Source organism: Quercus robur, chromosome 3 (genome assembly GCF_932294415.1).
Source record: "Quercus robur chromosome 3, dhQueRobu3.1, whole genome shotgun sequence".
Lineage (NCBI taxonomy): Eukaryota > Viridiplantae > Streptophyta > Magnoliopsida > Fagales > Fagaceae > Quercus > Quercus robur.
In genome coordinates, this window is record NC_065536.1 from 33,028,404 (window position 1) to 33,091,826 (window position 63,423).

Here is a 63,423-nt window from a genome sequence, read left to right on the forward strand (position 1 = left end):
TCTTTTATTATTTCCATTATTATTGTATTTGCACCAACAAATAGAATATTGAATGAATCATATTCTTCTTTGTAAATGAATTTTATAATGTTAGAGGCCTATTAGATATTGAAGATAAAATTTGTTATGTTTATACTCATTACTATTGCATGTATGTGTGTGTTGATACCATATTTTGTTTATTCTCTATTTGCATGCCGAACCAAAAAAAAAAAAAAAAAAATTGTTACCTAGAGATTGTGGACACCCAATTTTTCCTTATCAGTCTCGGGGGTTGGGGTCGCACATTGGGTCCTTGGCGATGTGACTCTTTTAGTGCATTATGTATCTAGGGTGGGGTGTGTGTGTGTGAGTCCATTTTTCTTATTTTTATTTTAGGAGTCGCCACCAACCATTGGTTTTGTATTAGGTGTAATTGGTCATTTAGATGTCTAATTTATTTCAAGTTACCTAATTAACTAACTGAGTTTTAAAGGTTCATTAATTAAGGTAAACCAAAAGTTTTTGAACCAAAGATCTTGGACTTGAAAGTTTGGTTTCATGTGGGGAAAGTGTTAGGCACCCCACAATGATTATCCTAAGATAGTATCTCATTTTAATTTATTCAAAACGTTAACTTTTTATGAAGAAATAGGATACTTGGCATTTTGATTTTTCTTGAAAAGCTTTTTGCAAACAATATACATATATACACGTGAGTAAATATTTACATATATCTAGCATGTGAATAATAATTCGAACAAAATATACAATCAAAACATGTAAGATATATACATAAATAACATGTGACAAGAGCATGTATGCATATTGTACGGCACAAGGGTCCCCAGGTCCGCTTGGGCCATGAATGTCAACCCTACAGTGTGGCCTATGGTTCCAACCCCTTTGTCTAAGGTTGGGCCTTAGGCCTGTTGAGGCCATGGGCCTGGGATCCATGCCACTATGCTTGATCCAAGGCCCATTGGACATGCAATCTTGAACTGTACACCTCATGGTTCATGGCTAGAGACCTGCCCGGCCAACACTTCTTAGCTGGGAACGTGATTGCTCGGGGATACTATATCTTAGTTGCCTGGTATCGCCTTGGAGAATATCATTGCTGAATGTCCCTTTTAAGGTGGGAACCAGTTCCAAAGCCACTACTCTTACTCCCAAATAAACACCCACTTAAAGGCAATGGAATTGGACTTACATGTCCACTAATAACCTAGAGTAATCATAACCCCTCCATTAACCTCGAGCTATAAATAAGAAATGAGAATGAGGAATGAGGGGTTTTTTGGGAGGAGGATGCAAAAGAAAAGGGAGAGTAGAGAGAGAAAGAGTGCATCAAGAGAGCAGTAAGAGAGAAATTCATAAGGTAAGGTTGCATTGTTGGGTCTCTGTGCTAGGAACTACCTAAGGTAGGAAATCCAAAACCCACATCACAAATAGATTGTGAGCCCAAGTGAAGACCGGCCCATCAACCCCATTTTTGGCATGTACAATTGGCGTCGTCTGTGGGAATCTCCTACAAAACTGTGGTTCGATCGAGACTCACACTCGGGAAATGCCTGAAAGACGTTTAAGGAGTTATGTTGTAAGTGGCTCTAGGGGGTCTTTTCAAGGATCTACTTGGCAAGAGAGGAGGCACAAAAGGAGTGAAGATAGGGATCGTGAATGAGAGGAAGAATGATCAGGCCTCGAAGAAGGGTCGTATCAAACACACCGAACAATGCCGGGGGCTTCAAGGCACATAAAATTTGACAAGAGAGATGAGGAACTTAAGTGGTTGCATAGGCTAGTGAGAGATTTGGAGTTGGAAGCAAGAGGTAGGCGCCAGAGAAGAGACAGAGATGACCGAGAAGAAGGGTCTGCTAGTGGGGGAGGTTGCTACGAGGCTAGGTCCAATCAGTTTGGTTCCCGTTGACATCGGGACCGTTCACGTTCACGGGATTATGTAGACCAGGACTCAGATTCCCTAGAAGAGCGGTGGACCCGGAATGCCGCCATGGGTGCTATGAGCCGTGCATTACGCAAAGCTGCTCGGTCGTCGTTCTCAGGCAACATTGAACGGGCCCCAATGTCGAGCATATTTACGCACTCATCGTTCAACTCTTACGATGGAAAAACGGACTCGGTAGAGCACATCAGCCATTATATCAAGATGATGTCTTTGCATACTCACAATGACGCACTAATGTGTAAGGTATTTCCCTCAAGCCTCGGACCCACTGCTTTGAGATGGTTTAATGGATTACGAAAGGGCTCCATTCACAGTTTCGCTGAGTTGATCCAAGAATTTGGTGTCCGGTTTGTAACCTGTAGTTGGGTCTCACAACCAGTAGACGCATTACTATCCTTGAAAATAAGGGTAGGGGAAACCCTTCGCAGCTATACCAGTCGATATTGGAAACTCTATAATGAGATCGGTGGGGGCAACGAGAAAATTGCGGCGAGCACCTTTAGAATGGGGCTGCTCAAGGACTTCAAGCTTCATGAGTCGTTGACGAGGAAGCATCTTGAGGATATGAGGTAGCTTATGAGGCACATTGAGGAGTACAAATGCTTAGAGGATGACCGGCTGCAGAACAAAGGTAAAGCCCCAGTAATGAGTCGTCCTTGGTAAGGCGGCTTTCAGTTAAGGCCCTGAAGGGACTTAAGGATTCAAGAATAGGAAGCACAAATGGGGGAAGTAAACACAATGTTCAAGGAGTCGGTGCACAAGATCGTAGACCGAATCAAGAACGAGCCATACTTCAGGTGGCTGAACAAGATGGGGGGTGACCCTTCCAGGAGGAACCAGAACTTGTACTGTACTTACCACAGAGATAAGGGGCATACCACCGAGCAGTGCCGAATATTGAAAGATCATTTTAGGCAACTAGTGAAAGCAGGGTATTTGAAGGAGTTTGTGGTGGATTCAGGGAACCAAGTTATCGGGGAAGGTGCACATTAAAGGGGGAATCCTCTCCTACCCCAATTAGGAGTGATTGAGGTCATCTATGCTGCCCCAATGGGTACTGCTAGGAGGAAAGGGGTGTTGGCTATAGTGCCAGTAGAAGACTGCTCGGGCAAGCAACCGTCCGAGAAGAAGATAAAGTTCACACGAGAGCCCATTGCTTTCAACGACGATGACTTAGAGGGAAAAATTCAGCCGCACGATGATGCCTTGGTGGTGACGGCCCGAATAAATGGTTTCATAGTGAAGAAGGTGATGGTAGGCCAAGGGAGCAGGGCCGATGTTATGTACCCGGACCTGTTCAAAGGGCTTGGACTGAAGAACGGAGACCTCTTAAAGTACGATATGCACCTGGTCGAGTTTGATGGCCAGGTGGTGATTCCTGAGGGGCAAATTTCCCTTCCCGTGATCATGGAAGGAAAGGAAGTAACAGTAGCATTTATAGTAGACGACTCGTTTTCTCCTTATACAATGATTCTGGAAAGGCTTTGGATATTTGCAATAGGGGTAGTCCCATCCACCCTGCACATGAAGGTTAAGTTCCGCACTGAGCAGGGCATTGTTGTAGTAAGGGTAAGCCAGCAAATGGCCAGGTAGTGTTTAATGGCCATGGCTGATTGGAAGCACAAGCAGGCCAAACAGAAGGAAACATCCGAGGAGGTCCCTTTATAGCAACTATAGGAGCCCCAAGAGGGAATGAGGGCTAGCTGCAAAGAGGAATTAATCAAAGTAAGAATACTATCGGATGTCGACAAGTATTTTCAAGTAGGGGCAAGTGTAAGGGATGAGGACAGGGTGGAAACGTTATTATTTCTTATGCAGAATGTAGATGTATTTGCTTGGAGCCCGTATGAGGTGCCCGGGATGGATCCCGAATTCATAGTTCATAAGCTTAATGTAGATCCATCATTTCCCCCCAAGAAGCAGAAGTCGAGGAGGTCGGCTAAAGAACACGTTGAGGCAGTTAGGCAAGAGGTCAGGAAGTTAAAGAAGGCTGAGGCGATAAGGGAGATCTTCTTTCCGGAATGGTTGGCGAATACTGTGGTGGTGAAAAAGAATAATGGCAAAGGACTCGTTTCCTATGTTGAAGATCGATTAATTGGTGGATGCCACATATGGACACCCTAGGATGAGTTTTTTGGATGTCTTTCAAGGTTATCACTAAATTGCCTTGGCTACTGAGGATTAAGAAAAGACTACATTTATCTCCCCTGATGCCAACTATCATTATACTGTGATGCCCTTTGGGTTAAAGAATGCCAGGGCCACCTATCAACGGATGTGACAAGAATGTTCCGAGATAAGATCTAGCGAATTGTGGAGGTGTACATTGACAATATGTTAGTGAAAAGTAAATGAGAGGCACGACATATAGAGGATCTCCAAGGGGTGTTTGAAGTACTTCAGCAGCATAAGTTATGTCTTAATGTGAATAAATGTGCTTTCGGGGTGGGGATTGGTAAGTTCCTAAGATATCTGATAATCAACCGAGGGATAGAAGTCAACCCCGATCAAATTAAAGCCGTGAAGCGCCTCAAGCCGTCAAGTAATCTGAAGGAAGTACAAGTACTGACCAGCATGTTAGCTACCTTTAATCGGTTCATTTCCAGGTTTACCGATCACTACCGTCTATTCTACCAGCTTTTGAAGAAGTAGAGGGGATTCCAGTGGAATGAAGAGTGTGAAAAGGCTTTCCAAGACTTGAAAGAGTATTTGATGCAGGCATCTATGTTGACAGCCCCAAAGCCCGAGGAGGACTTATTCATGTATCTCTCTGTGTCAGATCATGCCGTGAGTGCCGTGCTTTTAAGAGATCAAGGGGTACAGCAACCTGTGTATTACATTAGTAAGACTTTGGTAGACGCAGAGACATGGTACTTGCCTCTGAAGAAAATGGTGTTAGCACTAGTGCACGCTATGAGGAAGCTGCCTCACTATTTTCAAATTCATACCATCTATGTCTTAACTGAATACCCTTTACAATCGTTGCTGAAGAGATCCGATTTCACAGGCCAACTAGCTAAATGGGGAACTCGGCTAGGATCCTTCGATATAAGGTACATGCCAAGAAGTTAGATGAAAGGCCAAGTTCTTGCTGATTTTGTTGCAGAGTTTTCCCTTAGAAATGAGATGGAAATAATTTGACATGTGGATTGTCGCTTGTGGAGGGTGTTCGTGTATGGCACTTCTAGTGCAATGGGGGCTGGAGTTGGGATTGTCATCATCACTCCAGAAGGAATATGGTTGGAACATTCTTTCAGGTTGGGGTTCAGGGCCTCTAATAACGAGGCTGAGTATGAAGCCTTGCTCGCTAGATTGAGAGCTGTACTAGATATGGGTGCACAAGAAGTCGAAATTTATTCGGATTCTCAACTGGTGGTTAGTCAGGTGTAGGGCAGTTTTGAGGTCCAAGACTCCCAAATAAAGGGATACTTACGGGTAGTAAAGTAGGTTATGACTCAGTTTACTAAGGCCAAGGTAGTCCAAGTGGCCCGGGGGCAGAACAGTCATGCAGAACCTTTAGCTACACCTACGTCATCAATGACAGAGGATGTACCTCAGATAATCAAAGTGGAGCTCATAGCGCAACTGAGTATTGATGCTGCGATAGGTGTTGCAGTGGTTTCAACATCTGGGCTATGTTGGATGGATCTGATCATCAATTTTTTAGCCGAGGATCAAGTTCCAGGTGATGAGAAGGAAGCTAACAGGGTACGTCGAGTAGCCACTCGATATTGGTTGTCGACGGATCGTAAGCTATATCAGAGATCTTTTGGAGGGCTGTATCTTTTATGTTTACACCCCGAGAAGGTTAATGAACTCTTAGCTGAGTTACACAATGGGGTGTGTGACAGTCATGTAGGGGAATGCTCACTAGCACACCAAGCAATGACCCAGGGGTTTTGGTGGCTGCAGATACAAAAGGATGCCGCCGAGTATGTGCGAAAGTGTGAATAATGCCAGAAGTATGCCCCCATAATCCACCAGCCAGCAGGTTATTTGAACTCGGTTAATAGCCCTTGGCCCTTTGCACAGTGGGGGTTGGATATTCTCGGCTCGTTTCCCTGGGCCATAGGTAATCGAAGGTTTTTTTTTTGGTAGCTGTGGATTACTTCACCAAATGGGTAGAGGTAGAGGCGTTAGTTAATATTCGGGACGTAGACGTTAAAAAGTTTGTGTGGAGAAACATAATCATGAGATTTGGGGTGCCGGACTCTCTCATATCTGATAATGGTTTGTAATTTGATAGTAGAGCCTTTCGTGAGTTTTGCAGTGATCTTGGCATCAAGAACAGGTACTCCACCCCAGCATATCCTCAAAGCAATGGCTAAGCTAAAGCCACGAACAAGGCAATTGTGAATGGATTGAAGAAAAGGTTAGATGGTGCAAAGGGAAGATGGGCCGAGGAGCTACCCAACGTTTCGTGGGCATACCAAACAACACCTATGAGGTCTACAGGAGAAATTTCATTCTCCTTAACATACGGGGCAGAAGTTGTCATACTTGTCGAGATAAACCTATGTAGTGCTCGAGTTGCGGGATTCACCCCTGCCTAAAATGACAGATTAATAGTGGAGTGTTTAGATTTACTGGAAGAGTATCGGGAAGCGGCAACTATACGGTTAGTCGAGTACCAACAAAAGCTTGCCCAGCGTTACAACCGAGATGTGAAGACAAGGGAGTTCGATGCTGGGGACCTAGTGTTGCGGAAAGCAGTGGGAAATATGCAAGACACTAACGTTGGGAAGTTAGCCCCGACCTGGGAAAGGCCTTATAGAGTTACTGCCATCGCAGGTGCCAGAGCATACTACTTGGAGGATCTAGGCGAGAGACCGCTTCCTCGGCCATGGAACATCCATAATCTAAAGAAGTTTTATATATAAACTTTTGGCCCACATGTATATTAAATAATATAAGGGTGATGTTTATTCATATTGCTATGCTCGCACATGGTTTTATTATTGTTAACTTGCTAGCCCCAACTAACAAACATGGGGAAAATCTAATCCTAATTTTCTAAGGATAGAAACCTGTTCTTGGTTCAATTTTCATCACCGAGCAGGTGGAAATCTTACGTTGAATTCTTCTAAGGACAGAAACCTGTTCCCGGTTCGATTTTCATCACCGAGTAGGTGGAAACCTTACGCTGAATTCTTCTGAGGACATAAACCTGTTCTTGGTTTGATTTTCATCACCGAGCAGATGGAAATATTACGCTGAATTCTTCTAAGGATAGAAACCTATTCCTAGTTCGATTTTCTTCACTGAGCAGGTGGAAACCTTACGTTGAATTCTTCTAAGGACAGAAACCTGTTCCCGGTTTGATTTTCATCATCAAGTAGGTGGAAATCTTACGCTGAATTTTTTTAAGGATAGAAATCTGTTCTCGGTTCGATTTTCATCACTGAACAGGTGGAAACCTTACACAGAATTTTTATAAGGACAAAAACTTGATTCTCGGTTCGATCTCAATCACTGGGTAGGTGGAAACCTGATCTTAAATTTTATCCAAGGGTAGAAACCGGTTCCTGAACAGACCTTCATCACCGAACGGACGGGAACCTTACATTGAGCTATTCGAAGAATAGAAACAAGCTCCCCAGCTCTATTCTAGTCATCGGGCACACAGGGAGTACGTCAAATTATTTAAGGGGCTGAAACCAGTATCTCGGATACAACCTAAATCCCGGGGAAGGTAATTACCCTACATTTTCCTAAAGAGTCAACGTTTGTCAAATTTAGTAATTATCGTTGAGGAGCCAACTCTTTCTAGATACAGGTGATCTCTTCCAGGCTAGTCCCGGGAGTAAGCTACTCGGTCATTTGAAATATATATATAAAAAAGGGAAAGATAATCAAAGAACATGACCGAAAGAATAACTTAGAAGCAAACATTTGTAAACACAATTAAAACAAGCAAATTAAGATTAAACCAATGTTTTGTCACCACAACCCGATGACTCTAGGCAAACCAAACAAATAAAAGAAAAGTAAGCACAGAAAAATAATAATAATAATAAAAACTAGTTAAAAACATAAGTATCAAATGGTAGGATCGGTGGGCGGGAGTTGGGCTACTTCATCGGCTTGCTGGCCAGGGACATCCTCGGTTGGTGGCTGCTGGATTTGCATGTCTTCAGTAGTATTGAGGTTACTGGTGGCCTCCAGATCAACATGAGTGTCAATCGCTCTCACCAGCTCCCTGATACTTGGGGTATCCTCTTCATCAACAATGTCGACCTGACTTTGCATGGGGGGAGAAGGAGCCAGGTATGGGATTTGCACCAGATTCCTCAATGGAGAATCATCAGGCACTCCCATAGCTTGGAGGGCTACCAACCACCCCTCCCCGAACCCATGAGACTGGGCTTGATGGACGATAGGCTCTACGGGGTTCTTAGCATCCGCAAAGCCTTTGTCGTACCACTTAGTCTAAACGACTTCAAGGGCCGCCTTCAAGTCAGCTATCTCGTTGGCCTGGGCCAAATTTAGGTTGGCTGCCTTTGATAATTTAAGCTCTACTGCCCCCAACTTATCCTCCACCTCTGCCAAATTTCTCTCCGCCACCAACCGAGCCTTCTCCGAAGATTGGGCCTTCTTCTCAGTAGCCTCGGTGGCTTTGACGTTCTCTTTTGCTGTGGTAGGAGCAACATCCTTCAAGGCCGTCTCCCGTTCGGCATCCTCAGCGAGCTCCTTCATCCTCTTGTCAAGGATGTGGGTTAGTTGTGCGGCCTGATATTGCAATGGTGTCTAGAAAGAGAAAGGAATGCATATGCGTTCAAATAAATGAAAGTAAGATGGAAAGTTACTGCTATGGTATGCCATTGTAATCGCCTTCCCAATGACTCCTTGGTTCAGTCTGAGAAGAAAGGCACGTTCTCGAGTAATAAAAGACCATGCACCAAGCTTTGGGCCACCCTCCCCCCTTGGCCCTGGGCTCTAGCCTTGATGCTGGCAGAGGCCCGTCTCCGAACTTGAAAGTGGGTTGCCAGATAGACTCGGGCCTAGATGAAGACGCCATGTCCATATCGACCTTGGCAGATGGCCGGGGACCACCCATCGGCTCCCAGATCATTACCCTGCCTCAGGGAGGAGTCTTTGAAGAAGCACCACTAGGAACTTTAGGAGGTTGGTCGCCAATGCGCTGTTTCTTTTTCGGACGACTGATGCATGGGAGGGGGGTGTGGTCCCCACCTTGAGGCTGGGCCGTGGGTTGAGTGCCGGGCAGAAACCGGTCAACGATCATTTTTTGCTTGTTCACCATAGCTGCATCTTGGCTGGCCTCGGCTACGTGGGCGAGGGTGTCAAGCACTTCAACAGGCTCGTGGACTTTGCGACTTTGAGATACATGCTTAGCTGATTTGTCTCACACCAGTGCAAGGTCCTCTGTTGTAGTATATCAGGGGCCTAGGTCCTGAGCTTCACCAACGATCAGGGAAGGCAGGAGAAAATTGGCGTACCGAACGTCAATATAAGAAAGGAGGGGGCTGTCTACTAACAACGCCTGGCTGAATGCTTGCCAGGTAGAATATATCGGGTCAACGTTGAGTATCAAATGGGATACTCAGAGTTGTTCGTCCGTGTGCACAAACATTTTTGACCTAAGTACGAAGTTAAGATCTCTCACGTGTACAACTCAGAGATCTGGTTGAAACCTTCTTCCTTCTGCAACAAATCAACAAAAAGACCAGTTAGTTTATATGTAAGCAACTAAGTAAAAGATTCAAACTTAAAGCAAATGAAGGTTCTCGGTACCGACCAACATCACACGGCGAAAACGGGCAAGGGAGTTCATCGGCAAGCCAATTGCCACTCGCTAGGACAAATTCTCCTGTCGAATTTCTGTTAGAATTAGGAAGGCATGATATCAGCCGTACCCGCATATCCCTAGTTTTTGAGTAATAATCGGACCTAATGTTTCCGCACAAACTATGCATAAAGTTAATATCATGGTGGTTTAACTGTAGACCAAATATTTGGTTTAACCTACTCACGCAACTCACCACTCAGTAAAAATTGGGAGGGAGTTGGTCGGGACACAAGCTGTAAAATCTAAGGGTGCCTATAATGAGAGGGTCCACAAGGAACCTAACCCCACCCTCAAGAATAGCCATAAGAGGGAAAAAGATAGTGTTTGAGCCGGTACGCCTACGGAGGCCGATATCGCCCTTATGAAAATAGGTGATATCAACATCTCCAGGGACATTGTAGGCTGATCTAAAGCTAGCCAGGGATGCTTCTGAAGATAGGAGGTGAGAATAACCCATTTCTAAACTAAGATTAAAGGAAAACTGAAAGAAGAAGAGAGAATGAAAGGAAAGGCAAAGAGAACTTATTGTGGGCACTAGGAAGAAATGGTGTTCTAGGTTGGAGGATGAGCGCATGAAAGAAATATCCTCAGTAGAGAGGGAGTTTGAGGAATAGAGAATGTAAAAAGTGAAGAAGAGACTTAAAAGGAACTATTTATAGGAGCCTGTCGAGGAATAAATAACATTTAATAAGTGAGGGGCGGGAAACTCTACGAATCCCCATTGCAACTGCCATGCGCGTCACCTCGGTTCACGAACCTTCAGACAATGATGACGGTTGAACCAAACAGTCAGATACAACGCAACTTTTAAAGGCGCATTAATGAGTCTTCAACTGTCTAGAATCTACTCGTTAGACTTCTTGGATAGTTTCTGTCTCTTAATGTCCTTGATTCATTCCCTCGGGCCGGGCACAAATCAAGGGGGGGCTAATGTACGGCACAAGGGTCCCCAGGCCCACTTGGGTCATGAATGTCAAACCTATAGTGTGGCCCATGGTTCCAACCCCTTTTTCTGAGGTTGGGCCCTATGCCTGCTAAGGCCATGGGCCCGGGATCCATGCCACTACGCTTGACCTAAGGCCCATTGGGCATGCAATCTTGAACTGTACACCTTATGATTCATGGCTAGAGACCTGCCCGGCCAACACTTCTTAGCAGGGAACATGATTGCTCGGTATTGCCTTGGAGAATATCGCTGCCGAACGTCCCTCTTAAGGTGGGAATCGGTTCCAAAGTCATTACTTCCACTCCCAACTAAACACCCACTTAAAGGCAATGGAATTGGACCTCCATGTCCACTAATAGCCTAGAGTAATCATAACCCTTCCACTAACCTCGAGCTATAAATAAGAGATGAGAATGAGGAATGAGGGGTTTTTTGGGAGGAGGATGCAAAAGAAAAGGGAGAGCAGAGAGAGAGAGAGTGCATCAGGAGAGTAGTAAGAGAGAAAGGAGAGAAATTCATAGGGCAAGATTGCATTGTTGGGTTTCTGTGCTAGGAACTACCCAAGGTAGGAAATCCAAAACCCACATCACAAATAGATTATGAGCCCAAGTGAGGACCGGCCCATCAACCCTATTTTTGGCACGCACACATACTATATAGTAACATGTGAGTATCTATTATTTACATAGCTAGCATGTGAATACTAACAACTATACAAAAACGAATACAATGTAATGAAAGGAGAGAGTTGGAGGAATAGTACCTTGTAGTCATCCACCATTTTCTCATTTTTTGTTCATACAAAAAGATGACAAAAAGAAACTTCTTAGTTCCAAATTTATTAGGAACAATGTATGCTTATGGGATGTTCAAAGACTGAAGAAAGTGAGCCTTGAACACAAACCTACAAACTACACCTATTCTAAGAAAAACTTGGAAATAAAAAGTTACAACATTACCTTTATTATTTTGGCAAAACACATTTTTCTTAGAAAACATTTTTTACGTGGTGAGAGTATTTCACGAAAAATGTTTTTTTTTTTTTTTTGAAAACCTCTCTTTGAAAACATGCACTTAAAAAAAAAAAAAAACATTTTTGGCGTATTTGAGAAAAAGCTTTTGAAAACATTTTTGAAAAGAAACATTTTAAAAACACTTTGGAAAACGTTTTTGAAAACTTTTTTTTTTATTGTTTTATTGTTTTGGCCTTCCCCCTTTTTTCAGAAAACAGATTTTTTTATTAAAAAATTTTTTTTTTGGAAAAACAACAAGAAAAAAAGATTTTTAGTTTTGAAAAAAGGTTAAAAAAAAAACTGATTTATGCTTAAAAAAAACAGTTTACAAAAACAGTTTATAAAAAAATAGTTTTATAAAGAAAACAGTTTTATAATTTTTTTTATTTTATGAAAAACAGCTTTATAAAAACAGTTTGTGAAAAAAAAAAAAAAAAGCAGTTTTATAAGAAACAGTTTTGAAAGAAACAGATTTTTATTCTTTAAAATAGTTTTTCAGTAAAGCAGATTTTTGAAAACAGTTTTTAGAAAACAGATTTTTTTTTTAAAAAAAAAGAAAAATCTAGAAAACAGTTTTGAAAAAATTTTTTTTTTTACTGAAAACAGATTTGGAAAATTTTTTTTTTTTACGAAAAAAGATTTTGAAAACAGCCCTTTTTTATTTTTTATTTTTATGAAAACAGTTTATTTATTTATAAAAAAAACAGATTTACATTTTGAAAAGTTTGGAAAAAACAGATTTTTTCTCATAAAAATTTTCGGATTCCCCCCCCCCCCCCACCCCCTTAAAAAAAAAAAGTTTTTTTTTTTCTTTAAAAACTTTGTCCTCCCTCCTTTTTTTTTTTAGAACACTTAAGAAAAAGTTTTTGCTTTGGGAATAAAAGGCATTTTGAAAAAAGATTCCCCTTTTTAAAATCCTTACCTTTAGAGAAAGAGATGAAGAGGATAAAACATTTTCTTAGAATAGGGTGTAGGGGAAATGTTTACCAAGTATTTTTATTTATGGCACATTATTAACAAAAATAAAGAGACAACAACAAAATAAAGTATAAAAAATAAAGCTTGAAAGGTAAAGAGCTTGAAATTTAAATGACAAGAATGTAAAGACTTGAAATTTAATTGACATAAAAGTAAAAACTAGTAATGTAAATGACATAAAAGTAAAGACTTGAAATATAAATGACATGAAAGCAAAAGCTTGGAATATTATAAAATTGATTAAAAATGATTTTTTTAATTTATTTCTCCCTTAAATAGATTTTAATCTCTTTTCAAGCCTTATGGATTCTTCAACATAAAGAAATGAGAGTTCTAAGCCATCACCACTCTTATGAGACATACCCATATTGTGCTCTAATGGAGGTTTAAAAACCATTTATGGAAGATAGTCTTTTTTTATTTTTTTATTTTTTATTTTTAAGTGTCTAAGAGTGTGTGCACACACACACACAAGAGCAACAAAATGAAGGGGGATTGGAGATGTGCAAGAAAATAAATTGGATAACAAGAAATTTAAAGGGAGATGGGGATGTGCAAGAAAATAAATGGGATAACAAGAAATTAAAAGCAATAAGTAAAGTCCTAGATGCCTAGGTGAGATGAGATTTCTTCCCCCTAAGGGTACTTCCCATTCATAGCCTAGGAGATGGTCCAATACCCATCTAGGATAACCAACACAAATATAATATCCAACAACAATATTAATAGCATTGAAATAAAGGGTTAGATGCAAAAACAATATATACAAGAACATAATAAAAATAAAGCAACTATTTACACAACAAAGTAAAGGAAAGATTTTTTTTTTTTTTCCCTTATATGAAAAGAGGATTACAATAGTAAAAAGGGAGGGATGAGTTTACTTATTAAGGAACTAAACCCATCCCAAAACCTTACCCACAAAAATTACAACAATGAAGAAAGGATGAAGCTCTTTGTGTAGGGTTTCCTAAAGAGAGAAGATTTTTTTTTTGAGGGATTTTTGGATTTTTTTTTTCTGACTTCTCTCTATTTTTATTTTCACATTTTATCCCTATTTTTTCCACATAAAACTCTACATTAATTTCTACAAAAAATGTGGGGGAGGGGGAGAGGAGGATATTTATAGGAGAATGTGAGGAATAGGGGGCTAGCATTAGTGTATCAAGATACACTAGTGCTAGCTGCCCTTTCAAAGAGGCAGCTAGCATTGGTGTATCCTGATACACCAATGCTATCCTCCTTTCTTATCCGTCACGTCAGTTTTTTTTTTTTTTTTTTTTTTTTTTTTTGTCTTTTTCTGATTTATGGCTCTATCTTCACACAGCTGTTTGCAGGCCTTTCCAAGCTCCGTTTTCTTCTAATTTTAAATGCATGGAAAGCTCTGGATGTCTAGTTTCCAAAAGTCCTCACCTAGTTTAATTTGGAGCTACTATCGTCGAGATATTGCGCACAGAAGGAAGGTGATGCAAAGCTGAAAAATTCTGGACATTTTTTCTTGAAAAATTCATATCTTCCAGTCCGAAGCAAATATTTTCGAGCCCTTTTGGTGTAAAATAGCTAAGACCTTGTTCTTCAAGAAAGTCTAGCCCGCTCGTTCTAGTTCCTGGCCAGGTACAGTTTATTGCGCAAAATTGGGTAAAAAATTGCTAGTTTTCCTGAAAAATACAGTGAAGATTTTATTAGGGCTTTGGTATTTTTGTGATGTTTCATCTGTTTTAGCTCTGATTTTGGCCCGTAAACTAGGACTGTCCACAGGTCGGGTCAGGTTGGGTTTAGGCTTAACCCACATCTGACTCGACCAGATTGGGTGGATGAAATCTCAACCCGCCACCAATCGAGAGGATGATCGGTTCGAACGGGTTGGATCATCAACAAGTAGCGGTCGAATTGGTCGGGGAGATTTGGAAAATTGTTGTGGTTTAATTACCTGAATGCGATCCTTAACCCCTTTTGAGATGGATCGACCTCAATCTCTAAATGCTTCTCCATATTTTAATGGAAGCAACTATGCATTTTGGAAAGTACATATGAGGGCATTCCTATGTTCTGTAGATGAAAGTGTTTGGGATGCTGTAGATATAGGATGGACTAGGCCGGAGGCCGCCAAATCCGAATGGGATAAGGTAGCTCTTGCGGTAGCGAATGCTAATAATAAGACACTAAATGCTATTTTCTGTGGTGTTTCTCTAGATGAGTTTCACAAGGTTTCCCATGTTACAATTGCCAAGGAGGCGTGGCAAATTTTGGAAACAACTTATGAGGGAACCAAAAAGGTGAAGGACACCAAGTTGCAAATGCTTACTACACGCTTTGAAGAGCTGAAAATGAGTGAAGATGAGTCACTTGACTTATTTTATGGGAAGTTGAATGAGGTGGTAATTGGGAAGTTTAACTTGGGGGAAAAGAAGGATGACTCCAAGATTGTAAGAAAAATTCTATGATTATTACCAGAAAGCTTCCATGCAAAAGTTACAGCCATTGAAGAGAGTAAGGATCTTGATGACATCAAAGTTCAAGAACTTATTGGCTCACTTCAAGCCTATGAGCTTTCTCTGCCATCACAAAGGAAGAGCAAATCACTTGCTCTAAAGACGATCAACGAGAGAATGGAAGCTCAAGACTCATCGGATGAGGATGAGGTCGAAAAAGATGTGGCGTATCTAGTTAAGAACTTCCGAAAGTTCTTGAAGTTCAAAAAGAATGGAAAGTCTGCTGAGAATGGAAAATTCCCAAATTCCTAGAAGGAGAAAAAGGATTTCAAGAAGAAAGATGGGAAGGATTCTCAATCTTCTCAAGCAATCATGTGCTATGAATGTAATGGTCATGGACATCTCAAGAAGGAGTGTCCGAACTATTTGAGAGGGAAGGGTAAAGTGTATGCCACTACTCTTAGTGACATAGATTCCTCTAATTCAGACTCAGAAGAAAGCTGTGACGAAGAGAGAAATTACTCTGCATTTATGGCCATTGCCCTCGTGCAATCTTCAAATGATTTGAATTTGCTAGTGGAAGAGCTTAGGGAGCACACTGAAGTGGAATCGATGGGGATAGTAGAGGAATCTGATGATGAGGAAGAAGAAAGAATAGTGGGACTGCAAGAAACCTACAATTCCCTCTTTGAGAAAACCGGTGAATATGCAAGAGTGGCTAAAGCTGCCCTTAAGAAAATGAAGAGAGCAGAGCAAGACTACAAGAGTCTTCTAGTGCGATACAAGGAGACTAAGTGTGAAGTTGAGACGCTGAACGGAGAGTTAACCAAATCATATTCAAAGATCAAATTCCTTGAGCTTGAGGTGATTCAAGCTAATGCTAAGGTAGAGCGGGTCTCCTCTAAGAAGCTTGATGAAATGCTTGCTCATCAAAAACCTTTCTTTGACAAAAGCGGATTGAGATACACCAGAGAGAGTAGTTCGAGTGTCAAAGTGTCCAAGAATATGAAGTTTGTGAAAGCTAAAGAACCAATGGTGGCAATCACTACTGTTGACAAAGTGAAGGCGGAGAAAATGTGACCGACCAACGGTTCTTGACTAAGCCTCCTAACCAATTAGTGGTCAAACCTAAGGGTAAAGGAAAATCACTCCCAAAGTCACAAAGAGGTCCGAGAACTCAACATTTCTGCCATCACTGTGGAACTCAAGGACACACTAGGCCAAATTGTCATAAGCTTAAAGCATTAAAGAATGCGAGTACCCAAAGGTCAAGAGGACCAAGAAATGACAAAAGGAATTGGATCACTAAGCAATCAAGAGGTCAAGAAGGTGATCCTGGAGTGAGGGATGTGATGAAAATGATTGATGCATTCACCATCTGTTTGGCAAGCTTCACTAGAACATTTGAAAGTCACAACAATCGTACCCAATCCGTTAGGGATATCACCCCAAACGCACATGTCATGTGGGTGAAGAAGGGTACTCATGCATAAGCATTACAACATGTCCATGCATTAATACTTCTTATTTAATGTGACATTGATTGCTTGTGTGCTCTTTGTTATCATTCTAGTTTGGTTTGGAAATTTTTTTGTTTGTTTGTATTTACTTTGAAAGTTTTTACATTGGTTTTTTATTTATTTTTTAATCAATCTTTACTTGTTTTTGTGTCAAAAATCCAAAAACACATAAAAAGTAGAAAATCCAAAAAGTTTGATCAGTATTTTTGTGTATTGTCACATGCATATTTTGCCTTGTACCTTCATACAAATGGTTCTGTGTATTTACGAGCGTAGCTTGTTTTTTATGCACTCATATCATTGTAGGAAAAATCTTAACATCCATGTGATTGTTGTAAATAGATTTTCAAACTTGTCATGAATAATTAGTCAATGATTTTGTTGATCTTGAGACATGCATAAATTTATGCCTATATATCTTCCCACTCTTTTATTTTATTTTATTTTTTGCTTAAAGAGCTCCATAAATGTAAATATCAAAATGAAAAGAGATAATGAGCTACAAAATTCATCGCACATACTAGTATTTGACTAGGAAAAAGGGAAAGCGACTTTTATAAAAATGTATGATGCTTAAAAAGCCAAAGACTTGCTCATCAAATTGAAATATCAAAAATTTCAGGTATCGATCTCAAAATGAGATGTATTGATTCAAAATGATCAAATGTTATGATATAAAGCCAAATGAAAAACTTCAAAGTTTATGTTATCAAGTTTTGTGGGAGGTCATATATGCATACTTTTATAATTGAGATTGGTCACTTTTCCTCCTGCTAATTGTGTATGTCTTGGTTGAACTGATCATTGAAGTTTCACATTAGACTAAGGACTATCTCATCTTTGGTACCCACACACATCACACATGTCTATGTTCAATGAATGCCTTATTCATTTGTGTGATTGTACTTGTTTAAATATGTTGCACATGTTCAATTATATGTTGATCAAACTCAAAAAGATTTTTGAGTGTTTTAATTGTTTTTGGAAAGTATTTTTGTTTTGAAAATTTTCAAAATTTTCAAAAACTGTGTGACTCTATTTTGGCGACTCACTCTTGCGAGTCAGTCCAGTTGCGTGCCTCCATCGCAAGCTTACTTAGAAGCTTTCGCGACTCTCTGGCGAGTTAGGCCCCCAGTCGCGAAAAAGACTTAGAAAATTTTCAAAAATTTGGGTTTTTAGGATTTTCGTGACTCAGTTTGTCGACTGATTCGAGAGTGGAAGCTCTAGTCGCGAGGTTTACTTAGAATGCTTGGCGACTTTCGTCGCAACTTACTCGCGAGTGGAACTTCCAATCGTGAAAAACATTTAGACAATTTTTTCAAAATTTGTCACACGGGTTTTTGGCGACTTGCATTGGTGACTTGTTCGCGACTCATTTCAGTCGCTAAAAACGCGTGTTTTACATAATGAGGGTTATTTTCAAGGTAGTTTTCAAAAACTTTTCAGTTTTCCCTTGCTTTTGTGACTGTTCATTGTCTTGTCCGTTCCCCTCCCTTACAAACTCACCGTGTTTACTTCAAAATCCTCCATTTTCTTCATCATCTCTTCACCAATATTCAAGAACAAGGTATGAGTTCTCTTATTTTCTCAAAGATTTTAATGTTTAAAGCCTTTGAATTCTTGAATTTTGTGTTTGTGTTGAGTTTTGAAAATATGATGTTCGAATATTGGTTTAGGTATTTCTTGTTGAGTTTGATGAATGAGTTTTGTTGGTTTTGATAATATAATGCTTATTATACATGTTTTCATGTTTGCTTCTCTGTTTTGAGTAGTATATTTTGTTTGTGTTGTGTTGTCATATCATGCTCATTGTAAAATGTCTCAAAGACATTTACTTGTGTTTCTATGGACTTCTTGGTTTATAATGTGCTTAGCCTTGCCTGCACAAGCATCACATTTGCACACCACATGCACTAGTGTTACACAAGCTTAAATAAATGCCATGTTTTTGCATTTCCATCAGGATAGGTACACATTACTGCATATTTGGTTTATTCAACATGTTTGATTGAGATTTCTTCCTATTTATGACTATGTGCTTATTTCATGGACTGACCTAAATCCAACTAAGTTTGTGTTTGTGTCTTGTGGTGTTGCAATTGGTTCTCTGTTGTGTGTCTGTTCTTTTGCAGATGTCTCATCGTTCCTTTCATGGAAAAGAACTAATGAGTGATGTTCCATCATCCCCTGTTTCAAAACGAACCCGTCATTCGTCTCATGATTCAAACAGTGAAAGGTTCAAGACTTCCCTTGATTCTTAAACTTTCACCAGCATTTTTGAAAAAGCTCCTACTGCGGTGGAACGGATTGTGAGATTTGATACCCTGGGAACGACCTTTATTCCTAGGATCTTTAAAGAAAAAGATTGGGCTAATCTATTCAGGAACTTCGAGGATCCAATTGATGAACTAGTTAAGGAGTTCTACTCTAATGCTAGATTCACTGGAGTTAAACTAAAGTGTTGGGTATGAGGAAAGGAATTCATCATTACTCCAGATTAAATTGCAAAGGTTTTTTGGATCACTCGACCAGTAAATGCAGACCTTACTCCGTATGATGATAGACTTCCTCAAGTGCAAGATATTCTTCAAATTCTTAGGCCAGATCATGAAATTTCATCCAAAGGCACGTCTATTGGAATTGTAAAGTTTGCACCTGAACTGAAAACTCTTACTTTGATCATGTTCTTCAACCTTTATCCACTATCCAACACTGGATTCATCAACCTTGGAAGAGCCCAATTTTTATGTGATCTCATCATTGGAGTTTCGATTGATATTTGTGCTCACATTTTCCATACAATAGGGAAAATAGCATCACGAACGGTAGCACAAACATGTCTTCCTTTTTGTAGTCTTCTCATGAAGATCATGGTTCTTGAAGATGTTCGCCTACCAAAAGACAGAAAAATATTGGTTCGTTTTTGCCCAATATCTATGATGTCTCTTCAAGCAAGCAAAAGTCACTCTTCCAAAGCACCTAAGAGTGAATCTTTCCCTCTTGCCACTCCTACCAGTCATGGCTCAGCCACTCACACTACTGGGCATACAGAAACTACATCTCCTCTCACTCCTGAGCTACACACCACTAGCTCAACATGTACAATCTAGCCCTCAAGCTGACATGTTGAGTACTTTGATTGAGGACTTGCATAAGTGTATTTCTGGATTTGAAATTGCTCTCTACACCACCAACAATCAAGTTCAAATGCGTCTCACGGCCATTGAGACACAATTAGATGCTATTCAAAGCAAACTAGAGGAGAGCCTTTAGCTATTCGTGCTAAAAAGGGGGAGAGCAACTTAGTGTATAGATTGGGCGATCGCATACAGTAAGGGGGAGAGCAACACAAGAAGGAAAATGTGCATATTAACAGGGGGTGTTATGTGAGCTCAAGAGGAGGAAGTTGATACACACACACACACACACACACATACTTTTGGATAGTCTAACCATTGATTAGCTAGTCTTGTTTACAGCTTATTATTTGTTTATAGTTTTTACAACTCTTGGTATTTACATTGGTCTATTGTTTAAAACTTTGGGTACTTTGGTTTAATTATTTCAATTTCTATTTAGTACTTTAGTTTTTGTACCTTTGCTTTGTAGCTAAGTACTTTTAGTTAATGTTATGCATTTTCTTTAGTACAACACTCTTATGCCTTTGTTGGATTTATATCCTTGATGCAATTACTTTAGGTTTTTGTATCGGTTGAGTGTTGGACATGCAAATGATACTTTGCATTGAGCTTATTAGCTTGCATGTCCAGATGTTCATTCCTCGTGTGAATGTTTATTGTGATCACTATTTATAGTGATAATTCCTGTTTGGTCAAGCCATTCTTTATTACTTTTATTTACACTACTTGATTGCATTATGCTTGCTCCATATGCATTTCAAGATTTTTGCTTACAATGATCATCTTGTGTTGTTATTTTCAGGAAATACTTGTTCGTATGGTTCAAGAGTTTCACAGGTTCTAGAGTTAGGTATGAGTGAGTTTTGGCAATTGTTCCCAATTCACATGTTAAGTCTAGAGTCTGTTTTAGGGTTTTGTCACAGAATAGCCAAAGAGGGAGATTGTAAGGTTGAATTTATTCAATCATGTGTTGGCTTTATTTCATGCCAAATTTGCTTGTAATTTAGCAATTAGATACCCTATATTTAGGTGAGAATTATGTAATGATAGTGTGTGAGAGAGTGTGAAAAAAGCTTAAGAAATGTGCACTCAAGAAGAGCCTCGCGACTGGCAAGTTGCCAAAATGGCACACGTGTGAAGCATGCAGAGGGAGCTGAAGGGTCACGCTAGCTGTTGCACTATAGGACAAAACTTCCAGTCTAGCCAGGTAGTTAGCTCGCGACTCATTTCGGTCGTGAGGTCAAGTCGCCAAAATTCCCTGTTTGGTTGTAACTGACTCTTCGCATTCCTTATACACCCTACTATAAATACCCTTATACCCACGAAATGTAAAGAGTTTCCAAAGAGAATTTTGAGAGAGAAACCCTACAGAAAAACAAGATTGACTCATCCACAATTTTCATCCTTTAATTCTCCAAATACTTCTACTCTCACCCTCTCCATTGATATATCTTTGAGAGGTACTGTAAGGTTGAATTTATTCAACCATCTAATTGGCTTTATTCCGTGCTAAATTTGCTTGTAATTCAGCATTTAGTAACCTTGTATTTAGGTGGGTTTGTTGTAAGGGTAATGAGTGAGATAGAGTGAAGATTGCTCAAGAGTGTGCAAGAAAACAGAGACTCGCGGCTGGGACTCGCGGGTGACTCGCGGCTGCAAGCCGCCAGAAGCAGCACACATGCCAAGCATGCTGGAAGATGAACAGTCATGTTAGCTGGAGCACTACAGGACAAAACAGGACAACTGGCCATACGGTTAACTCGCGACTGGATCTCGCGACTTAGTCAAGCCGCGAGGTCAAGCCGCGAGCCACCCCTGTTTTGTAAAACCTGACGTTTCACATTCCTCTCCCACTCCAGTATAAATACCCCTTTTACCCACGATTGAAAGAGAGCTTCCAGAAAGAATTTTGAGAGAGAAACCCTAAAGAAAAACCAGATTGTTTCACCCACAATCTCTAACTTAGAGTCTCTTCAAATTCCTCAACTCTCTTCCTCTCCATTGTCAAATCCTTGAGAGGCATTATACCAAACCTGGTTCTCACCATCATCATCACTGTGAGACAGTTGTTTGGATTTCTGGGAAGCAGTTAGGAAGGAACCAATCTTCATTGGTTGATGCTACGGTCTAGTAGCGGAATCCGGGAAGCTAGAAAAGAAAAAGGTTCGGCGCAACCTCGTTGGAGCAAGAAGCTTGGAGGGCTTAGGTGCACTGGGTAGATTAGGCTTGGAGGGTCTATTGCTGTCCTTGTATCCCAACTGTATTTTCTAGTGGATTGATTACCGCTTGGAGGGCGGCGGAGAGGTTTTACGTCAAAGGCTTCGGTTTCCTCTTCGATAACACATCGCGTGTTGTCTTTGTGTTTGCATCTTCCTTCCTCTCTATCTTTGCCTATTTATTATCTGCTGTGGATTTTATTTTGTTATGGCTTAGATAGTTTTTAACCAATTTCATATTATAGCATGTGTTAAGTTTCCGCACACTAGTTGTTTGACATATTGCTTGAATTGGTTAAGTTGTAATTTGGGGGTCTAAACGTTCAAAGGTGTTTTGTACACGTTTTTGAACTTTCAGGTACATTTAGCCAAATTTTTATCCCACCATACCCATATCAGTGAGAAGGTTTTTTGGTGCTTGGGAAGTGTAAAGTTGTGATTTACAAATTTGTATTTTGTTGGGTTTTATTCAGTGCCAAATTTGATTGTAATTATATTCAATCTTGTGTACCCTGTATTTATTGTGGGATGTGATTGTAAAGGTTGTGTGTTAAAGAGAGAGAGTGTGAAGATTCAAGCAAGTGAAGCCAGAAGACTTCTCGCGGGTGTCTCGCGACTAAGCTTCCCGCGAAGTGAAGCATGTGCCTTGCACATGACTGGAATGCGAAGAGTCTGTACAGATGGAGACAGCTGTGTCTCACGAGTATCTCGCGGGTAAAGCCTTTCCGCGAGACACCTGCAAGACATTCTATTCTGACAGTCTGTATTGTCTGATACACACTTTCTGTACCCTCACTATATACCCATATTACCTATAATTGTGAAGGAGAGTTTCAGAGAGAAAACCCTAGCTAACACACTTGAGAGTTAGAAATTGTTATACCAACAATTCTCTACACATTTATTTGTGAAATTTCCTCATCTCCTACCTCTCCATTTCCATACAATTGAGAGGTCAATAGCCCAAACACTTACCACACCTTTTGAGAGTGTCCAGTGAGATTTTGGTGCTACTGGGAAACATTGGAAGAAGTCAAGGATGACAGATGCAACATGGACCTTGTTGTGGGATCCGAAGAGTCAGACAAGACACGGTTCCGAGAAGCCTTGTTAGAGTAGGAGCTTGGAGGGCTTAGGTACAGAGGGTAGATTAGGCTTGGAGGGTCTCTTGCTTACCCATGTATCCCAATTGATTTTCTAGTGAATCGATTACCGCTTGGAGGGCGGCGGAGAGGTTTTTCGCCAAGGTCTTCAATTTCCTCTTCGATAACACATCTCGGTGTTATTTGTGTTTGCATCTCTTTTCCCTACTCTTGTTCATTTCATTTTACTGTTGTGTTACTTTAAATATGGATTAGAGTAGCTCTCGTGTTTACTTGCTTGTGTTTACACTATTCCGCACTTAGTATTAAGTTAGTGTAAAATCAACCAAGCCGTAATTTGAATTGGGGGTCTAAACAAGCTCTTGTGTTTTCATACATTTCGAGCTTTCAAGAAGCATTTCAGAAGGGATCAATTCATTTTGGTTGATGCAATGGGCTATTGCGGGATCCGGTAAGCTAGAGAAGACAAGGTTCGGCGTAATCCTGTTGGAGCAAGAAGCTTGGAGGGCTTAGGTGCACTGGATAGATTAGGCTTGGAGGGTTTTCTGCTATTCATGTATTCCAACTTCATTCTTTAGTGGATTATTGGCCGCTTGGAGGGCGGCGGAGAGATTTTTCGCCAAGTACTTTGATTTCCTCTTCGATAATATATTGCTGTGTTATCTTTGTGTTTATATCTTTCTTCCCTTTCTCTTTACCTTTTAATTATTGCTGTGATTGTGATTATTTATGGTTTAGAGTGTATTACCAATTTGGTTATAGCTTATATTTCATATTCCGCACATATATTGTTTGTTTATAAGCTAGTACTGCTAATTTTTAATTTGGGGGTCTAAATGTTCATAGGTATTTTACACACTATTTGAACTTTCAGGATTATTTGTGGGTCAATCAGTTCGGGTTTCTTGGATTTTGAAGAAGGAGAAATGATGTCCGACCCTTCAGAGTCAAGTTCTGGAGGAAGCAATCTGTCGACGACTGACGGAGAAATCGGTTCAGTAGGCGGTGGGTCGGGTTCAATCGACGACGGTGGGTAGGTCAGGTCCAATTGTTGACTGGACAGCCTTACCATAAACTATCATTTTGAAAGGAAAAATATTTCCTACTAGATGGTCTAAAATTCAACACGATCCAACTGTTGGATCAAAAGTCAACTTTTTAACCATCCTCGATCAGGGTTTTGGTCAGTTTTTCTGTAAAATATATTTTTCAAACGTTGTGACTTTTAGATTCACCTTTCAAGCATGTCATATTTATTTTTGCCCTTTTTGGCTTTAGAATTTATGATTTTGCATCCTTTCTAATTTTTTTGATTTTTTTTGTTTTTGTTTTGATGTGTGAATTGAGGCCAGACAAAATACGGTATTAACAAAGACCATGGAAGTGTCTAGAATGACATAGTTTTTGTCATTCAGACATTAGATCACTAGAACTGTCAATCCATGTCAAAATGACTAAAATGCCCTTAGTTGACCAAAAGTTAACGGAAGGTCAAATTTGTGCATAGTTTCACAAAAATGACAAATTTTCATATTTTTATATTTTCATATCAAAAAACATATTTTCAAAAGATTTTATCAACTTTGACCAAATTTGACCATAGTAAACCAAATGTCAATTGTAGTTTGACCAAAATCTGACCATTGATCGAGATAAATTTGAGCCTAAATGAAATAAAATGAAATTGCCTTTAAAATGAATGCTTATTAGGAGCTAAAACGATTGAGATATCATGAAAACATCAGGAAATTTCCAAAGACATTCAACTTCTATTAAGTGTTTTTTTGACATATTTGGGTAGCAACCAGGGCTGTAGTTTCTCAAGGCAAATTCATTGAGCCAAAAAGCAAGTACTTTCTTGAAGATGGCACTTTCCTTTACATTCTAGAACAAACGGCATCCACAAAGCATCTCCGGATTGATGAAAATCGATTTGGCAAAATTGGAAAAAAAATCATCTTCGAGGGCAAAAAATGGTGAAATGGCCTACTTCCGGGGCTCGTAACTCCTTGTTCCACGGTCCGATTCTCTTTAAGCTAGAAGCTTTATAAAATAGGAAGTGAAATCTTTCCAGTGCCACCAAAATCACTCAATTTGAAACTCGGAAAGGCTTTCAACCAAGCACGCGAAGTAGGGTCACCAGTAAACCAAAATCTAAAAGCATGACGTTTAGGGTGCTCCCGAGAGGTATAGGCGCCCCCTAAGGGTGCTCCCATTTTTTTTTTGTTTCAGTTTTTCACTATAAAAGGCATCCACCACCCCCATTTTCAAAAAGAAAAAAAAAAAAAGAAAAAAGAAAAAAAGGAAGAAGAGGTTTTGGTCATTTTCCACTCTTTCTATACCATTTTCACCTCCTAAATTCTCTCCAAAAACACAAAATAAAATAATAATTGTAAATGTCGCTAGTTTTTCTCTACCAACTCCATATTCATAGGTAGAAAGCTTCATTTATTTTATTTTCTCTTGATTTCTTTCTCCACTGAAGAGTTTATTTTATTGTTCTTTACTTTAAAACTACTTATTTTTTGTTCCATCTCCTTCATTCTTGAGGTTCTAAGGGTGAGATGTTCATGTTGGCTATGGAGCCAACATTGACATCCACTCACTCATACCATTACGGGAGTTTGGATTTAACTTCCTTAATATAGGTTGTTCAAATCTCACACGTTTGAGTCGATATTTTATTTTTATTTTATAAAAAGAGTTCTATCTCAAAACAAAAAAGTTATAAAAGGAGTTAAATTGAACCATATTTAATGCTTGACTACGGTTATGAATTGTTCGGTCAAGCATATTGCTTTTTTCATTTTTATACTTTTATAGAAATAATTATAATATGCTGTTATCCACACAGCTTGAATCCTTTCCTTCCTAAGCCCCTAAGGCCCTAAGCATTTTGTGCATGAGGTTGAGGAGGTGTTAATTCAACTACAAAGTTCTTTAGCAGTCAAGCATATAGCTAAACAAATGGACATTGACCTAGCGATGTTTGGTTATTGAATTGGACAACCATATTGTGGCTGTTAATGACTTTTCCATATAACAAAAATGAGAATGAAAAAAAAAAAAAAAAAACTGTTCAGAAAAATTTTCTAAATAATAATGATAAATTTTCACTATTAAAGTTTCAAGTAGGACTCCTCACAGTCACTTTATAGCCTACATAGTAACAGACACTATTAAAGTTACAAGTAGGACTTAGCACATGTCCATGTAACAAACACTCCAAACTGATTCACATATATTACAATATCTCCTATTTCAATTCTTAAAGGACCTTGTTAGGGCATGCATTGCATTTTAGCGGTCTTGAGTCATACTATAGTACTAGGTTGACTTTTATATCATTTTTTTTTTTTTGGGTCACTATCTACTTGAGAAAGGACTATTCATATCTATACAATTAAAACTTCTCGTAATTGCTTGTGTGACCCTAATCTACCTAGTACACACTTGATGTAAGACTAAACACATGTCCACATTATACACACTCATACAATCTAAATTATTCTAATTCATATAATTTGGGATATTTCATTAACTCTAAAACAATTGAAACACCTTATTCTTTTACATAAAGAAAAAAAATTCTAGAAAAAAATTGAAGTTAATGAACAACCAAAACTATAAGAGAATAAATACATCATTCAAGTTTCATTCTAACATTCTCTATGGCTATGGTTAACTTATTAGAGCATTAGTATTGATGATGCTAAAAATCTAAATTGCTATTTTTAGCACCGCAAATTACTAAAATTGGGGCTGCATTGGTGGAGCCATATCTAAAATTTTTAGCTCTTGAGCTACAGTGCACAACCATCTATAGCTGTGCACTGTAGCTCAAATGATAAACCAATATATTATATTTTATTGCTCCCTCCAATTAAATAATATTTCTTCTTCTTCTTCTCTCTCTTCAGTTTAGTCTCACCCTTTTTTTTTCCTCTCTCTCTCTCACTCTTGCAGTCACAACCACCGCTTATCACTGCCTCCCCTAGTCCATCTGCTCATCATCTCGTCTTGCAGCGGCTTTGTGGATTGATTGGTGGTTTTCTGTTGATGGGTTTTTATATTGATGAATGGGAATTAATGAGTTTTTATTTTTATGAATGGGTTTTCTATTGATTAATGGGTTTTGATTTTGAGGTTAAAGGATTTTGTTTTGATTTTTTTTAATGGGTTTTGTGGTGGATCGTGGCTAGGTTTATGGAGGTGGATCGGTGGTTGATGGTGGCTGAGTTTGTGATGGTGGATTGTGGCTGGTGGTGGTGCCATGAATGGGTTGGGTTTGAAGAGAAGGAGAAGACAGAGAGATAGAGATGAAGAGAGAGAAAAAATAATAAATAAATAAATAAATAGTGTTTAACTTTGATGTGAAAATAAGAGCATTGATGTAAAATGAGTTATAAAGTGGTAAGTTAAAAAAAATAAAGTGATTTTTTGTGGTGCCAAATTGCTAAATTTTTGGCACCACCAATGCTGATGCTCTTAAGAATTTAAAATTAACATTTAAAAAAAAAATGGATTTAGCTTGTGTTTGGAGCTTTAATGTACTAGATGAGATTGACATGTATTTAAAAAGGGCTACGTGTCACTTTGTGTCCCGTTCAATGAACTAGAACACTAGTCCGAAACTTTACCATTTTAATATTGTAAATGATAAGATAATAATTGCCTATAATAAACTCCGTTTGGGTAAGAATTTTTGCGTCTGCGTTTAGAGTAAGTTGGGTTTTTGGCCTTTATTTTTTATTTTTTATTTTTAAGTCCAGCACCTCTTGCATTATTCATGGGATCATGTCCCATGAACAGTGCAAACAGACAAATGCACAGTAATTTCATTAATGAACAGTAACCAAAATATATATTTTTTTATTATTTTCAGTTTTCAGTTTTCAGTAAAATAAGTGGTATCCAAATGCACACTATATCTTAGAAAATGGTTTTGATATGTAATTGAAAACATTTCCATATATATATAATTTAATTTTTAAACAACAACCATTTTCTTTTTCCTTCAAATTTTAATTGATATGTTAGGATACAGTTGTCAAACATATTTTTGAATAGTCAAAAGGTTATAATTTGTGTATTAGTAGCATGTACCTTTATATGAACTTGGAAGTTACACTAGGAAGATATGCCTAATTGGAATTACATTATAGGGGGGAGAAAAAAAAATGACTTGCTTGAATTGAACCAATTGTGTTTTTGGTAAATAGAAAGGTCAGAGAACACTTTTTCTCTCTTTACTTACTATGGTAATTGCATCTCTTTAAAGCAAAATCTCAATATTGGATTCCTCCGATATCAAATTTTCTTATCTTTTTGCTATATAAGATGTTGTTTGCCTATAAGGGAGCACTGCCTCTTCATGAAAGGTATGGCCCATCTTATTCTCTATCGATAGTTCCGAATGTTTTCAGACAAATTTTTTTTCTTACAAATGGGCATTTCTTCTTCATGAGCAGGTACACCTTTGACGACAAAAATATGGTTGATTTGAAACCCCAACAATATCAAGTTTCAGTAATTGCTTGCTCCAGTTGCTAGGTAATAATCCTTTGAGATATCAAAAGTTTTAACAGGTTAATTAACTTCAAGGGAGAAGAAGCTCATAGAGGTATAAAACCAAGTTTTTTTTTTTTTTTGGTCTTCCTTGAACAATGGTTATAATTTGCCTCTTTTGCTTAATTTAGTTGTAGATATAAGATCTACACTGCTCGCTTCAGCTCACTGCTATGGTGATACGTACTATTACAGTCGGCTTGTTACGTTAATTAATAGGTACGTATTGAAATGCTTTTGTCTAACATCTTTGTCAATCTTTTTGGTTTATGAATTGTCTATTGCCATATGATGTTCACTCTTTTGTCTTTAGATCGTTTTCTTATCAATTAGCTTTAAGGGGAATAAGAATTCTTATGTCTAGTACGTTATCAAACTAATCATATGTATGTGGGGATTGATAATCTTAATTATCGTCACTGATTAACTACTCCGCTGCCGTGTCTCTTCTTTAGCGATCTTAACTTTGCTGTAGTCCTCTCTTCACAAACTTCCAAAACCTCTATACCTGTTTTCTGACGTAATCCCGATTCAGAATTCAGCATCAGTTAAAGTGGACTGCAATTACATTCTTATAAATATGCAAGTCTAGAATGATGTATGCAGATTCTATAATATTATCTTTTCCCGTATATCAGAGTGTGAAACCTGCGTTAAGAGGTTGAAAATATTTATGAATATGTGAGAACATCACTAGGTGTTATGTTTGCAATAAATATATAGGGTGATGCATGAGATCTGCAGCTTTTGACTTCTCTTATATTAATCTTGAGATAATGCTTGGGGAGGGTGTGAGTTCAAGTTACGGGGCAACATATTTAATATGCAAGTATTTCTAAATATCACATAAATTTTATTAAAAAATAAAGGTACGAGGTTAAATCTGTATATATATATATATATATATAATATATGTCTTGCAATATGGATGTAGTCTCACTTGAGGAGTTTTCATAATATTGCTACAAATATGTCTGCAATATGGAATTCGTAGTCTCACTCTTAGAAATTTTCATAATATTTGTATCGAGATGATGAAACTTTAGTTTGCAGGATGATTATGTTGAAATGATGTGTCTGTTTGGCATTTTTAAGCATATTTGCTTATATATAGCTTTTTAAACATTATTTTTTTTAGATACAACAATAATTTAACCAATTTCCAGTAAAAAAACAAATTAGCTTTCAATAAAATTAAAACATATATCTCTAAACACATTAGTATCTGCAAATCTTATTTATTTATTTTAATATGATCTGAATTTTTAGTGTTTATTTTATATTGATTTCTCTTTATTGCAAGGTGAAGACACTTATTGATTTTGAGTGTAGGCATAATTTAACTGAGATTACTTATTTAAATATAAAGACTTTTACTAATTGAGTTAAATTAAATCTATGTCTCTAGATGACTAAAAAAATAAATAAAAAATGAACTCATGTCTCTATATGTACTATTCTCTCCGTGTGTGTACGAATATTCCAAAATCAAAATTGATTTTATTTTGTATAAAAGATGGTACAATAAGAGTATTATTCACGCCCAAGAAAAAAGTACTACCGTATATGTGAGGCTTCCCAGAAGTTGCCATAATTTTGCCCCACTTTCCAACTCTCTTGCTAATGAATTTCCATATGCTTCCTTTTCCATTCACAATATATTTAGAAAAACAGAAACTTTCAAAAAAAGAAAAAAACATGTTAACTCAAACTCCAAAAGGAAAATTAGTAAGATTAAACGAGATGAATTTAGTGTCTATTTGGATTTGTTACACATTTTACATAATTTTTTGTATTAAAATTATATAATTTTTTTTTATTAAAATTATATCTTTTAATAAACACTACAAATAAGTTATCGGAAATTACGGAGTACCCAACCGGACTCTTATTAAGTGTCATTTAGAAGTCTAAGCCCAACCAATATTTCAAGAAGCTAACATATAGGTCACTAAGGCCCAAGCCGAGTATGGAAATTAGGATCTCCATTTATGAATCTAAATCTCCTGTCCCTTTTTTTCTGTTCTAATCTATATTCCACCAATAAAAACTTGTCACGTGTTAATATAATTAATTAAATACTATCATTATTGACTTATTAATATTATCATTATTAATTAATGGTAGTATTTAATTAATTAGGTGAATACATTGCAAGCTTTTATTGGTGAAGTATAAAGTAGAGCAGAAAAAGTAGGACATAAGATTTGTACTCCTCCCTTTATTGCTTAGTTGTCTATTATTAATAACACACCCTTTAACTGTTTGACTGCCATGAATGCGTGACAACGTAAAAAAGAGAAAATGGGCAATGGTTGGCTGGTTAGAAACTTAGAGGTGAGGAATTGTGAGAGAAGTGAAGGGCAGTGTGTATAAAAATGAAAGTGCCGCCGTTGTTGAATAGGCTAGTGTGTCCATTTTCTAACAGAAGCATCGTCCTCGTGTTACCAACAGAGCTGTTGTGTTGTCATCACTTAATGCTCGCTCTCTCTCTCGCTCTCTCTCTCTCTCTCTCTCTCTCTCACCACAGTCCGGCTTTTCCTGCAAATGACTGTGATTTTCAATAGATATACATAAATGGGTTTTTTGACAATTTCTTTGTTTCTTTCTTTTTGTAACGGAAATGGCAGATGTTATAAATGCTTCATAGTTTTATAGTTTGCTTGACATCACTCATATTTGTCTTCTGTTTTACTTTTGACTGTGAGTGTGTTTGGTGCTGCATCTATACTTTGGATTGACCTGTTTGTTTCTGTACAGAGAAGCCAAGTCTTTATTTTTGAAATGACAAAACTATAAAAAAGGAAACCAAAAAAAAAAAAATTGGATTTTCTAAATTTTTTTTTTTTATATACAAAATAGAATTTTTGCTTTATCCTAATTTAAGTGTATATGTGTATAAAACTCTCTCCTGGAGACTTGAACTCTGACCTTTACTCCCTACATTCCACAAGTATTTATATTTATATAGTGACCAACACACCAAGAATATACGGTGATTTTTCTTTTTTTTAATTGCTTGTTTTAGATACTACAAAATTTGAATATTTGCATATTCTTCTTAATGATTGGTATTTATTATTCTGTCAATAGATAAATTAAGTTTTGGTGTAAGCGATATTAGAAACCGTTCTTATGATTGAATATTAAAACAAATTTTCTTTTTATGCCTTTTGGTTTTAATTTTTCAAATTACTAAAAAAATTAATTTTTAATATATATTTTTTATATAAGAATTTAATGCAATAAACTACACAAAAAATTTCTTTTATAAATATAGTATTTGAGTGCAATATAAGTTATGTGTCGTAAAACTAGGTGTGCGGTATAAGAAATCTAAATTGAGCATAGAGCCCATTAGAATATTATTCAATATATATAAAGGTCAAAAACAGCTCAAGTATTCCATCAATAATGTATGTCCTATTCATTTTGGGCATCATATCCAAACAGAAACTCCGATGTATTATAGCACCTTAAAAGAAGTGTTAAGAGGAGATAAGAAAGTCAGCTAGAGTCCTGATACAAATCCCATCTACCCACAAATTAGTTAAACCCTCAAACAATTATCAAAATAATACTTGACAATGGAACATAATTGTAGTTAAGCTGTCACTGTTACAAAGAATGACAACTCTGCTAGCAGCTACGTTCTTGTTTGTGGAAAGAAAATTTAGCTGGCATGGAATAAAAACTGTCATTTCAAGGGGGGAAACCCCAAAAAAAAAATTTAAAATAAAAAACAAAATAAAATCCGTCCCACTCAAGAAATTGGGACTCCAGAAAATGCACATACTAGCATATGTTATATCACTTTAATCCATCATTTTCCCTGACTTAACATTAGACTTATAAAAGTATATAATATTATTATTGGTTATGTACGTGACTGTTTTCCCATAGATTCCATGGTTGAAATTCACCTGTCATACGTGGAAATGACAGCACTTGTGATTCTACTAAGTATTAATAGGGACTCAATTTCATAGTCACGTTATTTGTCCATAGTTATAACTCTTACCCAACAAAACAAAATACAACAATATTATAAACACACCTAATTTTACACCAAATTTCATAATTCATTAAAGTGATAGGAAAAAAAAAAAACTGTAAATTTATGAAAAAAATGGTAAGCAAGAATCGTCCATCTCTCATGATTAATCACTTTAACATATTATAAAACTGTATGAATTACTGTCTTTATTTATATTAAAATAAAATAGGGTTTATCCATGGTGGTTGGATTAGGTCCTCTCTTTAGGTCTTTGATTGTGATTTTTCAAAATTTTAAGTAAAATGACAAAACTACCCTCTCATGTTGTGATGTGACTGCCAGGAGGGACGCCAGCCATTGCATGTAATGGAACCGAACCGAGTAGCTGAAGACAACAAAGGAGCTTGAAGCTTTTTTTGCCTTTTACATGTCACTGACCCCAAAGCAGTCCCAAACGGTAATAGTAGTACAGTGTATTTAGCTCAATTTTTGCCAACTGCTTCAACATATAGGTCTCACCCAATCAACCTTCAGGTGTTTTTTTTTTTTTCATTATTCAAAACCCCAAATTTTCTATTGTCTTTGCCAATTCTATTTTCCCCATTTTTTAATTTCTCATCTTATACAGTATGCATTTGATTATTTTTTGGACCCCCCCCCCCCTACTTTATGGTTTAGTTAGAATTTTTTTTCCCCTATTTTTTTAAAATTTACTGAGGCCAAGTGGGGTAGGGTGATGAAGGAAAGTCTGTCTTGATGTGAGTAAGAAGATACGAAATATGAGAGAGAGAGAGAGAGAGAGAGAGAGAGAGAGAGAGAGAGAGAGAAAGAGTTTAGCTGTTCAAGCTGCTCTCACTCACCAAAATATGTCGTTATGTGGCTAAGGATTGGGTCCACCGACCTGTAGGCCTTACCCTCTCTTACAATTAATTTCAATTGTGTAATTTTTATTTATGGCAGGGAAGAATTAGCAAATTTTGGAAAAAAAAAATTGAAAAATAAAAAGAAAATAATCAAGAAAATATTTTTTTAAAAAAAGGAAAAAAAAATTTAGTGTATATGTGTTAGTATACTAGCATGACACCAAATCAAAGAAGAACCATAGTATAACATCACCAACTCAAAAAAAGAGATTTTTCATTTAAAACAAAGAGAGAAATAGGAAGAGAGGTGAAGCACCAAGTGGCCATGGAGGTTGATTCCCTTTTCTTTCTCTTCATCTTTGCTTTCCTTTATATGGTATCTTCTCTAGGTTTCTCTCTAATCAATACCCAATAGTTGAAAATCGCATATTTGAAGTCTTCGAGATAAGATTCCTCATAAAGGACTCAAATTGCATGTGGGATTTTGGTTTCACAAAATTCAGATTGCTTAGTGAGGAGGAAAAGGAAGTAGCAGCCAGAAAGTGATAGCAAAAGAAGAACTTGAAGGAGTCGAAGATGGCGGCTTCTTCTTCATCGGTACCTTTCTTTGCAAATATTCGAGAAGAAGATCAAAACCAGATGAAGCAACAGCATTCCAGTACTGCACCAACATCATCTTCCGTTCAAGCTGCACCACCACCTCAGAAGAAAAAGAGAAATCAACCTGGAACACCAAGCAAGTATCCAACAATTTTATCAAATTAAGATCTATCTAATAATATAACTAAAAATTCATTTTTTCTTGTAACTATATTTTCTACAAAATTCTAGCTCCACCACAGCTTTAACTTCTTCCAAAACTTCGTTACCTATTTAAAAGAGAAAAAAAAAATTGAATATGGGAATGAATTTACCCTAGCTAATTTTGAAACCCTTTAATAGAATTGAGAAATGGGTAGTATATATTTGCTCTGTGGAAGTGTTCAAAATTTTGTGTGTTTGTGTGTGTGTTTTTGTTTATGTGGTTGTAATTAATAATTTAGAATTATTCTAATAATAAGTTGTTTGGCATTTTTCATAACAGATCCAGATGCGGAGGTGATAGCACTATCTCCCAAGACCCTAATGGCAACAAACAGGTTCATATGTGAGGTATGCAACAAAGGGTTCCAAAGGGAGCAAAACCTACAGCTTCACAGAAGAGGACACAACCTGCCTTGGAAGCTAAAGCAGAAGACTACAAAAGAACCAAAACGCAAGGTTTATCTGTGCCCCGAGCCCACATGTGTTCACCATGACCCTTCAAGGGCTCTGGGAGACCTCACTGGGATTAAAAAACACTACTCTCGTAAGCACGGTGAGAAGAAATGGAAGTGTGAGAAGTGTTCCAAGAGGTATGCTGTGCAGTCTGATTGGAAAGCCCATTCCAAAACCTGTGGCACTAGAGAATACAGATGTGACTGTGGCACTCTCTTCTCTAGGTAACCGTTAATTTATTACTGCATAATCCCCTTGTTTTGCTTCATATATTGATGTAATTACTGCTACCATAGCCTTGGTTTCTTTGGTTTTGAGCTTTAGATTCCTTCGAGTGACAGCTGATGAAAAAGTTTTGATGCTTTCTTTTTGTTTTGGGGTTCAGTTTCTGTAATTGGTTCTATGACTCTCTCTCTCTCTCTCTCTCTCTATTCACACACTCACTCAGTTGCAGTGACAAACACGCACGGGCACACTATTTTCTTGGTCAAAATTCTTCAATTTTCATTGGTACGATGGAGAAGAAATAGCAGAAAACACACTCCCACGTGAATTATCTCTGGAAACTGCCATGGTCGAAGACGGTATCAGAAACCAAAACCAAAACCAAAAAAAAAAAAATTTATATATATATTTCACCTAGGGAACACCACCAATTTTTTTTAGACATTTACCTTTTCCTATTCACGTGTTTCTATGCCATGTTGTAGAGGGTGATGGTATTGTAACTATTGTTACCAGGTTTGTTCTTTTATGGGTTGGCTAGTTGTGATCAGTACTGTGTTCTTGCAGGTATTCCTTTTCATGATAACGTCAGGACCTAACAAACTCTCTCTCTATCTCTCTTTCTCTCTCTATCTCGTAACTGATATATTCAGATGCCTTTTCTTCACTACTATTCTTGCAGCTTTGAAGCTGTGGTTATGCAAAAAAAAAAAAAAAGCTTTGAAGCTGTGGTCTCTTACAGTATATAATAGTTGCAGTCCCATGAGGCTGAGAATTCTATTAAATTATGATTTAAATATGAAAATTTCTGATTATTTCAGAATAATTCTCTAGTGGGAAAAACGCATACATTTCACCGTTTTGCATTAATTAAGCACAATTCCTCAAATGGTTTCTTGATCGAGCACTTTTCACAATGTTGAATACATTCTCTTGTTGCATTTATTGAACACACAGTTCTTGAAATAGTAGTTCTTGGTTGATTGATTAATCATTTTTCAAGTTTTAGTGAAATTCTCTCACCTAACCCGTCTTAATTATACTCCTGTACGTCTTCCTTAGAAAATTTAGTTGAACTTCCAGCCTGGTTCTTAAGATTATTCTTCTTTACCTAATTGCATTGTTAATAATCCCTTCTCCATCTTTTTAATTCTTTTCTAATTGAATATTAATGTAAATAATATTTTTCCATCTCATATAAACTTCTGATATTTTTCTATTTATTGGATAAGAAACTTCACTGTTTAGTATTTATTTATTATCATTTTATGGTTTAATTCCAAAATATTTTTCTTTTTCACTCACACTGTAAGCTGAATAGGAAACATACTTTACAAAAAAAAATCTTTTTGGCTAATAATTTCAACCGTATATAGTGGCTTGGTCATTGATGATGTTCATTTGTCGGTGGACATCCTATGTAAACTGAAAAGTTTGGCTGAAGTATTTGACAAAGTTTTCAAAGTTTATAAATGGTTGGTGACTTCCTTAATTTTAGCAACATTTTCATGGGATGCCCCTAATATGAACTTTAAGTTGTTATCAAATTTTACTTTGACTCAATCATACAAATATACCTTATGAAAATATATCTTCCTTATCTTGTAAGTTGATTCCCAATCAAGCAGGCATGACATCTACTAGCTTCAAAGTTTTAAAGACCTTCCCTTTTACAATGTGTACTTTTTACCACCTTTCACTCATGACCTAATCGATTCTTTTTTGACACTAATTGGTGCAGGCGTGATAGTTTCATCACTCATAGGGCCTTTTGTGATGCATTGGCTCAGGAAAGTGCAAGACAACCTCCCAACATGGGCAGTACAATTGGGAGTCACTTATATGGAAATAGCAACATGGGGTTGGGATTATCTCAAGTGGGTCCTCAAATTTCCTCAATGCAAGACCAAAACAACCAATCCAACGATATGTTACGACTCGGCAGTGGCCGTCCCAGCCAATTCGATCATCTCCTTCCACCCGGGATTGGTTCCTCTTTCCGACCACCACATCCGATGCATTCTTCGGCTATGTTCATGCAAGATTCAAGCCAAAACTATCATCAAGAACACCAATCTCAACAAGGGTTAATGTCAGAGAAACCATTTCATGGACTAATGTCATTTTCTGATCTTCAAAACAGCACAACCAATAACCCTCCTCCAGCTGGAACCAATCTCTTCAACCTTGGCTTCATGTCCAATACAAGTTCTAATAGCAGTAGCAATGCCAACAACAACAACACCAGTCTTCCATCTTCAGCCATGCTAATGCCTAACCATTTCAACAATGAAAATAGCAGTGGTGGAGGCAGTGAAGGGTCTAATCTCTTTTCCAATAACATGATGGTTGATCAAATCACTTCTGGTGTCCCTTCTCTCTATACTACCTCAGTTCAAAGCAACACTGCTATGCCTCATATGTCAGCAACTGCACTGCTTCAAAGGGCTGCTCAAATGGGTTCAACTTCAAGCAATAACAACACTAGTTCCTCTCTGCTAAGATCTTTTGGAAGCTCTTCCTCCAAATCTGAAAGACAAGTTGTACCAGGTGGCTTAAGCAGCATGTTTGGAGAGAATAATGAGAACCACTTCCAAGACCTAATGAACTCCTTTACTAGTGGAAACTCCTCCATTTTTGGAAGCAAGTTTGGTCCATATGATACAAATAGGACCAACTTAGAACTCATGGATCAGGAACCCAATAATAAGCCAAATCAAAATCTGAGTGGGGGTGGTGGAGGATCTGGGTCTGACAGGTTAACAAGGGACTTTCTTGGGGTTGGACAAATAGTGAGAAGCATGAGCGGAGTTTCACAAAGAGACCAGCAACAACGTCGACAGCAGCAGCAGCAGCAGCAACAACAACAACATGGCCTTGATATGAGCTCCTTGGACTCAGACAGAAATACGGCGCCGTCAAGCCAATCTTTTGGAGGTGGAGGGAATTTTCAGTGAGGAAAAAGATGAAGAAAGTACACAGGTACGTAAAAATTAGTGACGTATTATTATTAAAATTAATAAAGTATATGTTGAATTCGATTTCTTTGGTAAATGTGTCTTTATCAATGTTTTAGTACTGTCTATACTATACCCCATAGGGTTATGGATTATTATTATTTTTTCCTTTTAAATTTTTTTTTCTTTGGCAGTCGTCTGAGTTCTGACACAGCATTGCATTGCATAGGGGAAATTCATGACTTGAAGTACTTTGTTTCTTTTCTTGTCTTGTGGTATATATTTTTATTTTATATAAAAAAAACTATTGGGCTGGCAGAGTCACGAGCTTGGGAATTGAGATGCCCAGACCCAGACCCAGACAAATATCTTCTATACCTGCCATATTGAATTTGCATACAAAATCCAAATCTATTAATTCTAAAAGAAAATTTAGGTTCACAAATTTTTTTTTGAACACACTTGCGAAGTTTGTTTCTAAATTTACAAGAATATAAATCCTAGCCGGGAAATTATTAAATATATAAAAAATCCTGCGTTTCTAACACATGCAAGATTCTCGGAAATCTCATATTATTGGGTAGTGTTTGATATATATATATATATATATATAAGATCATGTGAATTATAATAAGATGACCGACAAAGATTCGACCTTGGACCAATATATCAAACACTCATGCTAGATTATTCTTGGGAATTATAATAAGATCAAGCAAACTAATCAACTCTTAGAATTAGGGAATACTTAATAAATAAATAAATAATTTGGGAATAATATATTGGACATGGGTTCACTTAATTTCTTTTAGTATTTTAAGTCTACCGCCCAATGTTGATTTGAATTATTTTTTGGGTGCTTAATTAATGTAATACTTTGAAATTCAATACAACTCATGTGAGTTTGTAATGGGCATATGGCCCGCATGAATGCCCTACGTATTACTTATCAATCAAATTTCGAAAAGCTTAGTTTTCATATTCTTACGTACCGTGCAAATAATGTTAGTTGGTAATGCAACCCCACTGGCTTATCAGACATCTGATTGCGACACTTTTCACTGCCATAAATAAAAAGAAATATTCTGAGAACAAGATTTAATAATAATCGAAACTATGTATGGAATGATATGAGATTTCTTTTTATTTGAAGCATAACAATATATTACAATGACTACTTTGTTATTGCTCGTAGCTATATTACTAGTTGGACTACCATCATACATAAGGTAAACATTTAGGTCATGAGCATCTCTTTTACGCATGAAATATCTTATTATTATAACCATATCTTCTATAGTATTATAGTGTCGAAATTGCATAAACTTGAAATATTTGCTTATGTGAGCCTCACATGAGATTTACATTAAATTTATGTGCTCTATCATAAAACAATAGTCAAATTGTTTTTACAATACGTTAGGTCTGGAGACCTAAATTACAGGAAATTAATTTGTTTATCTATATATATATATATATATATCAGCAAGATTACACTATTTAAGACTAGATGCACAATCCTAGCTAGAAGGCCAACACAATGTCACTGATCTAGAAGTTGATGTTGGTTTTTTTTTCGTAAATAATAAATTTCCTTTCTTTAATTTTTTTTTTTCAAGAGATAGCGATTTTTCCCTCTATCCAGTTAAAGCCTTTTCGATTCAGAATGAATTGATCAGTCAAATAGTGCTTGTCCCGGTGTTTTGAATTACTATCAAACTGAAACAATTTTTTTAAATTGTTGTGATCATGCTAGTCATAATTTTGTTTGATTAGAGAATTTTTCTACCTCTGCAGAAACAATCAAATTTATTAATTTTGGGCTGTTTAATTACAGGGACTCGTACTTGTTCCATTGCGAGGCATCTTTCTCCTGATCGAATTCAGTTTTTTTTTTTTGGATGCGTCATGTTTTGACTCCTTAAGCTCAAACCCATTGGAGTTTTGGTTTCACAACAAAGACAGGCAACTTAAGCTTCTTCAAGCTGCATCCTTTTTTTTTTTTTTCTGCTACCCTTTAAGTGTATTGAGGTTCCAATCTCAGCTAGAACTTTTTCGTAGTTTAAATGACTTTAGCAGACAATCCATTTCTGTTTCGTTTTGAATTAGTGTGACTTTATGCACTAATAGTAGTTATTACTAAGACAAAGAACATAGGAACTTTGAACCAAAAAAATCCTCATATAATTTGTGCAACTGTTGAGGTCAGAAAACCCTCATGAAATGATTAAGGAAACTTTTGCCAAATAAGTTTGACGGATAACATGTGGGCTGTAGTTGGAAATGAAATACCTCAAGCAACTTTTGCCCTTTTATTCTATTATAGCATTTGAAATGTCTTCTTTACCATAAAATTGGGAAATGATTATGAATATGAAATGCTGTCAAATAATTTTAAATATTCCAGTACTACTCATTTATGGTTATGGCTATATTATTTTCTTTATAAGGTCCATTTAAAGAATGGATTCATGATTCGAAGGCTATGGATAGTGACTTGTTGAAACGATGTTGTGCTGCCATTTTGAACTATCTTAGAGCTTGTAACTTTCTTTTTCTTTATGAGAAAACGTAGCTTATAATTTATCTAAGAGAGATTATAATATATCTAATTGCGATTACGTACCGTGATTCGTATGGTTTGAGCTGCTCAAGCCTCAAGTGCCTCTAGGAATTAAAAAAATGCCAGATAAGCAGTTTGGCAGAGTTACTTTGGATGCCCGTGCTCAACATGGGTACAAAACAAAGAAACAACAAGTATATGTTTGCACATGTTACCTGCCATCAACTCCAAGAAGTCCAGCAGCTGCAGGACAAAACTCAAGAGACAGAAAACAGTAAATTTTTTCTTTTGAAAATTTGACTTCCCTGCAATAAAGGTATGTAATGTTGGTACTCTTCTACGCACAAGTACTTTTGCACTCATCGTTATATATATAAAGTGTATGCTGTGTGCCATGCATCGTGCATACATGCACGTGTGAAGGGTCAAAGTTTCCCTTATTATTATTTGTGCGTATTTGCCTGTGGAGAAAGAGTTAAAGAGGGGTAGGGGGGAAGGGGTTTGAAATTTGGAGTTTTTGTACGTTTAAAAAAAATTTCAATGGTACCAAAAAAAAAAAAAAAAAAAAAAGGAGGAAAAGAAAAATAGAACTAGTAATATGATATTTCCAGCTGAAATCTTCAATTTACTCTTCTTGCAGCATATATGTGCCTTTGCTTGGATTAACATAGTCAATTCATAGCCTTCATTGGATTACATAGATAATCTGCTGGGAAATTAGGGGGAAACACCAGAAGAACAAATCATCACTATAACAAATAAGGTAAATAAGATCTATGGTGATGAAAATTTTTGTCGCTAAGGCTGTGTATATATTGAAATTTTCTGTAATAAAATTTGTAGAAAAATAGCATTTTTAGAATGTTACCAAACACAAAAATCATTTTCCGGACTATTTTAGATTGCACAACCAAACACCCGGATTTTATTTTCCTTACGGGAATTCACTTTTCTCTGCATTCATTTTACACTCGGAATTCGATTTATATTGAACCAAACGCAGACTAAACCCCTTAATTTCATCACCTAATACATAAAGTGATGAAAAGTTTTTCCTTAATATGATTTTTGCCCCAACTCAATTGAGTTTGCTAATGGGTTATTGACAAATCATCTAATTACAGAGTGAAAGGCACAACACATCGCATAAACTAAGTGCAATGGAAAAATCAATTGACAAAACGATATCGTCACGATAGGGAAAATGTTCACATGCAAAACCTCATCGAGTGATTGTGTAGGTCACATTCCTAAGGAATCCACTAAACAATAATAGAGGTTACAAGTAGAGATATTACTCAAACCCAAATTCCTACATAGAAAAACCTTCTGAACCTAGTTCAGCAAGATTGATAGTAGGCTTCTTCCGTTAGCATGGATCTCTTATCAATGTAGATAAAGGATATGCAAAGTTTTTCACAACAACACACTCCAACGGTTGAAACATAAGTAACTTGGTACAAAACCCTAAAGTGCACAAGATCACAAGAACCTCTCAATGATGCATGTTTGTTGTGAATTTGATGATGACTTTTAAATATGTATTTGTGTTGTCCTAAAAACCTAGTGCATGAGTCCCAAGGTTGCAACATCATTTAAACAGAATTTGAAATTCTACATAATCATAGCTCGATCAATTAGCCGCTGTCAAGGTATAAGTAACCTCAATGGATCGACGACTATTGAGACATCTATTGAGATAGCAATTGTAGAACTAATTTGAAATGGAATAGAGGTGTTAGGACATATGTGGAAATTGTTAGAGACATATGTGATGTAAATTGGCTAACCCTTTGACAAAACGCACTTTATTTGTAATTGAGTAGATCTGAGATTTTTTTTACTTGTAACAGCTTGTTTTGATAATAGTGGATTCTCGGGAGTGGTGACCTTAAATTCACCTAGTGTGGTTTTGCCTCGGTGGTTTTTCCTATTCATAAACAAATCACTCACTCGCTGCATTTAACTTAGTTGGTGATTTGTTGTGCTACCACGCTTATTGCATGAAATTGAATCTAATTAATTTCACTTGGCTAATTAATTGATTAATTTACCAAATGGGTCAATACATTCTTGGCCTATCAAGAGGAAATAAAATGGGAGACTAAGATTTAGTTATCCTATTTGAATGTTTTTGAAAGAGAGAGAGAAGATTTGAAGGGATTTAGAGGAGTACAACACTCTTCGGAATTTGGAGGGTGGAGTTGCAATTAAATTATTATTTTTTTAAATTGTCATTTTTTTTTCTTATGACATCAAATTATATCATTGTTTTAATTGAATAAAAGAGGGGTATAATCATTAATTTTTATGATGGGTTTTTTTTTTTTTTTTGAGTAAATAGTAATAGTTATTAAAACATACACAAAAATAGTAATACTAGTATTTTAAACCGGATTTATAATACATTACATAACCATATTACAACTACAAAAAGGCCTAACCTTTGTAGTTGTAGACTGAGGTTATAAACAGCGAACACAAGACACAAATATTTAATTTTAAGATATATATATATATACATATATTTATATAAATGTGAGAAATATCTATTTCCTTCTCACTAAATTTTTAAAACATTCAAACATGGGGCCTTGCCTCTCCTTTCTTGTACCCTTTGCTCTCCTCTCCCTCGAAACATCCAAATGCACTATTAGACTAGTCATTGGAGGAAGAAGAAGAATGGAAAGAAAATCAAGAGGTAATTTTGTGTATAAAATACAAAATATGTTAATTTGGATGAAATTTTAATGGCTTCATTTTAGTCCAAACTTTTGGGGTTAAATGTAACAAAATTGAATTTTATGGACTAAATTTTGAAAATACCAAAGCACAAGGAAGTATATAGTAACTTATTCTAAATTTTATTTTGTCATTTTCTTGAAAAAGAAGTGAATCGAGTTCAATGTATATGACATGACATATTTACCCCTCTTTTCCCCTTTTTGTTAGTTTGTTACCGTAACTCCTATAATGGATATTAGAATTGTTATTGTTGTTCACAGTCACGAGCATGGTAATTGGTAAATAATCCAATCATTACTATTGGTCTTTTCAGCATAACATTTGTTGCAAGGTGAACACGGGCACTGAAGTCATAGAATTGGAGATTATAGTAGGATATATAGCATTATGTATTTAATCGGGAACTTAACGTTGTCTATGTCCTTTTGGACTGAGAAATCTTTGTTTATGTATGTTGGTGGTGCTTATTAACCCTTGCATGGCAGTGGAGATTCACAATTTTGGCTCTATGCGTTTTTCTACTTTGTATTTTCCTAAAGATTTAACTATAATTTTACTGCAAAGGACAATGTACGCAATTCGGCTTTACCCATTTTTCTAATTTTTATGTTCTTCATAGATTCAACTTTATTTTGCTGCAGTTTGGTACATTCTATGTTTTATGTCCATTAAAAAAAAAAAAATTTCCCTGTCAATGCCATATACTTGCAAATTAATGTGTACTTCTACTAAATAATCCAAATACATAAGACAATGTACAACAGACAAGAGTCTTCACTATCATTAAACTCTAATGTCCTTTTCATAGTATATCATTTCCCAACACTGGGCACCGCCTTCAATAGTTTAACTAAATTAAAAATGTTCTTGCAGAATTAAAGAAAGCAATCAAACTGCTACTTTGTCATGTATAAGTTGTCTGCACCATTAGAAATATATTCCGGTGTGTTGAGAAGCCAACTTGAATAAAAACTTTGAATTTGAATTAAAAAAAAAGAAAAAAGATCTATGATAATTTTAAACATATCAATTCTCGAAAATGAAATTAAAAAGAAATTTAAATCATGAGAAATTATTTGGTACTCTTGGTGGACTAGATCGTAGTGTACAATGGTCTTCCCACCCAATAAGTGAGTATTGAGTTCCTTCTTTTTTTTTCTTTTTTTTTTTCTTTTTTTTTTTTTTTTTTTTTATGAGCAGTATTGAGTTCCAATTGTTTTAAATAGTTTAATCAAATCTAGTCCAACTATATCTTGAAAACCCAAAACTTTCTTAACATGGTTTTTTTATTTTTTAGTATTTTATTATTATTATTTTTTTATTTACGTTAGCAAACGATGAACTAAATGTTCTTGGTATTTGGTTTTAGTAGTTTATTTTTGAAGAAAAGACTATTGCCAGGTTCTGCACTTAGTTTCAAGTTTTTGGATTTTCGACACATTTCTATTAGGAGTTGTGCCCTACAATCCAATTTGTATGAAATAATTTGATTAATTAAAATTTTTAATTTTCTTAGTACTATTTGTGCATGAACTAATTAGAAATTATACATAGTCCATGAGATGCATTGTATATGATATAGGTATATGGATAAGATTTGCATACCAAAGATATAAATTACAAGTTATTTGTAAACTCATAAACTCTAGTTCATAATTGGTGATGAAATTGAGTTTTTCATCCATGAAGACTATAAACAAGATGATTTATATTGATCATGGAAATAGAGACTTTTAATTGATATGTTAGTTTGTCTTAAGTAATTAAGAAACATAGGACTAGACAATTGTGATATTTATTATTTTATTAACAATTGTCACTTGAATAATAAATTTCACAATTTCTATTTTTATAGACTCTCAATCCTAAAAGGAGTGTGAACCTAAATATGAAATGTTGGTTTCTTTGATGTATCAAAAGTGAGATATCATTAGCGGTCAAAATTTTATAATGTTGGGAAATCGCACGTAGTGATAAAGGAATACATATTTTCAAAAAGAAATCCATAATCTCTCTCTAGAGATATGAAACATTCCAATGAAATAAATTTAATGGAAACTGGCTATTCAATGTGTTGGGTTTGACCAATTTAGTAATGGGTTATTAAAGTTTATGTTTTAATAAAATTAGATTTTATAAATAAAAGAATAACTAAAATATTAAACCGGGGACTCAAGGAAATAAAAATACCGAGTTATAAAGCTATAGTTATTTTATGACTTTGTTTTGCTATGAATTTTTTCATGAGGGGTCGATTGATTACATATATAATAAAGTAAAAAATGGATGTTAGAAAGGACATAAAGTAAATTCGCCAACTTGGATCCAACTGAAAAAAATCAATTTTTTAACTCCAAAACTTGTTTTGTGGGGGTGTCTTTGTGCAAAACCTTGCTACATTTCAGCCATGGATAATCCAAAAAGGTGGTATTTTCGGATTGAGATCTTCTAGAGTTCTTAGGATACTCTATTGTATAGAGTTCTATTAATCTTAACAATTCATTTATAATAAAAGGTCCAGATTTTTCCATATCATTAATCAACTAACAAATCCCCTAAAATAATGGTTTAAAAAATAACTACTCATAAATGATAATTATTACCCTACCTCTTTTACCTAAATCAGGTCTCTAAGAAAACGTGAGGTCATCTTTTCCTTTCCCTCTTCATTTTTCAATTTGTTCCACAAATTGTTTTGGTTGTTAATTTCAAAGCATAGGTTCAACTAAAATGGGACATAGAAAAATCATATTTTATGATCCTAAGTGCCAATCATGTACTTGAAAAGAAAAAGAAAAAAAGACATGTATATGCTTAATTTTAATAAAATTAATAGAAAATTAAAAAAATTGGAATGAAAACCTAGGTGTCTCTGCCATTCATATATCATATATATATATATATATATATATGCTTCTTGGTCTATGTGCATAGTAATCAATTTTATAAATAAGCAAATTTCTTTTGCATTTAATGCTGCAATGTCATAGCCACTATTTGCATTTAAGGTAATAACTATCATTTATGAGCAGTTATTTTTTAAAATCATTATTTTTGTAGATTTGTTAGTGGATTAATGATATGGCAAAATCTAGACCATTTATTATAAATGAAAGGTTCAGATTAAAAGAAGTCTACATGGTAGAGTACCCTAGGAACTTTAGAGAATCTCAATCTGGTATTTTCATGGGGTATGATCAATTATCTATGCCCTAGAACAAAACTCGTTAAAATCATCTCTAAATTGAAAGATGTCGCTTACACAAGATGGGCAAAAAATCATATTTGCAAATTTCTAAGTTGAACCACTCTAGCTACTTCCTGCTAAAATTTCTTTTCAATCACAACACCAAATTGAATAAAATTAGTATCTTTGGAAAGTAGGATGCAAGATTTTTCTAGCACAAGGAGAACACAACTCAGAGTTCCGGAGGTCCTCCAAGCGAGTGCTCAAAGATAGGACCCAAAAATCGGAAGAATGGAACTAAGAAACGTTTTGGAAACTTGAGGATGAAGATCTTGGCCATCCCCACCATGCGCCTAGCTCATGGTGGTGATGAGCAAGATCTCATCCCCATTTCCTTGGACTTGGTGTTGAGATAGCTCTCTAAATAAACATGTGATTTATTTCTTGATTTCTATATATTTTCTTGATTGAGTTTTGCATTCCATTGAGAGATTTCTTGTGTATATAGAGGTGCTTATTTGCTAACTTTCAAGCTAGCTAGCATTACAAGTATACTTACCAAAAATCAAAGAGGCTTGGTCCAAAATAATTTAGAAAGTGTCTTTTTTTTTTTTTTTTTTTTTCCAACTTACTACACAAAACATTTTCCAAGTTATTTTTCAAACTTTTTCTAAAAAAATTGAATTTTCCAAAAGATTTAAAACTTATTTTAAAAAGGATTTTTACAAGTTTTTGTTTTCAAAATAGGCCATAAAAAATTGCTTTAAAAATAAGCTATTTTTTCATTTTGCTTTTTAACACTTTAATTTCATTGAAAAAGCCTTGTGAAAAATCATGGAATTTTTTTTAAGCATGAAAATGTTTTCTCTACTACCCCCTCCCCCATGAAATCTTCACTTTGAAAAATCCTTTTACTAAAAACTTTTAAAATTTACTTTTGGAAATGATTTTCTAAAGCACAAGGAAGTCTACTTTCCTCAAAAGTTTTTCCACCATTCTTTGGAATTTCCCACTACAATCATTTTTTCTCAAAATTTCATTAAAAAAAAAAAAAAAAAAAGCAGCCTTTTAAAATATCCTTTCAAAAACTCATGAGATTTTGAAATATATTTTTAGAATATTCATTAAAATATTCCTTCTTTCAAAGTTTTCCTAGGAATATCCTATTTTCAAAAAATCAAAGAATGTCTTTTCCAAATAGAAATCCTAGGTATAATTTAGTGGATTCTTTTCAAAAAGACATTAAATTCCACTTTTCAAAATATCTTTAAAAGAACCATTAAAAAAAAAAATCAAGAGAGTATAAATTGTCCATAGTTCAAATTAATTGAGCTTAGACATTCAACCAAGCCAAGAAATCCCCCTCCCCCTAAACTAACCATTTTGGTTAATATTGTTTTGCATGAGACTAATACTTAGGGGATAAGATATGCTTTAAAATGCTTTGTAAGGTTGAATTTAATCAACTATTTTGTTGGCTTTATTCCGTGCCAATTTGCTTATAATTCAGTATTTAGAAACCTTATATTTAGGTAGGAATCATATAAGGGTAATGTGTGAGAGAGTGTGAAGAAAAGCTCAAAAGTGTGGAACTCAACAGGGCCTTGCGACTAGATCTCGCAACTTGCTCACGGCTGGAAGTCGCCAAAGCTAGCACATATGTGAAGCATGTAAGGGAGCTGAAGGGTCACGCCAGTTGTTACACTACAGGCCAAGCAGTTAGCTCGCGACTCGAACTTGGACTTGCGACTCAGTCAAGTCGCGAGGCCAGGTCGCTAGAACACCCTGTTTATTACAAAACTGACTCTTCGCATTCCATACACACCTTACTATATATAGACCCTTATACCCACGAAATGTAGAGTGCTTCCAGAGAGAATTTTGAGAGAGAAAACCTAGAGTAAAAGAAGATTGACTCATCCACAATCTTCATCTTTTGATTCTCCGAATTTCTTTACTCTCACCCTCTCCATTGTCATATCCTTGAGAGGTACATTAACCAAAACATTTTCTCACCATAGCCATATCTGTGAGGAGGCTATTTGGTGCTTGAGAAGCAATTAGGAAAGGACCAATTAATATTGGTTGATGCTATAGGCTATAGCGGAATCCAGTAAGTTAGAGAAGACAAAAGTTCAGCGTAACCTTGTTAGAGTAAGGAGCTTGGAGGGCTTAGGTACACTGGGTAGATTAGGCTTGAAGGGTCTACTACTGTTCATGTATCTCAACTTCATTTTCTAGTGGATTATTGACCGCTTGGAGGGCAGCAGAGAGGTTTTACGCTGAGGACTTCGGTTTCCTCTTCGATAACACATCGCTGTGTTGTCTTTGTGTTTGTATCTCTCTTCCTTTAATCTTTGCCATTTAATTTTTGTCGTGGTTGTGATTTTATTTGGTTTAGATTGCTTTATCAATTCTATTTTAAACTTATGTTCATATTCCACACATACATTGTTTGATAATAAGCTTGAATTGGTAATTTATAATTTGGGGGTCTAAACGTTCAAGGTATTTTATACACTATTTAAACAGTCATGCTCTTAAGAGAGGAAGGTAATCTCTTTATATTTCTGAGGTCATTTTAGAACCTACATTTGGCCTCAATTGGGAGGCAAAATGATCTTTTCACATCTTGGAGTAGATTTGGAATTTTGACAGTTGGATTTCTAAATTCTTCAACTATTTTTTTTTTGAAGTCATAAAAATTAAAATGATATGTTAAGTGCTCCAATCAGATTGCTAGATCAAAAGTTACAACCAAATTAAGTTTTAATGGTTGACATGCATCCTTGCGATTAGAACTAGACCGATGTGATTATCGTTTATTAATTATGATTGGTACTATAAAATAATAATTATAATTAATTATTTTTCATAATCACATTGGTCTAGGCTTAGGACAATGGTGTACTATTGCACATGGGATTATTTGATTGTAATTTATAGATGATTTTAATATCAATTTTTAATTAAAAAATAAGTGTTTAATGATAAAAAATATTTTCTAAATATCCATAAATCTTAGGTGGCCCTAAATGGTTAAATTTTAAGTTCAAAATTCGGGTTGAATTCAAAAAGTTACAAAAAAAAAAAAAAAAAAAAAAAAAAAAAAAAAAAAAAAAACCATTAAAACTATTCAAAATTGCAACAAATTTCAAGTTCACATTGCATCAGGGACAGACCCATGGGGGCCCAAGCCCCTCTAGTCCTATGAATTTTTTTTTTCTACTAGTTATGTTTTTTATTTTGCAGTTGGACCCCACTTTTCCAAAACCTTAGCTCCCTCCCCTCCAATTAGTCTAGCCAGCATAGCCTATTTTGCAACTGCCTAATCCAAAAACTTAACAAAAACAAAACTTAAAAAATTTTAAAAAATTCTAGCAAGTCTAGTATAAGAGCATTTACATCAGCTCATGCTAAAAATTTCTTTTATTTTAGCATAAAAACCTACTTTTTCTATTTTACATACTCATTTTTAAAACACTTCATATTAGATTATCTATTTTACACTACATTACATTAAAATATCAATTTGTCTTGATTTTTAATAATTGTTTTTCTTACTTCACTTACAATAACCATCATCCATTCTTTTTCTTCAACCTTGGGATACGTAAAGGAAAAAAAAAACTATATGCAAAGTGAGTAAGATTAATGTAAATTTACACAGTTATTGTAGCAATATTGCAAATTAACACATTTTTAGTTTGATTGATGTGGGTGATTTTGGATGTTGAGTATGTAAAAGTGATACTTTTTTCTTCTTCCTATTTTGCATTGTTTGATGCAAATGTTCTAAATAAACAATATTCTTTTGTGTTTTTTTTTTTTTTTTTGGTCATTGTTTGGAGATGATTGTATCTAATGTATTAAGAAACAATGATTTTGTGTATTTATCTTGGTTGATAATTTGTTAGTTCTATATGGATGTCTATTTGAAGTTTTTTTTTTTGCTTATACTTCAACTACCCTAGCTTGAAATCTTAGATCCACCCAATATTGTATGGCATTTTTGACTTAGTAAATGTTGAAATTTACTCATGTACATTTCTAGAAATGTGGTAGATTTTTTAATTATCTTTCAAATAACACCAATTTCAAATTAATATGAATTTTTTTGCAATAAGGTATTGCCAAAATACTAAAAGGTGTTCAACTTTGAAATTTAAAATTTTCAAATTTTGACTCTTGATTCTCCCTCCAATTTCAACTCCATTTTAAATTCAATTTTCAAATTCAAATTCCATTTCAAATTAATTCCAAGTTTTCAAATTCATATTCAAATAACTCTAAGTTTTCATTTTCAAAATCAATTTTCAAGTTCAAATTCAAATCAAATCAATTTTCAATTTCAATTTCTCTTTCAAAATTCAACACTCAAATTTTAAATTCAAGTTCTTTTTATATTGTAGGGTCACAGTTTGAGGCCCAAGCTCGAAATGTATGGAGTCTTGGTCCAATGAGCCCAATACAATGAATTTGTAGAGAATGGGTCCAAGATCATATATTGGGCTTTGGGCTTTGGGCTTTATCCGAGGATATAAATGGGTTCGAGGAGAAGCAAATAATTATTAGATATTCCCAAACCAAGTTCCATAAGTAGAGAGCAAATGAAAGGTTGTCTGAGGAGTACATCCTCCCTGGACTTAATGAATATGGTTCAAAATATATAATCTAGCAATTAAAGTGACCTTCTAGGAAGGTTCAAATGACAAGGATGTGCTTTTTGGACATATGAGAAGGAAGAAAACCTAAAAATATCTAAGGGAAGGCTGACAACACTGCATTAAATGCACTACAGCTACTTTTCTGGCCGCATTTATGTGGAGAAGATCTCTGAACAGTGCTACCTTGGCTACCGTAACTCACAGAGAGCTAAAGAGGGTGTTTGATGGGACATGTACTCAAGTAGGGGTTCGGATGATCAACAAGAGGAGGGTGGAGATGATTCAAAAGAGGATATATAAGGTGAAAGACTCTTCATGGAAGGGGGATCGGAAAATAGAGAGAAAAAATAGTATAGCAATCTAAATCATTCTAATATCCTAGAGTGATCATTATATACAGATTTAACCTCCTCGGACTGAAAGTTTATTGCTATTAGCATCCTTTATTTGTGTTTGATCGCCATACAATTCAATACTAGCTGTTGTCCAACTCATTAGGACTTAGTTCTTTGACCCATTCTCTACAAATTCGTTGTATTTGGCTCATTGGACCAAGACTCTATACATTTCGGGCTTGGGCCTCAAATTGTGACCCTACACATATAAACTCAAACTCAAATCAATCAAATTATCAAATTTAACTAAATTCAAGTTCAAATTTCAATGTTTTATCTCGAGCTCACATGTTCACATGTTCATATGTTAATTTCAACTCTAAAGTTTAATTTCCATAAATGCAATATGATTATGTGATTTTGTATGATATGACATGTTTGAGTTATGGGACATGTAATTAGTTGCCATAATCTAGAAGCTTAGTTTATTGGGTAAGGTGGGTACCTAACATCTTCTCACATTGTAACTTAGTCTACGAAAAAGACCAAGGGTTCTAGATTAGTGAATTATTCATATAATTTTACAATTTGATATAATGTAACTATAACCAAAGCCATGTACTTTTCTAGATTGTACTTAGGACCAAGACCTTATATTTTTCTATTTAAATGTAAATTTAGATTCAAGTATTTCATAAACATATATTTATTCAAATATTTTACTTATTTTTCCTATAATTATCACATGGGCTTTCCATTTTGAGGGAAAACATCACAATCTCACTCATGCTACCTATGTATAAATGAACTCCATGCTACCTATAAATATTCACACGTTATTTATACGTATTTCTTGTAAATAAAGTCATTTAAAAAAATAAGTGCCAAGTATTCTAGTTATTTTTCAAAATTGTAAATTGTTAGGTGTTAGGTTCTAAAAGTTTAGAACAATTGGCAAATCGTGAACGCAAACTTGTTTAGATATAGATTTTATAGTCTATAGGTATTATTAGACAATATTCAAGGTGATTCAAATCAAGATTCAAGAACAAGTAAGCTGCAGAAAGAAGATTTCAGAATTTGCTTGGTTCGACCGATCGAGAGACAGGCTCGACTGATCGAGATTCGTATATGCAGAATTTTAACTAAGCCCGAACAACAGTTCAAGCCCATTAAGGATTAGGGTTTCAGATCTACTTCTCCTAGTATATAAAGGAAATTTTAAGCATGTTTTTATAAGGCTTTTCAGAGAGAGAAGAGTATGTCTTTTTTGTATCTAGGGTTTTGTACCCAAAAAGCTCTCTCATGCCTTTTACCGTTGTTATTCCTTGAAGAATCTCAAGATCCGGTGTTGTAGAAGTTGCTGCCTTCTCTAGTCATCAAATGTGTTGATGATCTAAACTTTCAAGGGTGGTCTTGGAGTCATAAACAGGAGAGTTTGTATATATATATATTTTTTTATATCATAAGTGTGGGTGCTTGTGTTGCAAAGGCCTAATAGAGAAGGAGTATGTGAATTCGGACCGTGCACGTGGTCGTATTAGTAAGTTCTACATGTGATAGTAATAGGAAGCTAGTGATCTAAGTCTTATTGTAAACTTCAATTCTCTATAGTGGATTTTCTTTTTACCTTGAGGATAGCTAGGTTAAATCCTCCCTAAGTTTTTTACTGGTTTGATTTTCCTGGATCATTAGATTTGTGTGTTCTTTACTTTCCATTGCTTTATATAATATGATTTTATTTTTTTAATCTAGATCTGAATAATAAACCTAAGTATTCATTTGGTTAATTAATTAGGTTAAACAATTTAGTTTACAGGGATCTAAAAACCTAACATTAGGAATAAATCAAAATAATGTCCTATCCCTAGGATAGGCATTGTGGGGTTCCTGATACATGCACCAATATAGCCCAAGCTCAAGTCTAAATATGAAAAATATGTAGGAAGCCTAAAGCCAAAAAGAATTTTTTGACCTAATTTGGCCCGGGCTTACAAAGAGTGCATATGCCAAGTATTTAATGCGTACACACCCAATTTGTGGTATATGCACTCTCTGGAAAGAAAGTCTAAAATCTCTCCATTTCCATTTTGATGAGATTCTAGGGCAATCGGCCTGATCAACTGTCTACCCAAACATGTCATCAAACCCTAGCTACCCATTTCCCCTATAAATACCCCCATTTCCAACATCAAAAGGGGTCAGAAAAAGGAAGCCTTACTGAAACTCTGCCAAAATTCTTAGATAATACCTAAACCTAGAGTTTTAAGGCTAGAAAGGCAAAAGGGTTGAGTATTAGATTTATTTTTAGATCTTTGTTGATTTGAAAGTAATCTCTTTCTCACCCATATTTGAATTCTAGTTCGGTTCAAGCTTTCAATCATACTATTCAGAGTCCCTTATCAAACTCTAATCAATTTACTCAACTCATCCTCCCACACACACAGTTGTGATAGTCGATTTCACCCGAGGGGCCAGTTAAAATTACATCACTATAAGTGCTATGAGGAGGAAATGTATATCTTTTCCATGACCCAAATTTTCCTCCTCGATTCTTGTTTTTGATATGCTTTTTATTTTTTTAAGCCTTCATATGTTATTTTGTATATATCTATATATATATATATATATACATGCTTCATACTGTGTTTTCAATTTCATTAATTTCTACTGTTTGTGCTAAGAACATGTAAGAACCCTAATTTTCCTTGAGATGTGTATGCATAGGATAGGACACGTATGCATCCATACCCTGGTGTACGCACTTTTCATGCAATTAGGGTTCTTGTTTTGGTTGTTTTCTAGAAATATGCCTTAAGTATCAAGTGCGTTTGTCGATAGAAGAGTGCGTTCGCTGATAGAAGAGTGCGTACGCATCCTTCTTACGGCGTACGCCGATTTGGGTCCAACCAGATTTCTTGCCTTTCCTATTTCCTTTATCTTTAATGCCATAATTTATTATCTTTCCTTATCTGTTTTTATCCATTTTTAATGTGTATTTTCTGTTTGTCTTTGTTTACTTTCTTATTTGACATTAATTGTAAAATACCATTAAAAAAATTCTTTTTCTTTCCTTTTCCATCTTTGAAACATAATTGACACTTTCTTCTCTCTCATCCAATCTATAATTCTGATTACCACCGTGTACCCTTGGTGTGGTGGTCACTCCACAAGTATAAGTGCTTGTGGGGTGTAGGGGGCAAAGGTTGGGGTTCAAGTCTCTTAGAGGGAGCTTCACACACATATACACTTAAATTAGACTAGAGTAGAAATTCTATCCTGTATCAAAAAAAAAAAAAAAAAAAAAAAGATTCAAACTCAATAAGGAAACTTAAGGTCTTAGAGATAAATAAGGCAAACATTTCAAATATAAAAGATTTAAATACTTTCTAAACTTAAAGTCAATAATTATTTAGCATTCAATTCATTTGAGTCATTAGCTATTCAAATATAAGGAAAGTGTTTTAACGGAGGATTTTAATATAATTAAGGTAATTAATTTGAGTTTAATTGGTAACATCAAAAGTGAAGTTAATCAAACCCTAACCAATCAAATCTTTGTTATGCCTTAAAAGTCACAAAGCTTTTAATGTCAAATCAAGACAACTCAAGTCTAATAAAGGGAAGACACACATAAATTAATGAACATTTCACTTCAATTAATAATCTTTCCTTATAAGATTTAAACATCCTTTGGAGTAAGACTTGCAACTCTATTTGGCACCCACATGCACGTACCTACGTACATGCATGGTTAGGTATACACATGCACACACTTGCCCTTCTTATCATGTTGTCTTCCATGCCATGCCTTGTTTCTTTAAGTTCATTGCCATAGATCAGTTGCTTTTCCATGACCATCTCTTTGCTTTCATACTCACATTTCTACATCATTTTCCATATCTTGTCTTACATGACCCATAGACTACACCTAGGTGTAGATGCAAACACACACTTCTAAACTTCTAGGACAAATCTACCTCCTGTCCAAATCAAGCAACAATAACTTTCTCAAAACAACCCCTTTCTTCAAGAGAGTTTAGTCCTCTTGGCACACGTTTGGCACAATTTGCTATCGTGCACTCGAGCCTTCTTTAGCTACCTTGTGAGCTCTGCTCCGTCATCAACACTACCTTGCCCCTTTGTAGGTCTTCTCGTCTCCTTTGTAAGGCTCAATCTTGCCCAATTTTGGGGTTTTCTTTGCCCTTTGTGGGTCTTGCACCTCTATGGTAACAGTTACCTTGCTATTTGATGGCTTTTAATAATTGATGTGAGTATCTTAATGTTGGAGCTGATGGTGTATTGTTCCTTTTATTGGAGTAGTGTGTTTCATTGTAAGTTTGTGCTTCTATGAGTGGGATTGGTTGGATAAGATGCTAGTGATAAATTTTCCCATCATAACAGAAAATCTCAGGTACTTATAGCTTGCACCTTTTTCCGTTTTTATCATTTGCTTGGTCTTTGTTGAGGTTGGATTTTAATTTTGTTCCTAGTTGGTTGTGGAGAGGCATTTTCTTCCTCCAATAAGGACCCTAGCTTGGAACTGTCAGGGTGTTGGAAGAGCTCCGACAGTTAGGGCCCTCAAGAAATTAATACGTAATTTAAATCCTGAGATCATATTCATTGCTGAATCAAAAGTTAAAGTTGCAAAATTTAATCATATTAAGGCAAAATTAGATTATGATAGCATGGTTTGTGTTGATTCGGTGGGCAGAGTTGGAGGTCAAGCTCTTTTGTGGAGAAAGGATGTTGATTTGGAAGCGGTTTTATCTAATAATAATAATATTGTAGCTGCCTTAGTTTATCATGATCCACCAAATTCGCCTTTGATGTTGTTTGCAATATAGCTGCCTTAGTTTATCATGATCCACCAAATTCGCCTTTGATGTTGTTTGCAATATAGCTGCCTTAGTTTATCATGATCCACCAAATTCGCCTTTGATGTTGTTTGCAATATAGCCCCCCCCCCCCCCCCAAGAAAGCAAAAAGGAAACGCTTTTGGGAAATGATGGAAAATATGGTTTTGTCATACGCAGGGCTGTGGGCTATTATGGGGATTTTAACAACATCCAAAGTAGAGATGAAAAAAAAAGGAGGGGGCACCAATGGTGGAAAGCTCAGTAAATTGTCTAGAGAGTTTTATATGCAACACTGGAGTTATTGATCTTGGGTTCAAAGGGACAAGCTATACTTGGACTAATAAAAGGGTGGGATGGGCAAACATCAAGGAGAGACTAGATAAGTGCATGTGCAATCATGAGTGGTAGATAATGTTCCCCAAAGTAGGGTTTAAACATTTGAGCCCAACAAGGTCTAATCACACTCCAATTCTCCTGGATACATATATGGAAGATTCAAATCTTCCCCACCCGTTTAGATTTGAGGCTATGTGGATAAAGGAGGAAGCAAGTAAGAAAGTGGTATATGATGCTTGACAAACGTACATAGTTACAAACTAGCTAGAAAACAAGATGTGACAAATATAGAGCTAAAGAAATGGAACAAGACGTATTTTGGCCTTGTGAAGGAAAGAATCAAATCCTTACAGTCCAATTTAGCAGAAATTCAAGGGGCGGAACTAACCAAAGAATATGAAGCTACACTAAGCTTAGAATTGGATGAGTAGCTAACCAAAGAAGAGATGATGATGAAGCAAAAATCAAGAGAGTTATGGCTTAAGGAAGGAGACAGGAACACGAGATTCTTCCATTTGTCAATACTCAAGAGGCGAAGGAAGAACTGAATAATAGAGATTAAACTGGACAATGGTTCCTAGATAAATGATACAAAATACATTCAGCTTTATTCCAAGGAAAAATTTAGATCTCTCTACTAGTCATCCAATTCGCAGTTTCTAGATAACTTGGAAGGTCTAATCCAGGCTTGTGTGTTAGAGGAAGAGAACAGCAAACTTTGTGAAGTTCCATCTATAGAGGAAATTAAATGAACCATCTTCAGTATTAATTCTTGGAAAGCTTTGGGTCCAGACGGGTTTCTGAGACTATTTTATAAGCATTATTAGGACATTGTGGGGAACCAAGTTATCTTGACAGTACAAAGTTTTTTTAGGGATGGGTGGATGTTAAAGGAATTAAATAAAACTTTTATCACCTTGATCCCCAAGAAGAAAGAAGCCCACAACTTTAATCATTTTAGGCCAATTAGCTTGTGCAATGTTTGCTTAAAAGTAATATAAATAATGGTAAACAGGATGAGGCCACTACTAAATAGAATGGTTGACCCTACTAAGGTGGCTTTTGTTTGTGATAGAGGAATTATAGAGAATGTAGTTTTAGCGCAAGAAATGGTCCCTAGTTTCAATAAAAGAAAGGGGAAAAAAAAGGTTTTCTAGGAATTAGGCTAGATTTCATGAAAGCCTATGACAAAATGGAGTGGAGTTTTCTAAAGGCAATGCTAAAGGCTTTTGGTTTCAATGAGAAATTCATTAACTTGGTTCTTCAATGCTTACCTACAGTTAACTTTACTCTTTTAATGAATGGTGGTATTGCATCAAGCTTCACTCCCCAGAGAGGGCTAAGGCAAGGTGACCCAATTTCCCATTACCTCTTTATTCTTGGTTGTGAAGTGCTAATGATGTTTATAAATAGGGAGATAAGTAATGGGAACTTAAGAGGAGTTAAGGTTGTTGGCTCAGCCCCACCTATTTCCAAATGATGTTATGTTGATGACGTTTTGCTATTTTGTAATGCTAGAATGGATGAGTTGATAGCCCCCACTTGTTGCTTGGAAAAATATTGCAATTGGTTTGACCAAGAAATAAGTTTTGAAAAATCAGGAATTTTTACCTCAAAAGATCCCACCTCTTTCTAAACCAAGTAAAATGCAGATGGGGTATTAAAAGATTGTATCAAAACACCAAATACGTGTCCCTCTCTTTTTTTCAAATAAAAAATGCAAGGATCTCGCCTAAACAATTGAAATGCTTGATGGTAGGCTGGCAAGTTGGAAGAGCAAGAACCTTTCGTGGTCTGGGAGAGCTGCCCTCATCAAATTAGTGGCACTAGCAATACCTACCTATGCCATGTCAACCATTCAATTTCCAAAAAGTCTATGTGATAAAATGGATGCTGCAGTACGCAAATTTTGATGGAAGAGCAAGAACCTTTCGTGGTCTGAGAGAGCTACTCTCATCAAATTAGTGGCACAAGCAATACCTACCTATACCATGTCAACCATTCAATTTCCAAAAAGTCTATGTGATAAAATGGATGCTGCGGTACGTAAATTTTGATGGAAGCCTAAGGGAGAAAACAAACATTTCCTCACACCAATGGCATGGAATTCGCTGTGTTGGCCTCAGAAGGAGGGAGGGCTAGGATTGAACTATCCATGTGGCTTAGAGCCCTCATAGCCTAAGCACAATGATGCAATTATCAGGGGTGTGCTCTACCACTGAGCTTTAGAAGTTTTTTGGAGTTTAATCAAGCTCTCTTGTCAAAACTTGCTTCGTGGGTCCTGTCAAGTAGGAATTGTCCACACATAAATTTCTTGCATGCAAAATACAAAGTAAGGGGAAATTGACTCAATCATAAGACTTCAAGAAGCCTATCTTATGTGTGGAAGAGCCATTAAGGGGTTAAAGAACTCGTTGCTAAAGCAGCTTGTATAATAGTTGGAAATGGCAAACACCATTAGAGTATTGGAGGACCCATGGATCCTAGATTCCCCACATTTAACCCCATCCCCAAGAGCTTATGCAAACTTGGATGATGTCATTGTGGTGTCATTGTGGGTATGGACCAAAACTAATTCGGGAAAATTTTCTATTAAATCAACCTATTGGCTCAATGGATAATTCTCCTCGCCTCAGCACTAGGACATAGTCAGAGGGCTCATTTGAAATCTAGAATTCATGAGAGATTAAAAATGCTTTTATGGAGGATAGCAACAGATTGCCTTCCCACAAGAAGCAAGATTGGCAGGTTTGTTGGTTTGTTTGAAATTTCTTGTCCATTATGTAGTTGTGATAATGAATATGCTCTCCATCTCTTCTTTAATTGCTCTATGGCTAGAGTTTTATAGTTTGGAAGCAAATGGGGGATTAGGATGGATTTTTTAAATCTCTCATCTATTTCCCAGTTTATGAAGCTCATTCTCTGTCTAGCCAATATCTTGAATTTGGAAGTAAAGGAAAATGAGTTCTTGCTGTTTAGAGCCTTCCTATGTGATCAAATTTGGAAATATAGAAATAAAGTAGTGTTTGAGGGGAGGTCCTCTTGCTTTGTGGAGATCAAATCCTCATTGGAAAAAGAACTTATTGAGCACACTAGTTTAAGGTAGCAGGTAGCTTCAGAGGAGAGAAGTAAACTTTTGAGAAGTGTTTTCAGCTGGACCAAACCAGCTAGAGGCACCATCAAAATTAATGTAGATGCATTAGTGGGCCAATCTTATTCCCTTTTAGCTGTGGTGGCCAAAGACTGGAGAGGGGACTTGATATTTGCTTGCTCAAATAAAGCAAACACCAACTCCCCTCTCTAGGCTGAAGTTGAGGCATTAAGATGGACTGTATCTCTTATTGACTAGACGAATTCATCAGCTATCACCTTTGAAGGAGATTGTCAATTTTTCCTTAATGCCGTTTCTAAGCATTTCCAAGAGGTTCCGTGGAGGATTAAAACAATCACTCAAGAGATTATTGCAACACTAGAGTCTTTACCTAATCCAATGGTTTGTTGGATCCCTATGAAGGCAAATATGGCAGCTTATACTCTGACGAGATGGTCAATTCTTAATAATTTTGCAGTTTCCTTTGATGTTTCAAACTGCCCCTTGTTTTGGTAATGTTATCAAGGTGGAGGCTAATTTTCTTTCTATTGTATAATCTCCTTTCTTTTTGCTGTGTTTTCTTTGCTTGGAGTTTTTTTCTTCGTAATAAAAATTTGTTGTTCATCAAAAAAAAAAAAAAAATCAAGCAGCAATATATGAAGGCCAGCTATGGTTAAGCAGACTTGGGATGCTTAACCTCTTCCCATCTTATACCCTCACTACGGACCTTGTCTGGTAGAAAGACCTTCATAGAGTCATGTTTTGGTTCTTGGACCTATAACCAAGTGGTGACTCATATGCTTCTTTCTAAGAGGCACCGTGTACTCCTAGGCTCATGCTCAGTTTAAGCCTAAACCTCTTCTAGGGAGATTAAGTACCGCACACCTCGCCTTCACGAGAATGTTATCTAAAGGGGGTACAGATCACGGAACTTACATATGTTCTCACTCGATACATCAAAGTAACTTACACTTCATGTTTGAGTTCACATTCCCCTCAGGATTGAGAGTTATTGTGTTTAGAAATCATGAGATCATTTGTTCAAGTGACAATAGTTTATAGAACTATGAATCATTATGGTTCATTAAATGTATACCAAATAAATCACTAGATCAATAAGAAGTCCTCACTTCCATGATTAAGACAAATCATCATGATTGATATACTACAGTCTTACTAGATGAAATGCCTAAGTTTGTCACGACTACTAACTATGATTTATGAGTTCATGAGAAATTTGTGATTTAGATCTTTTGTATGCGAATCACATTCCTATACTTAAATCATATACAATGCATCTCACGGACTAAACATAATTGTCCAATGTTCATAATAATTTCATTAAATAAAAACTTTTTTCCAGTAAATTAATTCAAATACCTAAGTTGATTAATTCATCAAATTACATGCAAATCAAGTGGAGGCACAATCAAATCTTCAAACCAAATTAAATTCAATGGAAAATAAGTTTGGCACAACAATTTGATCATGATGCCAAAAACCCTCACAGGCAAAAACCCCCAATCGGGTGAATTTCAAGTCACCAGTCCTAAAGAATCCATTAATCAAGAATCAAGCGATTACAAGTACAAAGAATCTTGCCCCAACTAGACCATCCCAAAGTACCTACCTACAGTAGAACTTATTGACCTATACTAGCTCTAATATCCAATTAGACTTGTTCTTGTAAAAGACTTCTCTTTTGCATGGATTCCAATACATGACTAACATCACAACAATAAGTGATTGTTGTTGTTTGGTAGAGTTCTTCAATCCACGCTTGTAGATCTGGAAGTAGCTTGGTACACAACCCTAAGGTGCATAAAAGTCGCAGCAACTCCTGTAAAGCGTGTATTTTTGTTTATCTCTTTGTGTGTTTGATGAAAGTTGTAAAATATAGCTTTATATGCTTTGGAACTCTAGTACATGAAACCTAAGGAAAACCTTATCATCATAGGCCGAAAACAAATCTTGGATTTTGAATTTCTCTAGACTCGATAGATCGAGAGGTGTCGAACTAGGTATCAAGATTTATTAAGTCTTGATATATCGACAAATATCAAGCAAATGTCAAGATCTGCGATTCCAACTTTTCTTGTACGGTTTCTTGAGTATTCTTATATATTTAATAATACCACTTATTGGACACTAAATGATATTTTTGAACACATTAAAACTTAAAACTCAAATACAAGTAAAGTGCGTTTTATTCTCGGATATGCCAATAGATCCTTGTAAACTAGATTGTTTAACCTAATTAATTAACCAAGTGAATACTTAGGTTTATTATTCAGATCTAGGTTAAAACAATAAAGTCATACCATATAAAACAGTGGAAAATAAAGAATACAATGATATGATCACCCAAGAAAACCAAACTGATAAAAAACCTGGAGAGGATTTAACTTAGCTATCCTCAAGGTAAAAGGCAAATTCACTAAAAAGAATTTAAGTTTATAATAAAACTTAGACCACTAACATCCTATTGCTACTACACGTAGAACTTACTACCACGACCCCATGATAGTTCCGAGTCCACAGACTACTTCTTTCATTGGCCTTTGCAACACACCTATTCATACTTGTGACTTTGAGACTTCACTCAAAGGTTTAGCAATATAAACTCTCTTGTTTGTGACTCCAAGACCACCCTTGAAGATTTAGATCTTCAACTATTGTTGATCTTGATGCAGCAACTTCAGATCTACCTATTTTAAAGATATAAGAGTGATATCCAGTAGTGACTTTAATAGAGGAAGGCACAGAACTTTTTAGATCTCACAAGAGCACCTCTAAAGTCATAATAAAAAGTGCCTAGGGTTTCTTTTATATACTAGAAGAAGTAGATCTGAAACCCTAATCGAATTGCTATTGGGCTGAACTTAAAATTCTGCAGACCTGTATTTCGATCGGTCGAGCTTGTCTTTCGATCGATCGAACAAGACAGATTTTGAATTCTTCTTTCTGCAGCTTGTATGTTCTTGAATTTTGACATGTATCACTTTGAGCATTGTCTAATAATACCTATAAACTCTAGAATCTATATCTAGACAAGTTTGTGTTCATAGTTTGCCAATTTTTCTAAACTTTTAAAACCTAACACCAATATACAAAATATGACCCTTACACTTTTATTAATTAAATTTTTTTCATACAAATTATATTTTAGGGCATAAATCTCACATTAAAGTCTAGCAACTGACAAGTTGGTAGAGAAAGTTAGGTGTGAGAATATCTTACTTGGTGTAAGGTCCATGTGTTTTGGTATTGTCAAACCATGCCAAATTATGTCTTTTATTGAGTTTTGATGTATCTTAAAGTTGTAATTGAAGATTGAGTTGAAGATGCAAAGTTTGATAAAGTGCATTTTTCAACATGTACCTCAATAGTTGGCTTGATTCCTCTTGATACCTATCTCGATACCTCCTTGATCTATCGAGCTTTGAGTTTTAGCAAAAATCAAATGATTTCTTGGGAATGGTTATTTTTTTATTGACTAGTTTATTTGAATTCGGGTTCATTCTTTGTAATCGGGTTATTATTATTTTTGACTTACTTTTTTGTATTTGAGATTTTATCATGGATTGACAAATGGGGAGATTTTAAGGTAGATGTGTTTATTGTCAAACAATGCCAAATTTAGTGTCTTTTATTGAGTTTTGATATGTCTTAA

The 63,423-nt window shown here is 36.0% G+C and overlaps 2 protein-coding genes across 3 annotated transcripts; both read left to right on the plus strand.

Annotated features, from left to right (window-relative positions):
• The first annotated feature begins 1,990 nt into the window (after positions 1 to 1,990).
• On the plus strand, positions 1,991 to 2,518 carry LOC126719543 (uncharacterized). The gene has a single exon (XM_050422079.1). It carries the CDS (start codon positions 1,991 to 1,993, stop codon positions 2,516 to 2,518), a length of 528 nt encoding a protein of 175 aa, XP_050278036.1.
• Positions 2,519 to 33,740: 31,222 nt separating this feature from the next.
• On the plus strand, positions 33,741 to 40,287 carry LOC126717835 (protein indeterminate-domain 5, chloroplastic). 2 transcript variants are annotated; one of them, XM_050419759.1, is made up of 5 exons: positions 33,741 to 33,859; positions 34,032 to 34,264; positions 34,613 to 35,009; positions 36,752 to 37,992; positions 39,805 to 40,287. In XM_050419759.1, exons 2-4 carry the CDS (start codon positions 34,105 to 34,107, stop codon positions 37,965 to 37,967), a joined length of 1,773 nt encoding a protein of 590 aa, XP_050275716.1. In that variant the 5' UTR covers positions 33,741 to 33,859; positions 34,032 to 34,104; the 3' UTR covers positions 37,968 to 37,992; positions 39,805 to 40,287. The 2 variants fall into 2 exon arrangements, with proteins under 2 accessions (XP_050275716.1, XP_050275715.1); XM_050419758.1 differs by having other exon boundaries at positions 33,753 to 34,264.
• The last annotated feature ends 23,136 nt before the right edge of the window (positions 40,288 to 63,423 follow it).

What these genes read in the sequence shown, in the direction of transcription:
- LOC126719543 (XM_050422079.1), top strand. Translation starts at nt 1,991, where the DNA reads ATGGGTGCTATGAGCCGTGCATTACGCAAAGCTGCTCGGTCGTCGTTC.
- LOC126717835 (XM_050419759.1), top strand. Translation starts at nt 34,105, where the DNA reads ATGGCGGCTTCTTCTTCATCGGTACCTTTCTTTGCAAATATTCGAGAA. An exon ending in AAATCAACCTGGAACACCAA is followed by an intron (nt 34,265 to 34,612) that starts GCAAGTATCCAA and finishes TTTTCATAACAG; the next exon opens with ATCCAGATGCGGAGGTGATA. An exon ending in TGTGGCACTCTCTTCTCTAG is followed by an intron (nt 35,010 to 36,751) that starts GTAACCGTTAAT and finishes TAATTGGTGCAG; the next exon opens with GCGTGATAGTTTCATCACTC.